At 30.7% G+C, this 72,089-nt stretch overlaps 3 protein-coding genes and 2 long non-coding RNA genes across 5 annotated transcripts in view; 2 read left to right on the top strand and 3 right to left on the bottom strand.

The window, feature by feature from the left end:
* Positions 1 to 36,379: 36,379 nt before the first annotated feature.
* On the bottom strand, positions 36,380 to 38,278 carry LOC131178539 (uncharacterized). The gene is made up of 3 exons (XR_009147454.1): positions 37,892 to 38,278; positions 37,098 to 37,154; positions 36,380 to 36,524 (listed from the first exon to the last, which is right to left on the bottom strand). It is a non-coding gene; the product is annotated as an uncharacterized LOC131178539 (long non-coding RNA).
* A 5,046-nt stretch (positions 38,279 to 43,324) lies between these two features.
* LOC110638672 (uncharacterized) lies at positions 43,325 to 43,960 on the bottom strand. Its single transcript, XM_021789287.1, has one exon. It carries the CDS (start codon positions 43,958 to 43,960, stop codon positions 43,325 to 43,327), a length of 636 nt encoding a protein of 211 aa, XP_021644979.1.
* A 2,607-nt stretch (positions 43,961 to 46,567) lies between these two features.
* Positions 46,568 to 49,178, top strand: LOC110638682 (jasmonate-induced oxygenase 2). Its single transcript, XM_021789300.2, has 3 exons — positions 46,568 to 47,334; positions 48,183 to 48,516; positions 48,626 to 49,178. The coding sequence occupies exons 1-3, from the start codon at positions 46,826 to 46,828 to the stop codon at positions 48,869 to 48,871; spliced, it is 1,089 nt and encodes a 362-aa protein (XP_021644992.1). The 5' UTR covers positions 46,568 to 46,825; the 3' UTR covers positions 48,872 to 49,178.
* A 9,524-nt stretch (positions 49,179 to 58,702) lies between these two features.
* LOC131178540 (uncharacterized) lies at positions 58,703 to 61,166 on the top strand. Its single transcript, XR_009147455.1, has 2 exons — positions 58,703 to 58,923; positions 60,889 to 61,166. It is a non-coding gene; the product is annotated as an uncharacterized LOC131178540 (long non-coding RNA).
* A 3,034-nt stretch (positions 61,167 to 64,200) lies between these two features.
* Positions 64,201 to 72,089, bottom strand: part of LOC110638673 (calcium-dependent protein kinase 13) — an 11,069-nt gene continuing 3,180 nt past the window's right edge. The window contains exons 4-7 of the mRNA XM_021789288.2: positions 67,317 to 67,432; positions 66,483 to 66,650; positions 64,851 to 65,081; positions 64,201 to 64,759 (exon numbers count right to left, since the gene is read on the bottom strand). Of these exons, the coding sequence (XP_021644980.1) occupies positions 64,610 to 64,759; positions 64,851 to 65,081; positions 66,483 to 66,650; positions 67,317 to 67,432 (665 nt within the window). The 3' untranslated portion in view covers positions 64,201 to 64,609. The remainder of the gene's footprint in view (positions 64,760 to 64,850; positions 65,082 to 66,482; positions 66,651 to 67,316; positions 67,433 to 72,089) is intronic.

Here is a 72,089-nt window from a genome sequence, read left to right on the forward strand (position 1 = left end):
TTGGTCGGTCCAGGATATATAGGAGTGGAGTGATTAAAAGAACTAGTGCAAGGACTGCGCGTGAACCACGATTGGCTTCCCACGTGATTTGGAAAACTCCTGAGGTTACAGAAAGAAAACAATAAAGGAGGTTACAAAAATAATAGAAGGACAATACGGATCATTAATCGGGTTTACAGGTCATATTGTATAATTTATTTAGATGACATGTTTGATAAATGAGTTATTAAATGGATTATATAAGTCATATTTTGTAATCTATTTTGGTGATCTATTTATTAAATGAGTTAGACGAGTCCTATCGTATGATCTATTTAATAAATGAATCATATTTAAGTTAAGAGTTTATGACACAATTAATAATTGTATCGTGTTTAGATCAAATATAATTGTGTCATGTCAAAATGAGACATGAGCCATTTAGATACGACACGACATAAATTACTACTTCTAATTAAACAATCAATTTAATTTTTTCTTACCAACTAAAATAAGAAAGTGAAAATTCCTGAGATTTTAATTGGTAAATCTGATTGTCTTTTTGTTAATTAGAGTCGAAATCTTAATTAAAATTCTAAATAAAAGACATATTTTTCTCTTGTATAACTTTCTTAATTTGACATGTCTGATCTGATCGAATACGGTATATCTAAACTGTTCAATAAGCACATGCCTATTAATTTCCCTTTGGGGTTAATCTTTTCAACGGCAAATTTTCAATCCATAGCTTTTGTTGACAATGGTGCACACAAGTAATCATATATGCATGAACTTGCATAACAGTTTCATTAATTAGCAAGAATTTTTTTCTCGAGTTAAGACTATTGAGATTAGGAAGTTTGAAAATGCACTCTCATATTGCAATAATGTCTTATTTGAGGGCTTCTTAATTAATTAGTCTGAGTTAGATTAATTATGATTTTATGACCCATAATTTTTGTAGGGGAAATTATGAGCCATATAGTTGAGGACCTGAGGATTTTTTGTTTGAATTTAGGTTGTGCTTGGTATTGTGTAATCAAAATTATAATATAATCGTGATTATATTGTATATTTAATTATGTTATTTAATAAAAAAATTAATATAATTAAATAATAATTATATAATAAATTATTATTATATATAAAAATAAATATAATTATAATTTTTTTAATTTATTATCAATATTATAACAATCACTATCACCTAACTACTATAATTATTATTACTATTAACCTTACTTTGCTCACCAACACCATAATTACCATCCTGTCATTATCATTCCTTTCACCACCATGGCACCACAACCACCAATACTATTGCTACCCTTTCCTTACCACCACTGTCAATATTTAGCTACTACTATTAGTCCACCATTAATTATTATAGTCATACCGCTTATTATTAATATTATAAATAAATTAAATATTAAAATAAAAATTATATTATAATATTTATATTTTTATTTTATAATTAAATATTTAAATATGATCACAATTATATTACATCATAAATTTAATTTTATTATATAACTAATTATATTGCATTACATTATATTCTACTAAATATAGCCTTAATAGTGAGTTTATTTATTTTATTTCAATTGTTTTAATCTAAGTTTATCTTATAAAAATTTTCAATATAATATACTCTAAATAATGTTGCAAATGTTGGTTACTGTTGTTCATTGGCTTAATGACAAAAAATTACATTTTTTAAAATTTATTTTATTATTTTAAATTTATCAACTTTCGTCTAAATTATTAATGTTGATAACAATTTTATTGTATTTAATAAATTTGAATTGATATACATATAAAACCTGCAAAATTAATTTAATAAGAAAATTTTATATAATTAATTTTTACTAATTATGATAATATTTTTTTAAATTATATTTTTCCTTTCTGTTAAATTAATATTTTTTATTTTCTAACTATTACGAAAAAATAAGAAAAATATTTTTTAGAAGGAAAAAAGGGATAAACGATGCCTTCTATTTATGGTGAATTTGTTTTTTCTTTTTTCAATGTATTATTTATACTTTATTGCTTTTATCACAGAAGAGTCATTATTATCTAACGATAATTATTTACAAAATAAAACTTACGTTGCTAAAAGTTGATTTACCTTAGAATTGATTTCCTAGCTAGCTACTACATTGCTGTTCAAAAGTTCGCCTCATCATTCATATAAGTATGTATATATATATAATTTTGTTAAAATTATATATATATTAATATATATTTTTAAAATTGAACTAAAATTATAAAATATCTCAGTCAAGAGTGTCCGATGCTCTATTCATCATTGTAGATACAAAAATTACACTCATTATTACTCAGATTTATCGACAGTTGTCTAAAGAAGATTTGATAAAGATCTTCCCGTGGGAATGGTTTACCAACTATGAAAAGAGAAATTTAGAAAGCTATAAGATAAGATAAGAAAGCTAATTATTGCTTAGTAATTCTTGCTCCAAATAACATGATGTAGAAACATAAAAGTTATATATAAAATAATAATATTTTTATTTAATCAGACACTATATTAGCGATCATAATTCTCAAATTTAACTATCTTTAAATTATAATAAATTTTTAAAATTATCAAAAAATAATTAAATAAAATCACAAAAAATATATATAAAGATTTGAATTTTAACAATTAGATCTTATAAAACTTCAATTTTATATTATAATATTGTATAAAATCTTCACAATTGTATAAAATAGAGTTTTAAATTAAAATATATGGATTATAAAAAATAAAATATAAAAAAGAAAGTAAAGGATGTGGTGGTGGTTTCGAGAGAGAATCAAAGAAAGGATAAGGTGAGGGTTTACAGCTGGTGGCTTAGGACTTTGGATAAGGGGAGAAAATAATCTGTAATCCAAACTATATCATTTTAATTTTTTTCTCCATTTTTTTAAAATTTTTCATGTAATTAAATTTTTTTGTTTTTTCAGAAAAAAATTTATATAAATATTTTTATTTGATACAAAAATATCTTTTATGTTCATTTTGAGATTTATAAAAGAATAATCTCTTAGATTCCTAGTTGTTTTTATTAATAATATATTTTTTAAAGATTGAATGTGAAATTTTCTTTAAAAATATAATAATTTTCATCACTAGTTATTGATATTTATATAAATATCTTTAATAACATGTGATATTTGATTGTGATGTCGGTATAATTTCTTACTAATTTTATCAAAATTTGATTAAATAGTAAAATAAAAAAATTTAATTAAATGTTTAAATTATTTTTTTTTTTAAATGGCTAAAGTTTAAAATATTTTTGTCACCATTGCCAAAAGTGTGAAAATAGAAGTGGGGGAGAGGTGATGTCAGGCGAGTTATGTCACGTGCAAATGCAGACGTTGAGATGATTGGAAATGTTTGGAACGTGATTTCGTAAAGAGAAGGGAAGTTGGCCGGTTGGGGTCGGGCGGGTGATTTTGCTTTCTCGGGTGACGTCGGCCGAGCTGTGTGCGTGTGTTAGGCTTTTCACCCACACAACTGACAATCAGTCTATCACTCAACTCTCACGCACACAATGGACTTTTTTTTATTATTATTATTTTTTTCATTTCTTTTAGTCCAGCTCATTGTCTACTACTGTCCACAGCAGATGTATATCTTCACTGCCAAGCTGATCTAAATTCATACTTACCAAATTCGCTCACGGATTGGGCAGAGTCTTAAGCCTTGTTTGGAATTGAGATTAAGAGAGTTTGATATTATTTTTTTAATAAAAATATTATTTTAAATATTATTAAAAAATTAATTTAAAAAAATTATTTTATTATTTTAATATTTTTATAATTAAAATTAATTAAATTTAATTTTTAATTATTTTTTAATATTATCTAATTAATATATTTAAAAAAATAATTTTTTCAATCGTAATTTTAATAACAATATCAAACAGGTCCTTAGTGATTTTGAACTAAATAAAAGGATTATATCGAATTAATGAGATTTATATTAAATTAAATTTATTTTAATATTTTAATTTAATTTTAATTTTTTATTGAGAAATTAAATCTGTAATAATTGAATTGAAAAATCAAAGTTATATATATTTTTTTATTTTTAATGTATTAATATACTTTCAAAGTAATTATATATACTTATATTTATATGTATAATCATAGATTAAATATAATATAATATTTTATTTTATTTTTCTATATTTTCTTAATAAATTTTAGTTATAAATATATTAAATTACTTTTAATTCTTAATTATAAGTGTATTATTATATATACTATATATATATATATTTAATTCATAATTATATTTGTGTCTTATATTTAAATATTACATAATTAATAAATAGTTATATATATATACTACTTGCATTATTATACTATATAATATGCTTAATTTTAAATTATATATATACTTTATATTTAAAGATTATATAATTTAAAAATAGTTAAAAAATATATTATATAATTTATTATGTATTAATTTTATACTTCAAAACTTAATTACAATTTATAGAAATAATTGTATAAAATTATTTTAAAAATTAAAATCAAATTAGAATAGTACCAAATTGAGAACCATATCAAACCATAACTGAAATAACGAAGAATTGAACCAGAATCATACTGAAATTTTGATTCAATTCTGATTTCTAAGTAGACTCCAAACCAAAACCATAATCACACACCCCTCCCTAATGAGCATGACTCAATTGAAGAATTAAATTGATCACTCATTCATTTAATTAGTGAGTTAATAAATTGATTAATAAATTATTAAAATTAATTAAACATTATATTTTATTAATATAAATAAACAAATTTAATAAATTACTTTTATTTTTAAAATTAAACTTTCAATGTTTAATACATTATATTTGCATATGTTTTAATAATATTTTCAAATCTTATGTAAAAATTAAAAATAAAGAAATTTTAAATATTATTATTAAATATTTTTATTTTCAATATTTACAAATAATACATTAAAAATAAAAAAATTTGAAAATAGTAACTATCTATGTAATGTTTATGAAAAATAATCATATTAAAAAAATAAGTATATTATTTAATATTTTACTATAAATAAAAAAAAATAACTATTAATGAGATTTAACTAAGTGATACTTAAATTGTCTTTTAAAGTTGTGATATATTGATTTTGAATCTCAATCTCAATTAGAGTCAACTGTGAGAAAAAGATAATAAGTAAATAACATATTATTTATCAACTAAATATAAATATAAATTTTTAAATATTAAAATGTCAACAATATTAATTTTTTAAAAAAATATAAATTGATCAGGTCAATGGGTCATTAGATGATGTAGGTCAATAACTCGATTGTCAAATCATCCGATTTTAATGGGTTATCTTCTTATCCAATTCAATTAAAAAATCGGTCTAATTTTGCATATGAATTACTGTTTTACCGAGTCAATTGCCAGGTTGATTTTATTTTTATAATAATACATAATTTTCTTATTTTTTAAATTGACTTATAAATTAAAAATTATATTATTTTAAATTAAAAATAAGCAGTTAAATTAAGTATTTATAATATTCTAATACTAAATAGGTATTTATAATTAAATAAAAAGTCATAAGTAGAATAATATTTTATTTATCTTATAAGTTAAAAAGATCATTTAAAATAAGTTAAAAATTATAAATAAAATATTTTTAAATATTTATTTATTCTAAAATTATTTTTTAACTAAGTAAAATAATAATAAATTTTAAAATAGCAATACTAACCTCGTTTTGGCAACTATTAACTATTTAAAAATATCACATTGTCCTTTTTGATATTTTAATAGATTAATTACTTTTATGCACCTGTTAATGAAATACTTAAATTATATTCAAAAATATTTTTAAATAATTTTACTAAATATTCAACTACTTATTTTTTAAATTAACTTATAAATTAAAAAGCATATTTTAAGTTAAAAGTTAGCGATTAAACTAAATACTAAATATTGATAAATATTAATCATACAACACTTTATTTACAAAAAAAAAAAAGATAAAAATGATACAGCTGAGAAAGAAAATGAGAGAGAATATAAGAAAAGAAATTCTCTTTTATCTTATCTTGAGGAGGTTTTTTTTTTTCTAATGTTTTGGCATTAATTAAAATATAATAATTTATGTTTTATTTATTTTTATTACTATAAATTTTTTTGCATGATAAAATGTTATCATAAATTATTTATATTTAATTATAAATGATAAAATTTTATTAAGATAAATAAAATATTAAAATAAGAAAAACAATTAAAAGGAATCAGTGTCTTAAAAGCACTTGTTAAAAAAACCTATTTAAAATGTGAAGAAAACTGGAAGGATAGAAAGGTAGGGAAAAAAAAAAAAAAAGGAAAATTAATATTTTAACCTTTATCATATCCCTTTGAACAAAAACAATAATAGAGGGCAAAGCAAACTATCAATTATTTAGAAAGGAAAGTGCAGTTACATCATTTTTCTTCTCCTCTTTTATTTTTTTCTCAAATTAGAGAAAAAAAAAGATTTTATAGGGCCAGGAAATCTATATATATTTGTGTGTGTGAAAGATAAAGAATAAAAAAAGTATTAATCAAAATCTAACACTTGTATCTATTAATAATTAACACTTATTAAATTAAAAAAATAATTTTTTAAAAAAATATTTAAAATATGAAATATTTAAATTTTCATTTTAATTTATCTTCTTTTAATTATTAATGTATATAAAGTATTTGAAATTTCATGTTTAAAGTGAAATTAGTTTTGTTAGATAAAATCTAATTGGGTTTGAAATTTTATTTTAATTTATTTTTTTAATTATAAATTTAATTTTTTATTAAAAAACAAAAGATAAAATTTTCATTAAATAGAGATATACTACAAATCTAAAGTCCTAAATTTCAAACTACTATGATTCACATAAGAAGATTTTATTAATTATTTTGATTTGAAGACCTAATCGTGTTGATAGAATATTTGAGTTGACTATTTGTCGAAAAGTATACTTTACTCAGTGATAATCTATCATTTTTTGACTCTATAGTTTTTCTATGAGCTCGATATGAAAACGCGGTGATAAAAGATATGAAGATTATTGAGAAAAACGCGGTGAAGAAATAATTACCGGTAAAAATACTCATCGATAGTCGCCTCAAATAACTCACAAAAGAAAGAAAGAGAGAAGTATTATAGACTTTCGCCTACACGTAATTAATGGTATATAATATAAATTAATTATTTATATTAGACAATGCAAAACTTGATAATTTTATCTTAAAAATTGTTGGCATAAGATTAAAGAAAAAAACATATCGACCCCAAAAATAAGATGATACGAGCAAAACCATCCAGGGCATTTGGGAATGCTCAATCCATTGCTTAGACCTCGAGCACTGCATTCATCGCCTTTATTTTGCTGTAAATCACTTTGAGAGGGCAATCCAATAGTTCATCTACTTTCTTTTACTTGGAATCACCCTTACCCATGAGAAATTTGTTGAAATTTCATGTAATGACATAGGGCCAATATTATTTTCTACTAAATCCCATAAATCAAAGGCTTGTAAATATGATTTTATTATAATAACTCATATTTAATAATTTTCTCTTGAAAAAATAGACCAAAGTTGAAATAATTAATGCTAACAAAAAAAAAAAAGAAATTGCTTATAGACTAAAACAATTTGCATCAAATCCACCACAGCAACCATAGAGGCTTGCTCCATTTCAAGCATAGTGAAAGAATTGTAATTTCTGATGAAGGAATACACAAGCAGATATTAAAGAGAAAAAAAAAAAAAAAAGGTGAGGTATCCGATGAATAGAGTGGCAAGAGGAAAGGAATGTAGAAGGCACAGGGGAAGGGGAAGGGGAAGGGGAAGGGGAAGGGAGAAAGATAAGGGATAAAAGGGTTAAAATGATGATTTCTCTCTCTTTTTTCTCTTTTACACGAAAACATTTTTTTCAGGGTAGGGCAACTTTTTTTAAAATAAAATTAAAATTGAATAATATTATTAAAATAAATTAAATTAAAGAATGAATATCAAAGAAATCTCAAAATTGACTATTTTTCTCTTAACTTCTTAAACAAAAAAATTTCATCTTCTGTAATGTATTTATTCTCACTTTTCCCCCATTGACCTAAACCCAAATCCCAAGTACTCTGTTATTAACTATCGTAGATTATAAAAAAGATAACATAACTTCATTATTTCTATTTATATTATTGGATTTTTTATTAATTAGTTGTACATGTGGCTTTTTTTTTTTTTAATGGTAAGGTGATATCATGAGTTAGTTTTTTGAAATAAATTCAAATAAGCCTTTAAATTTATCATGAAAATGTAATAATCTCAAAATATCCTTTTGGCCCCAATAAACTCACAACTTTCTAATTAAGGCAAAATTAATCATATTCATTTTTCTTTCATAACATATCATATAACAAAAATGTCCGGCCTATTATAAGAGCTTCTCAGGATTTTCTCTTAACATGTCATATGAAACAATGGGCCCGGAGATACAAAATTACCTTACCCAATTACCCTAAATGTGAGACACATAATTTTCTTACCTGGACATTCCTTAATTTCTTTCACATGTAAGCTCATAATGCATGCATACTCTTTCCTTTACTCTCCTTTATTCTTTCCATTAGGAACCATTAAGTGATCCATAGCTACCATCACAACACAAGTAGGCAATATGCAACATCTTCGTGGGTTAAAATACATATAATTATGAAATGCATTCCTAGCTATGTATAATATATCTAATTTAATAATCAATGATGCATGAGTGCGTAACAACGCATTTTATAATTTCTACTTACTTGGATAGTAGTCCATTTACTGTTAACACTTACTTCTAATTAGGTATATTTCTCTTAACTATAGTCTTTGAAACTCTATCCCCTAAGTTTATGAACAAAAGTATACAAAATACAATTTGTTCACTATTTACTAGAATTTAATTATACTTTATTTTTGAAAAGCAGGCAACCTTCGACAATCGAAGATTGATGTTCAACTACCGAACTTGCATTTTCCAAGACACCCATTTTAGGTTATTTCTCTATTTCACTCATTCAGTTAATTCCAAATACTCTTCAAAGTTATTTATCATTATTTCTTCATGTAAATAAATTTTTATATTACTATCACTTTTTTTTTCTATTAATTACTCATTATATTCTGTCATAATAAATTAATTCATCTAAACCTTACTATCAAATATTACCTTAGAATAATCCTACCTCCTCATGTTGTTGTTCAAATCCTTTTGTTGAAAGAATATAGACATAAGGCTACTTACTTGTTCATGCTTTTACGATTTCCTATTTTTGTGTTCTATCCCCTTTTTCTATTATTTCTTCTTTGTGGTTTTCTTTAACATTCTTAGGACTTATAATGTATTTAGGTTTCGTTGATCTACAAGAATTTAGAGAGGAAGAGAGATAGAATGTGCAGGAAGGGGAAGAAAGAATAGGAAGGTTCTGGAGCATTGAGAAAATAGGTTTTAGAAAATATCTAAGGTTTTCTCTTTTTATATTCTATCTCCCCATGTCTAGCAACCAAAGACACCTCACCATCAAATACTCTAAAATCCCTAACTTGATTACTACCATAGGTTAGTATCTCAATTACTCTTGTTACCTTGTTATTAGTTTTACTAGATTTCCTTATCACCCAATTCCAAGAGAACATTCCCTTCCCTTGGGCCATCTGCTGACATGCCACGGTAGGGGGTGTTACAAAATTAAATTCACCCAGAAACTCAAGAACAAATCCAACATATATCAAAAACTCATCGCATAGCATAAGAGCATAAATCCTTTTTCCAAAACAAGGACATAGAATTAAAAATTAAATCCAGAACAAAGCAAGAACACACAAGATTAAATCACCACATACTTTGCACTAAGAAAAAGCCCACTCAATAAACTTTATACCCAATGCCCCACCATTGTACTACAACCCACCTACACCCCTCCCATCAATGTACTGCAACCCATCTACACCCCTCCCACCATTTAATACTACAACCCACCTACACCCCTCCCACCATTGAACCTACTCTCGCTTGCATTGGGGTTTCTATCGATGTTGTGTTCTACTTAATAAACACAACACTATTGAATTGGTGTTGTCTAAGCTTGGAGGCCAAAATCGTAGACAAGTCAAAGTTATGGAAGCCAACATCGACTCAAATTCCAATGGGTATAGCGCCTATTCCAACCAACATTGACTGAAGCCACAAGATAAGCTGAGTAAGGTGAGTTGGGTATAGTGTTAAAAGGAGCAGGTGCCTGCAGTGTGGGGCTGTGGCTGCAATGTTATCGAGGGGGGTAGAACATCGACTCAAATTCAACGTCTCAGGGGGTAGAACATCGACTCAAATTCAACATCTCAATGTAATGGATACCATTTTTTATGTGTTGCTCTAAACAATGCCGATCGAATCTGCATTTGCAGTGTTCGACTCGTTAGAGGAAGCAGAGGATGTTAGACGTGAGTGAGCTGGGTGGTCTCGCTAGAAAAAATGGAGAAAGATAATGAGGAGGGACGAACAAGATTTTTGGGATGATTTTTCTGTAACACCCCTATATGCATAGGCTGGTATATTTCACTGTTCCAGTGACCGGTGTCGGTCCGGACAATTAAGAGGATTAGAACTATGTTAAGACACCTAGAAAAGCCCTGAATGAAAATAAATAGTGCCGACTAGAAGGTTAAGTATAAATAAGAAAAACAAAACATAAAAAGTTAAATAAGCCGAGGATCACAGTGATGGGTGACCTTACCAGGAAGTGACTGCGAGGTCAACTGTAATCCTAATTTTGAATGGGAAAAATTGACACTGTGGTCCTAAAGACTATTGCGAACCTAGTGAAAAAGAGAAAATCACAGAAAATGGTTGATAAGTAGGTCAAATAATTAGGTCAAGACTCCAGAAGAAATACTAGATTAATTGTAAACCGGATCAAACCGGCGAGGGGCAAATTCGTCAATTCACCCCTGGAGTTGACTCTTGACCTAGCTGTTCAATAAAATCAGAGAAACGAAAATTTTGGAATATAAAATTTATTTAAAGAAGAATGGAAAAATAAAGGAAAAAGAAAAAGAAAAGAAAAATGAAAATGGCATCACTCACATGACCTCACACATGATGTCATAATTAGATTTTACTTAAATAAAATTTGACCAAGTCAATTTAAGACATAAAAACCAAAAATTGATAAAAAACAAATTTGTTATCTTCTTCCCACAACCCTTGCCGTCTCCACTCTCCTCCCTCTCTTTTTTAAAACCTCCATTAAAATACTCCATTAAAGCTTGATCTCAAGCTTTTAATCCATACATTTAACCCTAATTTCCCCAAAAATTCTCCATAAACCTTGCTAATTCCACTAGAAAAGAAGATTGAAGAAACAAAGTAAGGAAGAAAAGAGAAGATTTGGAGAATTAGAAATCAAAGTTGAGGTTAGTAAGTAAACTTGAATTTTATTGTTTAATTTCTATGTTTTTAGTTAAGTTAACTTAGAATTTAACTTAAATTCAAACAGAAACCATTATGGGGGACTAAATGGAAAATTCGGCCAGCAATAGAGGGAAATGGAATTACAAGAATTTGATGGAATTAAATTGTTAATTTAGTTGAATTAAGCATATAAACAAGATCTATGCACTTTAATTTCATTAGATTACACAATTGAGGAATTAGGGTTCTTAAGCTTCTTGAAATTGGGAGAAAAATTGAAGGAAATGGTCAATTGATGCAAATGACCTTAATTGAGATTAGAAACGGTCACTTGGGACCAATTGTGATATGTTGGAATTGGTAGAATTAAAATGCAATTCGGATTGAGTAGGGTTCCTAATCAGGCAGCTTGACCTAGGTCCCTTTCAGGGACCAAACCTAAAAATTTACCAACCCAATTGGTGTGAGGTCAATTGAGAATGAAAATAGATACATAATGACACATTTTTTATGTAGAAACCATGCCCAGAAAATGACATTAACATAGTGAACAATTAGGTCAAATATGGGTAATGTGCACTGCCACTATACCAAAATGATCAAATAAATAGTATTTATTCATTTGGACATAACTTGGGCTAGACAGGTCCAAATGACCTGATTTTTATGGCATTAGAAAGGTATGACATAGAACTACAACTTTCATGAAGAACACTAACCCAAATTCTGCCCATAATCAAGTCATTTTGCCACCCAAATTTAGTTTTCCAAAACTGCCAAACCTAAACAAGCCCAGAATTCTGGGTTAAGAACTAATCCGGCCAGCCTTATTCAAATGACCATATCTTGGGCTAAAAAACTTCAAATGGAGTGATTCAAAAAGAGAATTAAAGATAAGACAATAAGAAACAACTTTGATGAAGGACACTTAGTCAAATTCTCACAGTAAACAGGCCAATGGAATAGTGCAAGACATGGCACAAAAACTGAAAATTTGAAATTGTCATTAGGAGACCTAAAAATTGAAGGGGCAACTAAAACCAACAAATTAGGCACCCAAAATGTGGTATGTGGGTATAATTGGAATTCACATACCTATTAAGCATGAGAAAGTCAACATTTTAATTTAAATAGTGCCATGAATAGTAACCCCGAAATGCAAATTTTTAAGAACATGATTTTAAGCATATTAAGATTTGAATTAAGTAGACATTAATTTATTTATTAGATTTCTTATAAGTTGTATTACTGAAACACTGCAAATTGTATATTTCAGTTGAGAAGAATACAGAGAAAGGAAATGAAATATCAAGTCAAGACCTAGAGGTGACTCGCACAAGGTTTGTGCACAATATAGAATTTTTCTGTAAATTTTCTTTGGCAAATTGTTTTGAATGAATAAATTGTGACTTATTTGTATTGAAAATTGTGATTTAATGGAACAATACGCTTTTGATCTAAATTGTTAAAAAATTTAGTGGTATGTGATGAATTGCAAATAAATGTTTTGAAAATTGTTAAGATAGTTTTGAAATCACAGTGTCATGACCATATATCTGAATGCCTCACTAGCATGACTAGTGGGAGAAAATAGTTTTGAATTCCCTCTCTAGCTGAAGTGTTGAGGTGTGTGCCAATAGAGTAAGAAATTTGAATGGGTACCCATAATTTGAGCTAGCTAGCCTTGGTATGGCTCATAAGTCTCTGGTTATTGAGATGAACAATATATTAATGGCATGATATGACTGTGTGTTTTTATAAATTTTTTTTTGTGATTTCTGAAGTGAAAAATTATTTAACTAAAAATTTAAATTGTGTTTTGTATCTGTGTACCATTTTCAGTACCATATTTGGATAAATGTGATTTAATTTATGCTTAAATTAGTATTTTTAGTATGTTGTACACCACTGAGTCATTATACTCAGTGATGACTTTTTATTGCTGTCGCAGGTAGAGAGACTAGTAAAGCAGCTAAGTAGCTGCCAAGGATCATAGTACTACCTTTGGATCTTTTGTCGGGTATTACATTACACCCTTATTGTACATATTTATTTTGATGTATGTGACTGTATGTACACTCTGTAAATTGGTCTTAAGCAGTTGTACATAATTTGTAGTAATATTATTTTGGATTTTCTGATGTAAATTTAGACTGATGAATGTAAATCAATTTTGCTTTAATGGAATGTAAATGATTCAACATTATTTTTGAAAATATTTGAGTTGAGAATTATGAATTGTAGAAATTTGCATTGAATTGTGGAGATGGAGTAAATTTGTGCTGAATTGAGTCGTATTAGTGGTTGATTTTGATGAAGTGAAATATTTGGAAGTGTTTTCTACATGTCAAAAATTTTTATTTTTCTTAATTACAGTCGGCACTCTGCCGAAATTTTTACAAAACTTGTTCAAAAATAAAAATGGTCAAAAATTTTATCTAACTCTTAAACTTCGATTAAACATTTTTAATACCTACTAGAAATACTCATTACCTTCAAAAAGTAAGAAAATTATTTTAAAATCTATTTTAGTGTATTTAATGGGTTATCGGTAGGTGAAATTCAGTAATTCATTAGGTATACTGCGGGATCATGCTATGCCTTACAGATTGGTAAGATGTGACATTTTCAATTTTTTATTTTAATTAAATTTTTAACATTTAAAATATAAAATGAATATTTCATTATTAAAATTAGAAATTTATTATTTTAATTTTTTGGTCAAATTTTGGGTTTATTTAGACTTAATTAGAAAGTTTTGGGTTTATTAGGGTTAAAAGGTCATTTTGGATTTATTGGTCTTAGTGAAAAATTTAGGAGTTTATTTGAATTTTATTTTTATTAATTTTTATATGTTAATGTCTGTATGACGTTGTAATTGAAGACCCAAAATTACTTTTTTTTAAAAAAGTAATATTGATATCAAAAAACAATTTACAAAAAGTTACTTTATTATTTTAAAATTTTTATCAGTAAAATTTATAAAATTTAATTTTAAATAATTCTAATACACTTCGATTAATATATTTAAAAGAATAATTTTGACAGATCCAATAATAATACTAAACAAACCCTCACTTTCTCGGTTTAATCAAAAGCAAACTATCCACGACAGATCTAAGAAGTTTGCAAAGGAAAAAGACATATGTCATTTGAGGTCATTGGTCGCCCAAAGATTCAAACTCTAGTTAACAAAGTGAAGAGCAAACCCACTCACTAATTGAGTTGACTCTTGAAATTAATATTAATTAACATATATATATATATATATATATATATATATATATATATATATATATATATATATATATATATTAAGATAGTATTTTTGTCAATGATACATTATTATCCTAAACTCTAAAACTAGGGTTTCTAGAGAGGTTTCTCATTCTCTCTTGAAAGTTTTCCTCTTTCCTTCGTTTTCTTCCTTCTCCATCCTTTGTCCACTTCCTCCCTCCTTTCTTTGACCCTTGAGTAGCCATTGATGAGATTTTCTCACCTAATTTTTTTTATTTCTTTTTTTTTCCTTCTTTATTTAGTTATATATTGTCCATAAATCTGTATTTATTGCCCATTTTTGAAGATTAATTCTCCCTTTTTATTGTTTTTTTTTTTTTTTGTGGTTTTATTACTTTATTGTTTGATTGGTAGTATAGAAAGATGAACAAGATTTTTTCTAGAGTGGAAGTTTTTAATTTAGTTAGAATTGTGAAAAATACTGAAATCAAACAATAGCTAAAAATTACAATTGAATGGAGTATGCTTCTTATGATTTGATAAGTTCTCACATTGAAAAATTACAATAAGCAAAAAGATAATATAAATAAGGAGAAGCCAAATCTAATTAGTTTAAGCTATTTTGGTGAAAATATCTCCGAACTTAACAATCAAATCATGTCAACAGTTAGGGGTGAGCAGATTTTGATCTGAACCGAAAAACCGAACCTAACAGAGTTAATTCAGTTCAATCTATTTAATTTTAAAATTCAATTAGTTCGGTTCGATTTATAAATTTTAATAATTTTGATTAATCAGTTTGGTTCAGTTACTTTCATAATAAATCCAAAAAAACTAAATGGAACTGAAATTACTAATATATATATATATATATCAAGGAAATCCTAAGATTTTTGAGTTCTGATTTCTAAGTTTTTTTTTTATGTTTTTATTATTGAGATTTAATATTGAAAATATAAAATCTTACAAAATTCAGTTTGATCGGTTTAAAATCAAATCAAACCAATATTTATCAGTTTGGTTTGGTTCGGTTGTCTCTTAGTGATCAATTTGGTTCAGTTTTTAAAATTATTGATTTTCGATTTTCGATTTTATCAATTCGGTTCGGTTCGGAATCGAACTGACCGTTTGCACACCCCTACCAACAGTTTTCAACATTTTTCATATCAGAATTTCACAAAATATTCAATCAACTCGATTTAAATGTATCTTATTTATTTAATTAATTTGGAACTTATGTTGAGTTTATCTAATATATAGAAACGTTATTATAAAAGGTCTTATGCTTTATGATTTGAACTATCTTTCCTTCCAATGAAAATTTTTCATTTTTCCTTCTTAAAAAATATGGACTCTAAAATTTAGGTTCAAGAAAAATGATTGAATGGTTTGGCTAGATAACAGTGTGTGTTTATAATTGATATGGTTTCTACCATTATAATAAATTGAAAAATAATATGTATATATGTGTTTTTTTTTATCACTTTGAATTTTTATATAAAATTAAAAATTAATAATAAAATAATATCATGAATTAATTTCTCGTATATTATACTAACTACGCTAGTCCGATTTAGAAAAAAAAAATCACATTAGATTAATTAATTTACAAAGGAGGATTCTATTTTATTAAGATTACATATCCCAAATCAAGAAAATAGAAAAATTAAAGAGTTAACGCAAATGGATGGATTGTTACATTAATTTAACTAGTCATTTTAATGTATAAAATAATTCAATCACTTATATAAATTTAAATTAAAATGAATTAATAAATACATATTTCTATCATTCATAAATTACACTTAAAAAAGAGTGTTAGTATTATATATACCACATCAAAAAAATAAAAAAATTAAGAGGTGAAATTATTCACTCTACACTCTCTCTAAATTTAACGAGCCAGTCTATTTGAATATAATTAACAAAGTAGACTTGCCAACTTAAGAATTATCTCTAATTATATATTAATATTGCTTATTTCAGTTCACGTTCCATTTTTAATCTTTAAGTCAATGCATGCCTTGCTTTGATTTAGAGAACAAATTCGCAAATGCGGATCTATAATTTACGCACGTGAATAAGGGAAACTTGATATGGGTGCAAATTCTCTTTGAAAATATTTTTTTAAAAGGAAAAAAAAAAGAAATTCGATTTGTCAAAACCTCGTTCAAAGAAATTACATATTATTCCTTTGATTTCATATAAAAATTATAAATTAATATCTAAATAATTGTAATTATTAAAATATTTAATAATTATAATTAATATTCTGAAATCCACCTATATTTATAATTATTAAAATTATAAATATTTGATAATTATAATTATTTATCAGACAGCATCGCCGAAAGAGTGGGCCCCAATGAGTGAGCGAATTAAGATTTAGTTGGTAATGTCGGCCGCGGTGTTTGCGGCTTCTTTTTGTCGTGAGATGCATAATTTCCCCGCTTCGCCAAATTATGGAATATATTACTTTGTATTTTCATGTCGGCCAGGTTTAACCCTTTTTTCATTTTTCTTTTTCTTTTTTTTTTATAATTTTTTTCTATCAGATTTTTTTTTTTTACGAAAAGATAGCACCACTTAAGTGTTTGTCAGTGCGTTTTGCATTAAACCATGAGCTGAGAAAACCTAATATATATATATATATATATATATATATATATATATATATACAAGCAGGCAGCCATCGTTGGTTATTTTCTAATTATATGAAGAAAATAATAGATCTTTATGTGGTATAAGAAGAAAATAATAAACGGCTGCGGCCATGTCAACGCTAATAAATATGATTGGTCATTTCCTCCTAGCACATGCTTTTGCCGTATATTTAGATTTTTTTTTTTCTAGAGATAAAAAAGTTCATTCATTTAGAAAAAGGTTTAGAAGCCAAAACATGGCGCACCACGTGTTGCAAAAAAAGGTCCAATCTTTACAACGCTACCGGACACAGAAAAATTAACCATCAGCCCACTATATTTAGAGCCTTAGAACCTAGAAACCACTCATCTACAACTCAAAAAACAGGAATAAAGCGTAGCCATGATTCATTAAAAAAGATTCGGATAAGACTTCATGTAAAAAAATGCTAGAAATCAAAATATTAAAATCTCATATTGCTTAAATAGAAATAGTCAAAACTCTAGGAAGCTCTTAAGAATTTTCATCAGTGGTGTTTCACACTATTATGATATTTTCTGTCATAAAAAAAGAGATAAAACTTCTATACATGCATTCATTATAAATAAAATATTTATTTATATTGATAAAATCAATGAATATTTCATTTAGGACGTGGGTCTCCAAGACCAAACCAAGACGAAGTAGCAGCCAAAGATGCAAATCAACGCTGGCAAAACAAAATAGAATAGACTTTCATCAAAGATGAAGAGAAAAACCACTGAACTATATCAAAGCCTCTTCTCTATAGAAAAACACATTTTAATGCAAGATAAGGCCAAAGGATAGAAGTTCATTGGGGTGGAAGGCAGAGCTTTGTAAGTCTCCTTTCGACCATTTGAGGGATTGGACACTTCACATCGGTGTCAGTAACGTCTCCCGGAGATACCATACAAAAAAAAATGTCCCAAAGAAGCAGAACTACGGAATTTTTACCCAAAAAGGTGTAATAAAAAAAATTTATAAAAAAAAAGTAAATTTGAGAGTAATTATAAAAAATAGATGAATTATATTGAGTTAGATGAAGTGAGTGTGAGACGCTAATTATAATAGCGCTTTTAAAATCCGAACGCTATTTATAATAGTGTGTGCGTTAAAAATTTTAAAGAAAAGCCGGACGCTTTCCTTTAAATAATAAATAATAATTAAAAAAAGTTTAAAAGCTTTATTTTATATTAAAAATAAAAAAATAAATAAAGTATGACTTTATTTATTAAAATAATATTTATATTTTATTTAAAATATAAAATAAAATAATTAAAATTTTAAAGAAAAGTTAGACACTACTATAAGTGTCGTCCAACTTTTAAACTTCTTTTTAATTATTATTTATTATTTAAAGAAAAACTGGGAATAACGTCCAGCTTTCCTTTAAAGTTTTTAATGCGTACGCTATTATAAATAGCGTTCGGATCTTAAAAACGCTATTATAGTTAGCGTTCCGTATTCACCTCATCAAACTCAATATAATTCACTCCTTTTTTATAATTATTCTCAAACTCACATTTTTTGATATAATTTTTTTTTATTACATCTTTTTGATAAAAATCCCCAAAACTACAAACCCATAGTTGAGATCTCCGCTCACTCCGTCTTCATCCTTCGCAACTATGAAACTATGGGCAGAAGTGAAACACAGGCAACATGCAACCCTCTTTCTAAAGAACTGCCTGCACAACAAACCACAACAAGTAAAACTAAGCTTCATTTATCCATAAACCTCCACCTGGAGGTGGGGGGGGGGGGGGGGGGGGTGTTCGAATGGAGGAGAGGAGACTCATCCCTCGCCTGTATAGGGTAAGGAATAGCCACGTATTCTTGTAAAAGAAGGAGACGAGCTTTCAGCACTAAAAGAAAAGAGATAAATTTTCTCTCTACTAACTAAAGAGAGACCACTGCTTCCCACCTCTTTCAAAAATGCTCCAAAAGTGCTTTAATTGCAGAATCTGTCTATTACATCCTTTTGTAAAAAAACAAAAAAATCCCATTCATCCCTCAATCTATAATTTTCCTACTTTCTCGTAAAAGGAGTATTTAGACCTATAAAATTTGATTCAATATTCAAATAAATCCTTTAAAGTTTTTGAGACCCAAGTAAGTCATTTAAATTTTAAAAAAGTTCAAAAAAAAAAAAAAGATTAGACAAGCCATTTTATCATCTTGAGACAAACAAACCTTTAACTTTTAAAAAATATCAAAAGAGATTGAACAATAACTTGCTTTGATTTCAAATCTAGTCAAGGTCGTGCATCAAGGTCTTTTAATGCATGATTCCTCATCAGTTATCTAGCATATCCGATCTACAACATTCTAGTCGATATCCATTGTATCCTTGAGTAGATTGATGAGTTGTTTTTGGCCGATTAATTCAAGAAGATTCTATATAGGTTCATCGTCTTTGTCATTGTTATCGTTATAAACTTGATTAAGATCTGTTGAGATTTTATTCAATTATTCTGTTGAGAGTATTCTTCTTCTTCATCTTTGTCATTGTTATCCTCTTCTTCTACATTTTGAATTTTGGAGAATACATCTTTGGTGAGCACGTGGGGGTGAACCTAGGTTTGAGGTTTTGGGTCCAAGTTTCAAATTGGGTCTTGAAGAGTGTTCAAAATCGTGTTTGAATTGGAGGAGTTAGAAGGTCACTATTTTTTGTTGCAGGGATTGGTTGTTATTTATGGAGGGTAAGGAAGATATAGAGCAAAAATTGATGGATTCATGATTTAGGGAGGAGAAGAGATAAGAGATGAAATGTAGAAAAGAAAAGTTTTTGACTTTTGAGTGTGGAGGTGCACAAGTTGTTGTCCCAAAATAGTCCAAGAGGGGGGTGAATTGGACTTTAATAATTTTTCGGCCCTTGCTTGTAGCCTAATGAAAAATTGTGGCTTTGTTTAACTAGGTGCTTCTTAATATATAATGACAGTGATATGTATTTCAATAAAGTATCCCTAAGTTGCAAGTCAAGCTTTAATCAATATTTATGGCTATCAAAACATGCATCACAAGACTTTCAACTAATTTCTCATCATACTCATAAATCCTCAAATATACAAACTCAATATATTCAATTAACATTCAATGTCATGTATAAAAATTAAATTGCACAAAAGTAAAGAGGTTAAGGTTAGAGAGATCAAACACAGTGATTTTTATAATGGTTCGGCTTAACTAGCCTACATCCACTCTCTCAAAGAACCCTCTTTGAGTCTTCTCTCCACTATTTGCTCTTTTAAAGGCAAGAGACCAAAAGCCCTTTACACCTTTTTCAACACCAAGCTTTTACCAAGGTAGCTTGAACCCTTCACAAGTGCTATCTCAAGCACTTACTCTCTCTCAAGCTTCAATAGGTGCTTGTACAATCTCTCTTAAATGCAACTTAATGTTTTAACACTCACTCTTACTCAATACAAATCAAACTATAAAGAAGAGATGAGTTGATTGCCAATGGTAGCTCAAAGTCTTTAAAGCTCTTGAACGAAAGCAATAAATGAAAATCAAGGTTGGAGTTTGAATGTAAGCTTTCATCAAAAATAAAATGAAGTAAAGAAGGTGTATTTATAGTCCCAAATCATTTTAGACCATTTGAAACCTTTTTGGAATGTTATACACACTGCTCAAGATAAAATGGCCATTATTTTGTCTTGTTGTGCGAAGTTGAACAGCTCTGATCATTTAGCAAACTAATGAAATTTTGGCAACAACAGTAAACTAGTTAGTAAACTAATGTTTTAGCAAACACATTAGCAAACTAATATTTTAGCAAAGCAGTTAGCAAACTAAGTCAACAGCTGCATGTCTCAACTTGTAATATTTAAAAACAAAGATTTAGACCTTAAAAGAAAAATAAGTTCCAATAGCAGTATCCAAGGTCATGATGAGAAAAAGTAATCAGAAAATAAAGTTTTATTTTTGAGCTCCATTCGACTAAATTCTCATCTATTCTTTTCACATAAGACCTAAGACTCAATCTCTAACTCTATGACTTTCATACCTTTACTTTGAGTCTTGACTTTCATAATCTTGTTCTTTTTTCATTTTGGATTTGTCTTGAGATGCCTTTAAGTATTCTTCCTCCTTAGATGCAACTTCAAAAATTCTTTATGAATAAGAAAAGGAATCTACACATCACTTTAAAGTTGAATTAGATAGATTCTGTTTGAGTTTTGTTATCATCAAAATCAACACTTATTTTGAGCTACACGGGGTCAACAATCTCCCCCTTTTTGATGATGATAAAACTCAATTGAATCATCAATCAAGAATCAATAAAAATGAGCGTAAGATTATGTATATCCAAGCAAGTTAGTATGCAGAACAATGCTCCCCCTAAATATATGCACATAATTTCTAAGACAATTTTCAGCTATACAAAAGCTCCCCCTGAGTTTATGCTATAAAGCGTGTTCATTAGATACTCATAATATTCTCAAAAAAAATATGCACATAAACGTGCTTCCATTTGTCAAAGTATAAACACATATCCATCCTATCAAAGTATAAACACAAGTATAAACACATATCCATCCTATTCTCCCCCTTTTTGTCATCATACAAAAAGGAAACAGGAGAAATTAACCCAAAAAGAATCAAGTTAGCCCAAAGTTAAATGCAGTAAGGTAAACAGTAGCAAACTAAAAAGACAGTAAACAATAGTAGTAAACAGACTAGTAAACTAAAAATGCAGATAGGAAACTAAAAAATCCAGAGGATGTGCTAATCATTAAGTCTTTTGCTCCTGCGAGTGGCTTTGGAAGGCACCATCTTCTTCCTGGTGGGTTTAGCAGTGGGTGGCTGAGAACTTTGGTCAGCCAACTGGTCATGCTTCTGGGGCTCATCTTCATCAGATGGTGGTTGAAGAGCAGCAGCTAGGGACTGGTATGGATTTGACATAGTCGACTTAGATCTTTTTCTACCTTTCTTGGCTGCAGGGGCAGCAGCTGCAGATAGTTGAGATGGAGCACTCTCTTGGTGATCCTTTAGAGAGGCTTCCTTCTGCTGCGTAGGGGCAGCTGCAGGTTCAACAGGTGGTGCACTTGGAGGTTCAATAGGTGGTGCACTTGGAGGTTCAACAATCTTTTCATTACCATGCTCAATAGGGACATCAGTTGCAGGACCAACTTCAGGTTCAATAACCTGTTCACTAGCATGTTCAACAGGAGCTTCAGCTGTAGGTTCAAGTTCAGATTCAACCACTTGTTCACTTTCATGTGCCACAGCAGCTGGAAACTCACCAACCTTATTGCTTTCACTCCTATCAGAACTATGAGCAGAGACTTGAGTAGCAGCCTCAACTTTAGTTAGGAAACCAGTTTCCTTGGCCTGCTAAAGATCCACAATTAGCTTCTTTAATTCCTCATTTTGAGTAAGCAAGTGACTCACCTTGTAGTCAACCACATCCACAAATTTTCTCAGAAGTTCAATAGACTGATGGGTTGAACTAAATTGATCATTAATAGCAGTTATTAGCCCTTGAAGCTCACTTTTCAAACCTTTTCTTTCTTCCATCAGTGTCAGAGTGAATTTCTCTAAGCACAATCAAATCAGTCCTAGAACTTTCCTTAGAGACATTTACATTCAACTCTTGAAACACAGCAGTCAAGAGATGTGCATAAGGCAATTTTCCAATCCCATAAGCTTTGCACATGTTCTTGAAAATCAAATAAGCCAAATTCATCCTTACTTTGTTAACAATGTGCCACATGATACACATGTCTTGGTAACTCAAATAACCATAGCTCCCAGACTTAGGACAGAAAATGTAGTTCACCATACTGTGAATGATTTTAATATGTTGAAAAGCTTTTATGCTAGTGGACTTTTCATTTGTGGCAGTGTTGGCAGGGAAGACTTCATTTTCAAACTCAGCCAAATTAAAGCCTAGAACCCTAGCAACATCTCTATGAGTGGAGATTTTATTTCCATCATTAGGCAAGTTCAAAGCTTTAACAATTATCTCAACAGAAACAACATATGCACTATCATTCAAAACAACTTCGAATTTGTCTTCATCATCAACTGTTCTTAAAGTTCTATAAAAGTCTTGAACAAGTCTAGGGTAATACGCATTGGTACACTCACAAACAGTCATCCATTCTTGAAACTCAAAAAGTTCTTTGAATTGAAAATTTACCTGACCAAAGTAATCCCATTTGATGAATTTACAATCAAGCAGCGCTTTATCCACTAAACTCGAAGATTGGGCAGCGCCCTTTTTGCGTTGGGTATCAATCACGCACATTTTTCTCCCCTTTTTCTTTTCTGGTGCCGATACAACGGGTTCAACAATCTTGGATGGGTCGGAGGATACACTAGTTGATTCAGGTTCAGGTGAGTTCTTCTTTTCTTTTAATTTCTTTCGTAATGCGGCAACAGGGATATCGTCAGATGCCGAGGAGGACGACGAACCAGCAGCAGCAGCAGGGGTTTTGCATTTAGTGCGAGCCATCGATGGGAAATGAAGAAAAAATGGTGAAATCTAAAAATGGCTTTCGGTAAGTGATGAATGAAGAAGGGAAGAGAGATGAGCGGTCTGATGAGAATGGGTTTGTTTTGCCAGAAAGAAAATTTTTAGAGGTGTAATGTCGTAAACCAATGCAAAAGAGAGAGAGGGTGTCGGTTTAGTGTGGCAGAGGATTTAAGTTCTCTTGAGTCCCGCGCTTTTCTATTCTAGTGTACTTTATCTGAACTTATTTCCTTTTTTTTTTTTTTTTAATTTCAAATATGTTTATCTATCTTTATATGCATATATATATATATTTCTACATGTCTGACATAGCACTGAGAATGTGATATCAAATGTAAATAGGTAAGTGCATTGTTTGAAGTGCAGAGAGTTTCAAGCACAATCACTTTTTGGTTTGAAATTTGAACAGTACACGATACAGCAAACTAATTTTAGTCATGCAACATTAGCATACAACTTAGTAAACTAATTTCTCGAGTACACGAATAAGTTAGCTAATGTTCTTTAAAGATTCCTCAGCAAACTTGTATCATACTCTAGGAGCTTGTTTTAAACCATATAAAGCTTTAGTAAGTTTATAAACATGATTTGGATGCTCATGATTTTCAAAGCCTGGAGGTTGTGCAACATACACCTCATCATCAATAAAACCATTTAAAAATGCACTCTTGACATCCATTTGATAAAGCATAAAGTCCTTGTAACATGCAAAGGCACACAACATTCTAATAGCTTCAATTCTAGCAACCGGAGCAAAGGTTTCATCAAAATCAATCCCTTCCTCTTGGTTGTAGCCTTGAGCCACTAGTCTGGCTTTGTTCCTAACAACATTGCCTTTTTCATCCATTTTGTTTCTAAAATCCCATCTAGTACCAATAATTGAATGATCTTTTGGTTTAGGCAATAAATTCCAAACTTTATTTCTCTCAAATTGATTTAGCTCTTCTTGCATGGCAAGAATCCAACTTTCATCATTTTGAGCATCGTCAAAACATTTAGGTTCAATTTGTGAAACAAAAGCAACATTACCAAAATATCTTCTCAATTGTGCTCTAGTCATCATCCTCTGAGATGGATCATCAATAATGTCTTCTTGGGGATGATTCTTATGGAATCTCCATTCTTTAGGTAAATCTTCATGTTGGGGCTCATTTACTTGTAATTCTTCCAAATTTGGCATTTCTTCATTGATTTGGTCTTCATTGGCATTATGGACATCTATTGTGGTTTCTCCTTGAGTTTTTTCATCTTTGTCATCAATTTGTTCCGTTTCTTGACTTGCTATTATATTTTTTTTTTCAAAAACCTGCTCATTATTGTCACGACCCAACCTATGGGCTGGACCGGCACTAGGACCTGGGCCAGCCTAAAGCCCCCGAGGCCCGTAGTAAGCCTAACTATTCCTCAACCCATGAGTAGGCCCATAATTTAGGCCCAATATGCATATGAAATAATTTAAATTAAGCTGTTATAACTTTATTTCGGGCCAAATTAGCCCAGTATTTATCAGAAACTAAAATTAGGGGAGCCCAGCTCAACCCTGTTACACCATTTACAAACTATTTAAAACTCATAAAAAATTTTCATTTCTTAATACAAAAACTTAAGTTCATGCAATCCCTGACAGGATTAATTCTACTACTAGTACATGCGAAGTTCTAAATTACAAATTTAGATAATAATAATACAGTTAAGTAATCTTTTCATAACCTATGAGAAAAGGGACAGGTTATTCTGAAAAATATCTCCTTCTGTGGCCTGGAAAAATATTAAACAGGAGTGAGCGTTCGACTCAGAGAGTAAAATATCAGTTTTAACCATAATCTCTATAACTATCTAAAGCTAATGCACCCTGAAGAGTGAAATGCAACATCGGCAACATTTTCACATCATAACAGCAAAAAGGTAATTTGGAGCACTCACGCACCCAGTAATATCAATCATAATATATATGGGGTGATCCCTATCTGACTCTCTTAATTCCAATTGTGCCAGCGAAGAACTCAGCTCAGACTTCCACTTAATAACCAAATCGGGGTCCCAGCGAAGAACTCAAGCCGTGTCTACCCCGAAGAACCGGGTCCCAGCGAAGATCTCAAGCCATGTCTACCCGTCCTATCCATAGTCTACACCACATCACACGCACGCCAATGCACACACACTGCTCCAAATTACCACAACAACACACATGGCACTTTCACAGTTATGAATGCAACATAAAACGTGCCTAGAGTTTAACTATATAGATACATAAATATAAGTGATGCATGGGCATGCCTGAACATATAATAATATCGAAATTACAATTAAAATTAATATTTAACTCACAGTACACTGATGACTATTGTGGCTGCTGGATGCAGAAAAATAGCTGACCTCGATCACCTAATAATTAAATTATAAATTTATTAGTACTAAGTTAAGATAAAACTCTAAAGAGTCAATAGACAACCTAATTCATGCCCGAAATCCGGCAGAGTTTCCCCTATACCTGGGACCTACCCAACCTGCAAAAAAGCTCAAATAACACTTTTAAATTCTCAATTTCCACAATCACATCTCATCAATATCACTATCACATGGCCCCTCCTGGGCCCTCCAAATCAGACAATACTCAAAATCTTAAAAATTACGTTTTAGTCCCTATAATTGACATTTTTCAAAAATCCACTCAAACAAACTCTAAAAATTCTAAAATTTTGCCCCGCGGTCCTTAATAATATTATAAGGCTATTGCAAAATGAATTGTAATTTTCTAATCACCCATGAATATTTTATTCAAGAATTTTACTCGATTTCATAAGTTTCCAACATCTAATATATTCTTAATTCAACCCAATTTAATATTCATATAATTAAACCTCCATCCTCAAGCTTCAACCAATCATATAAAATTTAAACATCTTAATTTCAAATAATCTTATATGCCCATATGCTAAAAATCTAACTAAAATCCATTCATATTTCTCAAAAATATTCTACAATCACTCAAAAATTCAACTAACATCATAGAATATCTCCAAATAATTTTACTTTCATCATATATTTTTCTTAGAATTTTTCTCCAATTTTTCCTGTTTAAGAAACACTGTATTTATGCTCCACAGACAGCGAAATAATGAAAATAGTCTTACCCGAAGTTTATCTGCGTCTCAAAAATTCTAAAAATTTATGAGGAAGCCTCTGGAAGTTGAATCATCTCCATAGCCCACCGGAGCCACCGCCGGAACCACCGCGCACGGTGGCCGGCCATCGGTCGCCGGTGAAATTTGTCGGATCTGATCATACCACCATGTTCCTCTCCTCTTCCTCAGTCCATAGGTGGTCTCGGATCGTCGATCCAACGGTCAGATCGTCGTAGATCTGACGAAAAAGCTTGAAAAACCCGAAATTTTTCTCCTCCATATCTCACTCATTCGACCTCCATTTGTTGCAAAATTGATATCAAAAGAAAGGTCTCGGAACAAGCTTTCCAACGCCACCTGAATCGCCTCGATCAGGCGTCGGATGAAGCCGGAATCGCGCTGGAAAGCCGCTACCCACTGTGGGCCCGTTTTCTCTCTCTCCTCCCTCTCTTGCCGCCGTTTCTGGTGGCTCTTGCCGTCACCGAAGGGTCGCCGGCCAGGTGGGGAGCTGCTCGGAAGGTCGCTGGCCGGTCACCGAAAAAAGAAAGAAGAAGAAGAGAGGGAAGGAGAGGGAGAGAAGAGAAATTGGGGTGGAGGGGGGGGTTCCTCCCGTTTTTCTTTTGAATTTTTTTTTTTTTTTTTTTTTAATAAAAAAAGCTGGCATGTGACAGTGGAAACCCACTGTCACACGCCAAAGTCCCATCCCCCCCCCCCCCTTTTTTTTTTTTCTTGGTTGTTATATTCTTCCCCCCTTAAGAAAAATTCGTCCTCGAATTTTCAAATAAACAAGAGATAAGGAAAAGAAGATTATTAGAACAAGCACAATCATTACTCCTCCAGCTATGCAGAAATTGATAAAACATTTATTCTTCAAACTCTTCGTATATTATATATGATATTCTATTACTCTCTGATTTTACTATGGTGTCCTATTTGTCATCATCTCTATCTAGAGATGCTCTTTTCTCTTGGCTATTCATTGACCATTCTTCTGTCATCTCAGGTATTCATTATAACTCCATTACTCTCGACTTGATATCTGATAACTTTAATTAACTTTGGCGCTTACCTCACTTTTATTATGCCCTAACGTGTCTCTTAATGATTTCAGTCCTCATCCCTTTATTTCAATAATCTCTGTTTTCCCCAATGACATAACTTATGTTCCTTGTTCCATGGTATCTTATGAGTAACTTTCCTGTAGCACCTAATCTAGGCATCCTGTTCGAGATCTTCACTCTTCTTATGACCTCAGTGGTCAATACCTATAAATCTTCTCACTCCCATGATACTTTAAATTTTTAATCTCTTTTGTGTCATTACTAAGGTACTTAGACCAACCTCTATCCATCTTATGTAACTAGTCAGGTAGAGTCTCCTCCAAGGGCCAAGTGTATCATTTATCAATATTGGAAAGTGAACTGGGTCTCTCCTTCTAGGTAACAAAAGTGTTTATATTCTCTGACAACTCAATCCATGCGACTTTATCGATTCTCACTCCTTCTCTGGAATGGAAATATCTAGACTTCTTCCTTTAGCTTCTTAGTATGTGGCTTACTTCTGACACATTGGCACTCAGATCGAGGCTCCACTACTCCTTTAATCTATCATCTCATAATAACTTATTTTAAACATCCCTTAGTGTGTTCCTTGCATACCTATTCCTCCTTATCCTCATCATTATAACTGGCTCTATCGAGCTTTCTTCCTGTCATTTGCATCTTATCCACTTCCCTTTCCTATTTTTGGTATTGTTGATATCTTTTCAACCTGCTGTACTTATTCCTTAATTTCAGTCCTATCTCATCCTTACACCTTTTCCTTCAAGAATTTCCATCCCATAATCAACTTTAACTTTCATTTTATTTCTTAGTCTTATCTTGATTATTAGTTCTATTACTTCAGGAATTCTAACCTTACGATTTTCTCCTACCAGCACATTCTTCACCTTTTGTAACACTTATAATTAACCATAGAAAATTTTTCTTGTATCCCCTTTTCCAACTTAACTATCAAAACATTATCATTCCCCACCAGCCTCAGTAGGAAATTGCTCATCGTGGATGGATAGGAGCCCTTGAAACTATGAGTTCCATCTGAACTAACACTGCTGTGGGAAATGTGTGCCATGCCTTAATTCTAAACAAAATACTTTATGTGTTCATTCTCCTTAATATAATCACATATACTGCCTATAGCTTTCCAAATTTCAACCTCAAATTACCCATTAGCAACAATTTCATCTATTGAAACTCATCCATAATTAGTATTTCCTTTAGCTTATAGTTTAAAACAGTTGCAAGCCTTAGTAGCTAACTCCATTTGACTCCTTATAACACCCCTATTTGTATAGCCTAGTATATTTCGCTGTTCCGGTGACCGGTATCGGTTCGGACAATTAAGGAGATTAGAATCACACTCAAGACAACTAGAGAAGCCATAAACACAAATAATTAGTAATGCTTAATTAGTTAACTATAAATAAGAAAAACAGAACATAAGAGGTTAAACGAGCTGAGAGTCACAGCGATGAGTGACCTCCTCGGGAACGACTGCGAAGTCATTTTAAACTCAAATTTTGAACCGTAAAAAGTGACGCTGCGGTCCTTAAGACCCTTATGAACACAGTGAAAAAGAGAAAATCACAAAAAGGAACTGTTAAGCCAGTCAAATAATTAGGTCAGGGAGCCGAAAGAAATATTGGATTATTTACAAACCGGGATGAACCGGCGAGGGGCAATTTGGTCAATTGACCCCGAGAGCTGACTCCTGACCTAACTGTCAAATAAAATCGGAGAAAAGAAAATTTCAGAATCGGGAATTAAATTAAAGAACTAATAGAAAAATAAAAAAAAAGAAGAGAAAATGAAAAAGTTGAAAAGTTGATGACATCATCATGATGATGTAACTATGACCTCATAATTAATTTTAATTTAATTAACTAATTGACTAAGTCAAATTAAAGACTAAAAACAAAATTGAAAAGCCAATTTTTTTACTTCTTCTTCTTCTTTTTTTCTCTCTTTCCCGTAGCTCTCTCCTCTCCCTCTCTTCTTATTTTGTTTCACCATTAAAACTTAGATTTAAGCTTCTTAAACTTTAGATTTCACCCCCTAATCCTTGAAAATAATTATAGAAACCATTAAATTGACCCTCAAGAAGAAGATTTGGAACAAGAAATTAAAAGAATTTGAAGATTTGAGGAAGATTGAAAAAAAAAGCTTCAATTAAGGTAAGTTTCCTCTTTTAATTTGAATTTGAAATGAATTTTTAGTATAAAATTGTGATTAAACAAGATTTTAATTACATAAAAACATGAAAAATTTTCATGTAAAGGGACTAAACTGATTTTAGGCCAGCTTGGTTATGAGGATGATTTGTATGAATTGAATGGTTTGAAAGGGGTATATAAACTTTAGTTAGTTGAATGATTATGGTTAAAGGCATGGAATCAAGTAAATGCAAAAAAATTAATAAGTTAGGGTTTGGAGGCTAGGGTTTGTGAACCAAATTTTGGAGAAATGCATAAATGATGACTTTGGTCTATTGTGAGATGGAAAATGGTCAATAATGACCAAAAGAGATGTGTGGGAATTGTTGGATTGAAAACCAAATTCGTAGGTCAAATGGTCATGCTGCCAGCAGCATGACCAAACCCACTTTGAAGGACCAAAACTCAAATTTTACAAATCCAATTGATATGCCACCAATTGGAGATGAAAATAGACATAAAATAGCACAATTTTCATTAAGGAACCATGGCCAAAAACTGACTAAAACTTGGTGAACCAATTGACCAAAGTGAAATGAGAGCGGTCACATCGATTAAATCGACCAAATGAACAGTAACTGTTCATTTGGTCATAACTCGAGCTAGGAAGGTCAAATTGACCTGAAATTTTACCAACAATTAGATAAGATAAGATATAGATCTAAAACTGTCATGAAGAACACCACCCCAAATTATGCCATTAACCCATTCAAATTATTGAGCAAAGTTGAGTTACCAAACCTGTAACTCTGCAGAATTTCCATTGATCAGTAATGTTTGAAGGGTTATAACTCTCTCTAAAAAACTCCGATTTAGGCGATTCTTGAACCGATGGAAACCTAAGACATAGTAGAACATTTCATATGAAGAAAGTTAGACCAAATTATGAACTTAACTTAATCAAATTACTGACCAAAGTTGGATCAAAATCTGCCAGAACCCAAAATCTCAGCATGAACAGTGTACGTGAACAGTAAATTTATTTTGGCTATAACTTGAGCTAAAAAACTCCGATTGAGGTGATCCAAAAATGAGAATACACTTAAGACAATAAGGAACATTTTCTATGAAGGAAGTTTTGTCAAATTCTAACAGTAGATCGACCAATGGAACAGTGTAACTTCGGAGCACCAAAACAGAAAATTGGCAATTTTGCCAAAATGACCTAAGCTTTGAGAAAATGACCAAAACCAACAAGTTTGGTGACCAAAATGTGGTATGTGGGTGAAGTTGGAGTTCCCATACCTATTAAGCCTTAGAAAATCAATAATTTGACTTGAATAGTGCAGTGAATAGTAACTCGAAAAACAAAATTTCGAGAACGTCGAATTTAGCACGTTAGAGCTAGGTAATTATGAAGTTAAATTTATTATTGGATTTATGTTAAGTTCTAGTACTGAAACATTATAAAATTGTGTGTTTCAGTTGAAAAGAATATCGGGAAGGAACCCGAGGAACCGAGTCGAGGCTAAGGGACGACTCGTTTGAGGTTTGTGCACAACTAACCCTTTTGTTATTTTTCAATTCCAAATTGATTTGAAATAAATTTACTGTATGATTTATGATTTTTGTTGTGTTCAGAATTTTAACTTATTGAATGAAATTGTATAATTTGAATATAAATTTTCTTATGCATTTAAGGATTTATGGCATTGTTTTGAGGATTGTAAATTTTAAGTTTGATGTGTTGCCAACTTTGAGCATGAATTTATGATGATTAAATATGTTGATTTGTAAATGCTTTGTAAATAGAAATTGTTTTGAATATGATTTGAAACCACAGTTAACATGACAAAATATGTTGTGAATTCTCATTAGCTTGTCTAGTGAGATAACTCCTCCACTTGATGGGGCGAGTTTCTTCCTCTCTGGCTTGCCAGTTGGGGAATGATGTGAATGAGTACTCATATATACTAGCTAGTCTTTGTTTCTCTCTTTTAGCTTCAGTTATTGGGAGAATGTGAAATGTCGTGGTGTACAACACGGCATCTATTCGAATTTTGGGTCATGGGTTCGACTGTGTGTATTGTTGGCAACGCCTTTTAAATTATGCATGATTTGATAAATTGTGATTGAAATAAATAATTTGTCAGTGATTCAAAAGATTTTGTACTGTTTCGGAATCTAAAAGAAATGTAAATTAATCGTTATTATTTGATCAAAATATTATTCAAATGAATAATTTGCATGAATGAAAATGTTGATTTCTGAAGGTCATGAATTTTGAAGAATTTAGAAATTTTAAAATTCTATTTGTTATGAATTGTCAAACATAAATTGTATTAAGTTTTAAATTATTAGTTTGTGCACCACTGAGTTCACCACTCAGCGATAGCTTTGTATGCTGTCGCAAATATAGAGACTAGAAGAGCAGCAGATTGAGCTGCTGAGGACAGGGGAGTTACCTGCTAGAAGTTATCGGGTATAATTTATACCCTGATCGTAAATATTTATTATGATGTATGTAATGCACGAAAATGTATGGACATGTGAAGATGGGTTTTGAGCAGTTTGTACAAAATCTGTATAAAATTTGTAATAAACTTTAGTTTGGATTTTCTTAATGTAAATTTTTGTATGATGTATACATAAATTGTTTATCTTTAAAGAAATATGAATCTATGAAATTGATTGACTGTACCTTGAGGACTATTGAATTTTGAACTTGAGAAATTTATTGAAATGATTGTGAAATTGATTGAGTTTGATTGTGAAACTGAAGTAGTGGTTGAGAAAAACTTTTAGAAGTGCTTTTTACAGGTATTTGAAGAACTATTTTCTCAAAATACAGAGAAAACTCTGTCAAAAATTTTATAAAATTTCCGGAAAAATAAAATGGGCCAAAATTTTCAACTAGCTTTCAACTTAATTACATGTTTTAAATATTTATTAGAAATGCTCACCACTTATCAAAAAGAAGAAAATTGTTTTAAAATCCCTTGTAGGGTACTTAATGAGTTATCGGTAGGTGAAGTTCGGTAATTCATTAGGTATTCTACGGGATCATGTTATGCCTTACAGAGGGGTAAGGTGTGACACTCCTGTCACTATTCTGATCGTCCTTTCATACTTAACACTAGGTACGTACTTACTGTCATTCTCATATCAAGAAATTATGTATGAATTGGTGCCTACCAAACTCTCAATTAACTAGGTCTCCTTGACTCAGTCTCCATTCCTTATATAACCTTCTAGAACCAAAAGCACAAGCTAAACTTGAAAAGAAAGAAAAATATCCTCTTATATTCAACTACGCTCGATTGTCCATATAATAATGTTTAACCTATGTTTCCTGGTCTTTCTCTCCAAATTTCATCATCTCCTAACACAATTGTGCTCTACCTATAAGGTATCATCTGCATGAACCCTTTATCGTACCATTGTCCTTCCTGACATAATATTTTATAATTTATTAACTTTACTTATACTCGACCTATGATTCATATCTATCATCGTTTATATTGTGCCCTTAACTTTTGTTGATTCGTGAAAGATTTCTCTCGCTAATAGATTCTTCCAACACTAATTCCACCCTTAGGTATGGTCATTAATTTGATCCTTGAACTTTCTAGTGATTTATAACCACCCATACTTGTCACTTCTCATTCTACCCCTACTGTTGTCTTGTCGTTATTACTTCACTGCAAAGTGATTCTGTTGGTCACACTAAAAATGTTTGCCTGTCATTTATAATGAACCTCTAACTACCTTTTCACTATCTCAAAAGTCTAACCTAAAGCTTATGTGTCATTATCTATAATTCTTTCCACTCATCATACCTATTTGATCCCTTAGACTGACTTTTATTCAACTTACTGCTTACTAACTCTTTTGTCTCTGCCTAATTAGATAGTCCGCAATACCATCGCACACCTTCTAGCATTTACTCATTATTATTGTATTCCATACCTCCATCACTGTTCTCACTAATATGGTCCCATTTTGGGTTTTCCATCCTTGTCATTCACCTTGCCAAGAATAACACTTAGCCTACCCTATATCTTAACTTTGTTCCTTTTGTTATGCGCTCTTCAGGTTTTCCTTCAATTTATTTCCTTTGTCTTACCCAAAATAGAACTTGACTATTCTATCCCTGGTTCCATTCTTCTTCCTAACATGACAGCTGCACCTGCTAACTATATCTTTCAGAGTCTCTACCACGTTATCACATATCTGTGCTACTCAGATTTGGTCCTTTAACCACTCTAGTTAGTGCTTCCACTGGCATTTAGATTATATTGCATCTGCAATCAATTGTCCAAACCTTCATCCTGCACTTTCTCTATCCATTAGCCTTCTATAATTTATCTTCGCTAATTTGTTTCTCTTAACACTATTATAATTAGATTATACTATTGTTTTGAACAATATGAAGTTAGAAAGGAACTCAGGAAATTGCAGTCATACTTTTATTATATGATCTCTATTCTTATCCTTTAGCTTACATAATACCCTTATTACCTCGAGAACTGATTCTGTAGCAATTTTATTTATTTGTTATTATTATTATTATTATTTTCCATGTTTACTCAATTAGCCAAAACTTAAGATTCCGAGCACCCAAACCCGTCATCCAATTCAAAGGATTTACATCCATCGTGATTTGATTATATATGATTCCTATAATGAAACTTGTATCCTCTGCAGGATACCCGAGCCAACTACTCTCTACCACACTCTACAGTCCCATCTGGGGCACTATTTTGTTGGTCACCATTATTAGTAATAACTTTCGATCCCTTCTGAAAAGATAGGACTATACCCTAACTTGCTGCAACAAAGATACTACATTTACCACCTTGCCCAAAACCATGTCAAATTAATGTCTCTCTTATCATATCATAGCTCTGTAAATCATCAATTCATAGTTCCGACCTTCTCTAGGTAGTAGGGTTATACTTTATTCCATACTGATACACACAAGGTATACTATTTTCACTAAGCTCTAAGCAAAATGTCTGTCGTACTACAAAAATGATCCAAAATTCCATACTGAAGACTAGATGATCTCACTCTATAAGTGTCACGTTTACTTTGCAACTAATCCGAAACCTCTGGTCTGATGGCAACTCTTAATGCAGCTCTAGCTCATGCTAGGGTAACTAAGTCACTAACTCTAGTTACCACCCAACTGTGACCTTTCAATATTCTAACTCTAGACTCCTAACCAGGAGTTCCCAACTCCTCTGCAGATATAAAACTCTGTTCTGGCATAACTGTACCAAAACAGAAGCCATCCACAAACACCCTCATTATGGAGCACCACGGGGATGCACGCAGCTCTACACAATAATCTCATGTCGATACTGTAATCTGCAGCTTACAGAGTAGACATCGAGAACATTGTATAGTTACTACGATACGTCCTAACAGACTAGGTCTCTTAATCTCTTATCTCTCTTGAATCTTCTATTATCATAAACTTATTCTGATTGGGTCATCCACTGATGACTGCCAGCAGTGGTATCCTCATCCTTATCTAGGGCAACTGTACTTTCAAGACTCACCTTTATGTACTTGTGCCTTGCACGAAATGGGCACACCATTTAAACCCATACAGACAGAAACACAGCATTTCTTGGAGTACGTATCCTCATGATGGACCTCACATGTCTACTAACTCTATTTCACATTTCTATGTACTCCACGAAAATTAAGACACTAATTGAGAAACTTTTATATTTTTCGAGGTATAACGCAGAATCTAGAAACAAAGAATTACAGAAAAAGACGAAAGAGAATCCTATACTCCGCATGTAACATCCTAACAAGACTCCTTTTACACTCCCTTTTATATTATTTCCCATGAATCTAGAGCCTAAGCTTTGATACCAACTTTGTCACGACCCAACCTATGGGTCGGACCGGCACTAGGACCTGGGCCAGCCTAAAGCCCTCGAGGCCCGTAGTAAGCCTAACTATTCCTCAACCCATGAGTAGGCCCATAATTTAGGCCCAATATGCATATGAAATAATTTAAATTAAGCTGTTATAACTTTATTTCGGGCCAACTTAACCCAGTAATTATTAGAAACTAAAATTAGGGGAGCCCAGCTCAACCCTGTTACATCATTTACAAACTATTTAAAACTCATAAAAATTTTTCATTTCTTAATACAAAAACTTAAGTTCATGCAATCCCTGACAGGATTAATGCTACTACTAGTACATGCGGAGTTCTAAATTACAAATTTAGATAATAATAATACAGTTAAGTAATCTTTTCATAACCTGTGAGAAAAGGGACAGGTTATTCTGAAAAATGTCTCCTCTTGTGGCCTGGAAAAATATTGAACAGGAGTGAGCGTTCGACTCAGAGAGTAAAGTATCAGTTTTAACCATAATCTCTATAACTATCTAAAGCTAATGCACCCTGAAGAGTGAAATGCAACATCGGCAACATTTTCACATCATAACAGCAAAAAGGTAATTTGGAGCACTCACGCACCCAGTAATATCAATCATAATATATATGGGAGCTGATCCCCTATACAACTCTCTTAATTCCAACTGTGCCAGCGAAGAACTCAGCTCGGACTTTCACTTAATAACCACATCGGGGTCCCAGCAAAGAACTCAAGCCGTGTCTACCCCGAAGGACCGGGTCCCAGCGAAGATCTCAAGCCGTGTCTACTCGTCCTATCCATAGTCCACACCACATCACACGCACGCCAACGCACGCACACTGCTCCAAATTACCATAACAACACACATGGCACTTTCACAGTTATGAATGCAACATAAAACGTGCCTAGAGTTTAACTACATAGATACATACATATAAGTGATGCATGGGCATGCCTAAACATATAATAATATCGAAATTACAATTAAAATTAATATTTTACTCACAGTACACCGATGACTATTGTGGCTGCTGGATGCAGAAAAATAGCTGACCTCGATCACCTAATAATTAAATTATAAATTTATTAGTACTAAGTTAAGATAAAACTCTAAAGAGGCAATAGACAGCCTAATTCATGCCGGAAATCCGACAGAATTTCCCCTATAACTGGGACCTACCCAACCTGCAAAAAAGCTCAAATAACACTTTTAAATTCTCAATTTCCACAATCACATCTCATCAATATCACTATCACATGGCCCCTCCTGAGCCCTCCAAATCAGACAATACTTAAAATCTTAAAAATTACGTTTTAGTCCCTATAATTGACATTTTTCAAAAATCCACTCAAACAAACTCTAAAAATTCTAAAATTTTGCCCCGCGGTCCTTAATAATATTATAAGGCTATTGCAAAATGAATTTTAATTTTCTAATCACCCATGAATATTTTATCCAAGAATTTTACTCGATTCCATAAGTTTCCAACATCTAATATATTCTTAATTCAATCCAATTTAATATTCACATATTTAGACCTCCATCCTCAAGCTTCAACCAATCATATAAAATTTAAACATCTTAATTTCAAATAATCTTATATGCCCATATGCTAAAAATCTAACTAAAATCCATCCATATTTCTCAAAAATATTCTACAATCACTCAAAAATTCAACTAACACCATAGAATATCTCCAAATAATTTTACTTTCATCATATATTTTTCTCCAATTTTTCCTGTTTAAGAAACACTGTATTTATGCTCCACAGATAGCAAAATAATGAAAATAGTCTTACCCGAAGTTTATCTGTGTCTCAAAAATTCAAAAAATTTACGAGGAAGCCTCTGGAAGTTGAATCATCTCCATAGCCCACCAGAGCCACTGCCGGAACCACCGCGCACGGTGGCCGGCCATCGGTCGCCGGTGACATTTGCCGGATCTGATCATACCACCATGTTCCTCTCCTCTTCCTCAGTCCATAGGTGGTCTCGGATTGTCGATCCAACGGTCGGATCTTCGTAGATCTGACGAAAAAGCTTAAAAAACCCGAAACTTCTCTCCTCCATATCTCACTCATCCGACCTCCATTTGTTGCAAAATTGGTATCAAAAGAAAGGTCTCGGAACAAGCTTTTCAACGCCACCTGAATCGCCTCGATCGGACGTCGGATGAAGCCGGAATCGCGCCGAAAAGCCCCTGCCCACTGTGATGCATTTTCTCTCTCTCCTCCCTCTCTTGCTGCCGTTTCTGGTGGCTCTTGCCGTCGTCGGAGGGTCGCGCGGCCAGGTAGGGAGTTGCTCGGAAGGTCGCCGGCCGGTCACCGGAAAAAGAAAGAAGAAGAAGAGAGGGAAGGAGAGGGAGAGAAGAGAAAATGGGGGGGGGGGGGTCCTCCCATTTTTCTTTTGAATTTTTTTTTCCTTGGTTGTTACAATTATTATCATCATAAACATTTTTCCTTCTGATAGAAGGGTTAGTCTCATCAAACAAAACATGAATAGTTTCCCTAATAACTAAAGTTCTTCTATTGAACACTCTATAGGCTTTACTCTTTGTTGAATACCCAAGAAAGATTCCTTCAACGGATTTAGTATCAAATTTCTTTAAGTTATCCTTCTTGTTATTTAAAATATAGCACTTACAACCAAATGCTTTGAAATATGAGATATTTGGTTTTCTTCCTTTCCACAGCTCATAGGAGGTCTTTTTCAAAATTGGTCTAATCACAACTCTATTCAACACATACCAAGATGTATTAACAGCTTCAGCCCAAAAGTACTTTGGCAAATTATTTTCACTCAACATAGTTCTAGTCATTTCTTGCAAAGTCCTATTTTTCCTTTCTGCTACCCCATTTTGTTGTGGTGTTGTAGGAGCTGAAAAATTATGGTTGATTCCATATTTATCACAATATTTCTCAAATAAATGATTTTCAAATTCAGTTCCATAGTCACTTCTTATAGATGTGATGCAAAATCCTTTTTCATTTTGAACCATTTTACTAAAAGAGGTGAATTTTTCAAAAGTCTCATCCTTGTGAGCAAGGAAAAATGTCCATGTATATCTTGAATAGTCATCAACAATAACTAAAGCATATGACTTCCCACCAAGACTAGTAGGAGTTACGAGTCCAAATAAATCAAGATGAAGCAATTCTAATGGCCTAGTGGTAGACACAATATTTTTAGATTTAAAAGATGCTATAGTATGCTTTCCTAGTGCACATGCTCTACATTGAAATTCATTTTCATAGTTAATATTAGGAAGACCATTAACAAGTTCTTTCTTAGACAATTTTGAGAGTGTATGCATGCTTGCATGACCCAGTCTTCTATGCTACAAAAAACTGGAGTTATCAAAAGATACTAGACATGTACCATGCTTAGTTTCAAAAATATTCATTTCAAGCAAGTAAACATTATTGGATCTATTGGCAATGAACAATGTGTCATTATCTAAGTTATTGATTGTACATAGAGAAGAAGTGAACTTTACCTCAAAACCTTTATCACAAAGTTGGCTTACACTTAGTAAGTTGTATTTCAATCCTTCAACAAGCGACACATCTTCAATACAAGGTTTGGTTCCAATTGTGCCATTTCCAATTATTTTTCCTTTTCCTTTATCTCCAAATTTTACATGTCCTCCATCTTCCATTGTAATTTTTGAAAACTTGTCCTTTTCACCGGTCATGTGCTTTGAACAACCACTATCTATATACCATTTTTCATTTTCCTTCATCCCTTTGAAACAAACCTGAAATTTAATCATTAAGCGTTAGGTACCCAAGCAACTTTGGGTCCTTGGGGGTTAGTGACCTTAGGTAAGGTTCCCTTTGGCACCCATACCTTCTGTACCTTAAGAAGACATTTCCTAAGTGCACAAGAATTAATCATGTGACCTCTTTTATTGCAATAATAACATGTAACATTAGGCAAGGAGGATGTAGATGCTTTAATGAAATGATTCTTATATTTACCATGGTTCATGAAACCATCAAAACCAATTCCATACTTTTCATTTGAAATTCTTTGGTTTCCAAGAAGTACATCTAGAGTTTCTTTTCCTTTTGTAAATTTTGCCAAATCATTTATCAAAGATTCTATTTTAGCTTCAAGAACTTTATTTTTCTCAATGAGCATTTCACACGTTTCTTTTGAGATTTTCAACTCTATATCTAGTTCTTTAAACAAAGCAATTTGTCCTTTGTAAAATTCATTTTCTTTATACACATTAGACATGGCAATGTTTTGTGATCTCAATGATTCAATTTCTAAATTCATTTTAGTGCATTTTCTCTTGTAATTTCTATACTCATCATATACTTTGGCAAATGCAAGTTCGAGTTCTTCTACATTAGGAGATTCATAAGAGTTTACCTCATTGTCACTTTCTTCTTCCTTTTGTGAACTCTCGACTTTCTCTTCAAGTGCCATCATACAAAGAAGAGCAGTCTCTTTGTCACTTGATTCATCATTTGAAGATTCTTCACTGTTGCTCCATACTACTTTCATAGCTTTCTTGCTCCTATCTTCTTTTCCTTTCTTCTTTTTGAGTAATGGACATTTGGGCTTGATATGTTCAGGTTTGTGACACTCATAACATACAATTTCTTCTTTTGAATCCCTAAAATGTTTATCCTTGGGAGTATACTTTTTCAAGAATTTCTTGTATTTGCTTCCTCCCTTCTTGAAAGCACTTTTGAATTTTCTTGCAAGCATAGCCATTTCATAATCATCATCACTTGAAGCACTTGAGTTGTCACTTGATTCAGCTTTGAATGCAACTCCTTTCTTCTTATCTTAATCATTGTTCAACTTGAGAGCAATGCTTTTCTTCTTCTTTTGCTCATTTTCAACTTCATCTTTCTTATATACCATCTCATGTGCAATGAGAGATCTAATGAGTTCATCATAAGTGAATGTTTTAAAATCCTTGGAATCTTGTATAACTGTTGTCTTGGCTTCCCAAGATTTTGGAAGTGATCTAAGAATTTTCTTCACAAGTTCGACTTCCTCAAATTTTTTACCAAGTGCTTTGAGAAGATTTACAAGATTAGTAAACGTTGTGCTCATATCCGTAATTGATTCTCCTGGCCTCATTTCGAACAGCTCATAATCTCGGATAAGAAGGTTTGCTTTGGACTCTTTGACGACATCCGTTCCTTCATAAGTGACTTCAAGCTTATCCCAAATTTCCTTAGCAGATTGACATCCTGAAACACGATTGTATTCATTAAGGTCAAGTGAGCAATGCAAAATATTAATAGCTTTAGCATTTATAGAAATTTTCTTCCAATCATTGTCATCATATTCATCTTCATGTTTTGGAACTTTTGTAGTTCCTGGACCATTTTTTTTAGGAACATGTGGACCATTTTTAATAATTCTCCATGCATCAATATCTACAAATTGTATGAAATTTCTCATTCTTACTTTCCAAAATGAATAATTAGTGCCATTGAAGAGTGGTGGTCTAGTGATTGAGTAGCCTTTAGCTAATGGTACGGGTATACCGGCAGTATTGCTAGATGAACCAACCATTATGGCTCACTCTAAGGTTGTAACACCCTAAGCAAGAGAGATAGGCTCTGATACCAATTTGTTGTCCCAAAATAGTCCAAGAGAGGGGTGAATTGGACTTTAACAATTTTTCGGCCCTTGCTTGTAGCCTAATGAAAAATTATGGCTTTGTTCAACTAGGTGCTTCTTAATATATAATGACAGTGATATGTATTTCAATAAAGTGTTCCTAAGTTGTAAGTCAAGCTTTAATCAATATTTATGGCTACCAAAACATGCATCACAAGACTTTCAACTAATTTCTTATCATACTCATAAATCCTCAAATATACCAACTCAATATATTCAATCAACATTCAAGGTCATGTATAAAAATCAAATTGCACAAAAGTAAAGAGGTTAAGGTTAGAGAGATCAAACACAATGATTTTTATAGTGGTTCGGCTTAACTAGCCTACATCCACTCTCTCAAAGAACCCTCTTTGAGTCTTCTCTTCACTATTTACTCTTTTAAAGGCAAGAGACCAAAAGCCCTTTACACCTTTTTCAACACCAAGCTTTTACCAAGGTAGCTTGAACCCTTCACAAGTGCTATCTCAAGCACTTACTCTCTCTCAAGCTTCAATAGGTGCTTGTATAACCTCTCTTAAATGCAACTTAATGTTTTAACACTCACTCTTACTCAATACAAATCAAACTATAAAGAAGAGATGAGTTGATTTGCCAGTGGTAGCTCAAAGTCTTTAAAGCTTGTAAATGAAAGCAATAAATGAAAATCAAGGTTGGAGTTCAAATGTAAGCTTTCATCAAAAATAAAATGAAGTAAAGAAGGTGTATTTATAGTCCCAAATCATTTTAGACTGTTTAAAACCTTTTTGGAACGTTATACACACTGTTCAAGACAAAATGGCCGTTATTTTGTCTTATTGTGCGAAGTTGAGCAGCTCTGATCATTTAGCAAACTAATGAAATTTTGGCAACAGCAGTAAACTAGTTAGTAAACTAATGTTTTAGCAAACACATTAGCAAACTAATATTTTAGCAAAGCAGTTAGCAAACTAAGTCAACAGCTGCATGTCTCAACTCGTAATATTTAAAAACAAAGATTTAGACCTTAAAAGAAAAATAAGTTCTAATAGCAGTATCCAATGTCATAATGAGAAAAAGTAATCAAAAAATAAAGTTTTATTTTTGAGCTCCATTCGACTAAATTCTCATCTATTCTTTTCACATAAGACCTAAGACTCAATATCTAACTCTATGACTTTCATACCTTTACTTTGAGTCTTGACTTTCATAATCTTGTTCTTTTCTCATTTTGGATTTGTCTTGAGATGCCTTTGAGTATTCTTCCTCATTAGATGCAACTTCAAAAATTCTTTATGAATAAGAAAAGGAATTTACACATCACTTTAAAGTTGAATTAGATAGATTCTGTTTGAGTTTTGTTATCATCAAAATCAATGCTCATTTTGAGCTACACGGGGTCAACACAGGTGATATAAGTTGACAGAGAAAGTTAATCGCAAAGAGAAGTAGAACATATAAACCAGCAGCAACCATAAAACCAGCAGCGTCCCTAACGATCCACCCAAGACGCACCTTAGAAACACAAGGAAACAATGCTACATCCGCATTACATTTCAAGTGACCCGTAGTAGGAGGGGACCAACGAACGGGGACCTGATTACTCTACTAGACATTAGTAACTAACTTAGAAAGACGAGCTTCCTTCTATTGGAACAGGAAACGAGAGGAGAAAGATACCACTGGTGTAGATGAAAGTGAGTCTGATTCCAAACTAGTTTATTCCTGCTATCCCATATTCCCCACATGAGCACTAAAGCTCCATCACTGACTTCGAAATCAAGGGAAGAAAAAAGATTGCTTAAACCTTCCATAACTGAGTTTACATTCCCAGCCAAAAAACCAATATTGGACAATCTCCAGCAATCTTGAGCAAAATGGCATCGAAACAACGTATGCTTAGTGGATTCCGAATTCAAATAGCAAACAGAGTAAAACTCTTCCATGTTAACTCTCTTCTTCAACAACTGAACCATTGTAGGAAGCACATTACACGCAGCTGTCCAAATGAAAATTTTAACCTTAGGAGGGGTATTGGAGTTCCACAATCTCTTCCAAACCTCTCTATAATTTATTGCCTCATCAGGTGTGATAGAATACAAAAACTTGTAACCACTCTTCACTGTGAAGGCGCCTTTCTTGTCCTTATCCCATGAAATAACATCAATCCTAGCCCATAACCTTGGCGGAATCTGTAAAATAAGGTTGACATCCCTTTCAGTGAAAATGTCTCTGATCAACTCCTCATCCCAAGCCATCATACCAAACCTCATAAGACTTTCTACATTAATCTCAGCAAGAATAGGGACCTTCTCCGTTCTAATATAACGATCATTATTGTCTATCAAGGATCATTAAAAAAATTAAAATTTTAATATAATGAACTGGAAACATAAAAAGAAAAAATGAATCAAACGAATTATTGAGCAAGTACTAATTTAATTTGTCAAATCTCAATTGCTTCAATTCCACTTTCAAAACACTTCAAATTTTTTCAGATTACAAATGAATTTTTCCATTTGTAAAATTATTTATATTACAAATGAAATAAGTCAGTTTTTACGATCCCGTTGGTAATTCTCTTACAAAATTTATTTGTGTTTACAAATGGAATTTCAGTTTGCATTACCAATAGATTCTCAATCCATCCATAAGTCGGAAGATAAATTAAAAAATAATAAATTTTTAATCCATTTGTAATTTATAAATAGATTACAAATTTATTAAAAAGAAATAAAAAAATTAGTAACGAATTTTAAATTCACTGATAAATTCATTGCTATTTTAGAAATATAAAAAAAATTCTGATAAAATATTGATTTATTAATTAAAAAATATTTACTACTAAAAAAATGCTACACAAATATTATTAAAAATAATTTTCCAATAGAATTTGTAAATAATAATAATTTATCATAAATATATTATAATAAAATTACTAAAAAATAATTTTATAAAAAATTAAAGATTTTTTTTTAAGAAACAAATTATATTAGCTGGAAATTATTAAAATACAACTATCTTGTAACTAAAATAAATTAATGATGAGAAAAAGAAATTAAAAAAGAAACAAGAGAATGAGAAAAATGAGAAAAGAATGAGAAAAAATAAATAAGAGAATAAAAAAATGAGAAACAGATAAAAAAATAAAGTTGAGAAAATGATAAAAAGAAAATGAAAAAAATGAGAAAAAGAAAATGAAGATAAGAAAAAGAAATTGAAGGAGAGAGAAAAGAAATGAGAGAATAAAAAAATATATGATGTAAAAAATTAAGATGGGAATTATAAGATGATGAAGAAAATTAAAAAAAAAAACAAAATAAACAATAAAATTAAAGGAAAGGGCAATAGAAAAATATATTATAAATCTCACAGTTTTATTTTTCAAAGTCAAAAAATTTATAAAGGGAATTTTATATCCTTTTACAAATTATGAAAAAAGAATTTTGAAATTTGCTTAATATAATTAATATTTATAAAAACTTCAGCTTGAGATTTCAAAGCGTTATTAAAAATAACATTACATAATAGTTATTAGTTAGGACAATTTTTATTTAAATCTGATGTATCATAAATATAAAATATAAATATGTGATATTTATATATTTAATGGGTGAATCCTATCATATATTTTGTATCTCATATTTATGATAAACTGAATCTAAACAAGAAAATTTTATTTATTTATAGTGACATTATAATTATTTTTTTTAAATAATTTTCTTTCTTTAAAAAGAAAAAGTTGCTTTCATTAATCACCCTCAAGGTCACAATTTGCAAAACTGAAAATAGAAAGAGTAACACTCTTTAAAAAACATAAACATCAGAAATAAAAAGTAGAAAGATCAACAGTAGCCAAATGGGATAATTTTTATTTTTGATAAAATCATCTCTAAAATATATAATTATAAATAGAGATGGCAATTTTAATAAATTAAACTTATCCAAAATGATAAAAAGAATTTAAGATAAAACTTAATAATTATACACGAGAAAAATGAATTAATGAAAAAAAAATAAAAACAATTTTTGTGAATTTCATTCATTATCATAATTAACACATCAAATTAAAAAAAAAAAAGCAAACTTTTTAACAGATAATATTTTAAAATTAGCAAATAATAATAATAAAAACATGGATTATGATATAATAAAATAAAAGAAAAACATAAAAATAAACGAGGATATATTTTCCATTAAACAGATGTGGTAGAGGAGAAAGGTTGCTAGCTAGCTGAAAGCTGGATTTGATTTGAGGTTGGGTAAAAAAGTATTTTAAAGAAAATTATTATTTTTTTAAAAAATATTATTTTAAATAAGATTAAAAAAATAATTTTTAAAATTTTTGTAGTTAAAAATATGAAATTTAATTTTTAATCATAGCCAAACACAACCTGAGTGGGGTAATCAAAGCATAAAAAGAAAGTAGGCAGTGGTTAGAAGCCACATACATGCAAGTCTTGTAAGAGGAAAATTCAGTGGCCAGCCACTAATGCAATAACCCTTACAAGACACGTGGATTAAATCACTCTGGCTTTCTATTAACTGCCTCTCTGGAGTCAAAGTGAACTTTTATCTCCTCCAAACACAAAGCCCACTACTTGTTTTTTTTTTTTTTTTTTAATAAATAAATAAATTCTCTCATTCTATATTCATCATTTCCAGCTAATAAATGATATGGATAAATAAATAAATAATAAAATAAATAAGTTAAGAAAAATTATTTTTAAATGCGTGAAACCCGTGTATGTCTGATCTATCTGTACAATCATTTACAAAGAAAAATAAACAAGTGAAATCTATGGTGAAACTATTACCCCAAACTCTCCTCTTTAATTATCCTTTTGCAGCAGAGAATGGGAGAGAGATAGAGAGAAAACAAAGTTAATGATTTGGTGATTAAATTTTTAGTAATATAAAGAGCAAATCAAGTTCCTCACGGCGCCGAAATTAGCACTATATATAGACGTCTTAACTCTCATTCATCATACCCACATCTCACAACTTCTCTCTCCCTCTGTGTATCAATAACTCCATAATTTTCACGTTCTTGATACCTGTAGCTTTCGCTTTAACCTCCTACCCACCAATACCGCACAGTATCTCATTACTTTTCTCCTATCATGGATTGCTTGCAGAGTTGGCCTGAACCTGTTGTTCGTGTCCAGTCTTTGTCTGAAAGTGGCATACGCCAAATCCCACAGCGTTATGTGAAGCCAGCTTCTCATAGGCCCTCGCTGAATAATAACTATGTACCTTCTTCTCAAATGGAGGTTAACATTCCTGTTATTGATTTCCAGAACGTTTTCTCTGACAATCAAACTCTTCGTTTGGAGACCCTGAAGAGTATCTCCATCGCTTGTCGCAAGTGGGGTTTCTTTCAAATAGTGAACCACGGTGTGAGACCTCAGCTTCTGAAGAGAGTGCGAGAGGTCTGGCGAGAGTTCTTTAACCAGCCGCTGGAAATAAAGCAGGAGTATGCAAATTCTCCAGCTACTTACGAGGGCTACGGTAGCCGGTTGGGTGTGGAGAAAGGGGCCACCCTTGATTGGAGCGACTATTTCTTTCTTCATTATATGCCAGTTTCGCTGAGAAACCAGAGCAAGTGGCCTGCAGTGCCGGCTTCCTGCAGGTGCGTACGTGTGCGTTAGATCTTTAAACATTCGAGTTTGTTAATGTTCGTTAAGAGTATCTTTGACTACTTCTGCTCTTATCTGCTTTCTTTCTTTTTATATTCTTATTATTGACTTAGTATAACACTTCTTCCTAATCATCTATACAATATATATAATATATATGATTCTTTTTTTAAAGTGATTGGCCCAATGGAAATAATTCCTTGATGGCAATTTCATAATTTTATCCCAATTTACTTTAATGGGATTGAAAGATTTTTCTGAAATGAAACTATTCATAATCTTAATTTTGTCCAACAAGACAAAAGTTATTGATCATATCATTTGAAGATTCTTTTTAGCATTAATTTGATGGCCTTATACCAAAAAGCTATTTTGTTTGGGCAATGTTTGTTTTTGCTTTATCATTAAGTACTTTATAAGTACAGTCAATATACTTCACATGGGAAAATAAAGGCATCTGATCCAACAAAATGATCTAAAAAGATCAGAACAGATAGCACCTTTTGCCTAAAAAGCACTAATAGTTTCTTTGGATATTCTACATATGGAGGAGAAATTATTTTCTAATGTCTCTATTGAAACTCCTTAGAGGTTAATCACTGATCTCACTTTACAATTGACTTATAGTTAGTGTTTTGTATATATTATCATTGCTGGTACGTGAAGAGCTTTAAATATCAACCCCATCCCCCTCTTGTATGTCTCGTCGGTTCTTGTACGATGCCAACCATGTGATTTCATAAATTATTGGAGCCAGAACTCCACATTTTGAGTAATCTGTGGCATTGCATCTTCTGAAAGTAATACTTGCTCTTACAATTTGGTGATACTGATATTGCAGGGAATTGATAGCTGAATATGGAAGCGAAGTGGTTAGGCTTGGTGGAAAACTGATGAGGATATTCTCTAAGAACCTTGGCCTTGAAGAGGACCATCTTATAAACGCTTTTGGTGGGGATGAGAACGTTGGTGCGTGCTTGAGGGCGAATTTCTACCCCAAGTGTCCCCAACCAGACCTTACACTAGGTCTCTCATCACACTCCGACCCAGGTGGCATGACCATTCTTCTGCCTGATGAAAATGTCGCCGGACTCCAAGTCCGTCGAGACGACAGTTGGGTTACTGTTAAGCCAGTCCCAAATGCCTTCATTATCAACATAGGAGATCAAATTCAGGTCACTGGCTAACTACCCGCAAGACAAATATTAATTAGTTGACTAGTCTGTACTCATGAATTATGATGGGCCCTTGTATCAGTTATCTGACTAGTGTTATAATACGCAGGTACTGAGCAATGCCATATACAAGAGCATAGAGCATCGTGTGATTGTGAACTCTGATAAAGATCGAGTCTCGCTTGCCTTCTTCTACAACCCTAAGAGTGACCTGCTGATTGAACCTGCCAAGGAGCTGGTGACAGAGGACCAACCACCTCTCTATCAAGCAATGACATATGATGAGTATAGACTTTACATCAGGACGAAGGGTCCATGTGGGAAGCAACAAGTGGAATCTCTAAGGTGCTCTTGATCATTGAATGTGGGATCGGTATAAAGACTAAATTTGTTGGTCCTCAAAGTTGCATCTAAATTTAAAAAAAAAAAAAAAAAGCCCTTTTAGTTTTTTTCTATAAGTATATATACTACAGTTCGTGTCAATGGATCGAATATCATGGTGATGATTTTATAATCAAATTAAATGCAGAAAATGATGATGATGATCATGCTTTTCAAAGTCAGTAGCAACGAGATTAAAGCTTTTGTTTTTTTGTTCAAATTGTTATGACAAGTTGATATGTACCGATCCCAATTATCAGAAAAGAAAATCCTTTCAATGATTTGAGTTTTGCATCAAATATTGGTTAATTTTTAGTTAGGGATTGTCTTTCAAAATGTTTGAAAGATCAACCAACCAACGAAGGTGGCCCAGGCCATAGCTAGTTCTGCTATCACTATCACGCACTCGAGTGTATAAATTAATTTATACACTTAATTAATAAAAAATTTGTAATCTATATAATAATTCATACTATATTTTTAAATAAAGCTTATTATAATTTTAAATTATTTATTAATTTCTAATTAGATGGATAATACATACCAAGTGCTTATAAGAACTTCCAAAGCAACTAAGGTCACTTTCCAAAGACTTGTGAACGCAGCAGAAACATCAACTTGCCTCACTTTTGTATTTATTTGTATCACATGGAAGCGTTGCCCCCTTTTTATTTCTTAAAAAAACCTTTTCCTTTTAGTTCCAGTTGGACTATATTGACCAGTTAATGGAGTAGAATAATTGCATCATAATTGTGGAAAGTTGGTCCAGGTTTGCTAGGTGTATCATGAATGCTTGCGATAAATTTTACTCTCATTCTATTTAATTTATGGGAAATTTTTGCCTACTTGGTGGGTCAGATGTGCATCAGAATATTATAGCTATAAATATTATAAGACTCATATATTTAATAAATAAATCGTATTATTTACTTTTATTTTGAATTTAAATTAGATTTAAATAATAAAATATATTAAAAAAGTGTGAAATTCTAATTTTATCTTATCTGCTTGATTTAAATTGATTCATAATTTATTTTAATTTATATAAAATTTAAAATTACTTATATATAAATAATTTAAAAAATTAAGAATTCAATTAAGAGTTAACTTATATCTGCCTGACCTAACTTCAAGTGAAGTGTGTATATTTATATATATATAATTCTATTTAATTTTATATGTGTAAAAATGACAAATAATTAGAATTGTGCAATCGGTCAATTCGATTACTAAATGAATCAACCAAATTGAAATAATAAAAAACCAAACTTTATAAAAAATTTGAATCGAACTGAACCAATAATATAGATATAACAAAATTGAACCAAACTAATAAATATTGGTTCAGTTTTAACCGATCGATTCTTCTATAATTTTAGATTTCCTTGATTCACATATTCTAAATGAAAAATCTATCCCAAATTCAACATTCAAACTAAAAATTTCAATAAACAATAATCATCTGTAATTCAGCAAGTAAAAATAGGCCAAAGAATAGCTACAACAATATACAATAACAAGATTAATTGAAATCACAAAAAGATAACCCACATGCAGTCAACAAAATCTCAACTTAATTTTCAGAACCCATATCTCATAGCAAAATTCATATCTCAAATCTAAGATTTGTCCCAAAAGAAGAAGATTTTGATTTCTAAGGCCAGTGGAGCATGGGTTGTGGCGAGAAGCAATGAGCGAGGATCGACTGAGTGAGGAGATTCGAGATTCCATCCAGGTGAGATGAGAATGCATAAAAAACAAAAGCGTTGTCTCCTGTGACTAGGATGAGAGAAAAGTCGCCATCGGCTTCTTCTCCAGTGACGAGAGCTTTTCCTGTGTCCATTGGCTTCATTTAGGGAGGATAGGTCGGCATGTAGCTTTGAATATATAATGGTTCGTTTCAGTTCGATTATTTCGATTTTTAAACCTTAATAAATGAACTAAACCGAAACTTTCTAAACTAGATACTTGAACTGAATCGTTCGGACTAAAAAATCAAATCAATTAAATTGAATTGGTTTAATTTAATTTATTTTTGTAGTTTAATACTGCACATTCCTAGATATAGGAATAGACTTTGAAGTTTAATTTCACCCTTAATAAAATTTTCTTTCCAGATAAATCTAATATCTTTCTCTTAAATAATCATACACTATGTTTGAGAATTTTGTTAGAGAAGAAAGAAAATAAATGAGGAAAAATAAGGAAGGAAAATAAAATAAATGTAAAAATTATTTTCCTTATCTTGTTTGGATATTAGAGAGGAAAATAAGAAGGGAAAATAGCTTTTTAAATAATAAAATATTAATTTTGTCTTTTTTTTATTTGAAATTAAAATAAATAATTATAGGAATTAAAAAGTAATTTTATGATTTTTTCACTCATTTTCTCTCCAAAATATAGAGAAAATGAATAGTAAATGCATGTGTTATTTTTTTACCTTTATTTTCTACTCTTTTCAATTATTTCTCATTCCCAAATAAGAAAAGAGAGAAAATATGTTTATTTTCCTTTATAATTTTCCTTCCTCACTTATTGTCTTTCAATCCAAACATAGCATTAGTCCTTACTTAATTGATAGTTTCTTGCCTAAATGCATGGTGGGACCACATATATTAAGAGAGTGTTTGGTTTACCTGTTGAGTACAACTAATAACTGATAGACAGCTAAACAGGTGAACTTGTGTATTTAGTAAGCTTAAAAAAATCAAGTTGATAGCTGATGAGTAACTGATATAATACCATCAGCTGCAGTTTATATCAACTCTATTTTTAAAGTTCAGTACCCATCAGTGTTGTTTGTATCAGCTCTATTTTTACAGTTGTTTCTTATCAGCTGATTTGATTTTATTTTTTATTTTGATCATATTATCTTTTTTTTATTTAACTCAAAAATTAATGATATTAATACTTTTGTCTTTTTCATTTATAATTTTAACATTTTAATTAACATATTTTAATTTTATTAAAATATTTTTTTATTAATAACATAAAATATAAAATATTTATTTATATCTAAAACTTAAAATTAATTATAAGTTTTTTCTTTATCAACAATAATAATTACTTTATTATTTTATATATATTTTTAATGTTTTCTGGTTATTTTTTAAGAATTTAATTTTTTTATTTTAATAATAAAATAAATAATATAATATAATATACAGATTAACAATTATATATTTATTTTAATAATATAATAAATGATATAATATATTAATTTTATAATTAAATTATAATAAATTTATAATTTTATATTTATTTCAATAATAAAATAAATTATACGATATATACCCTTATTAGTCATTTCACGTATCAACAATAACAACTAAACACAATTTTATTAAACACTTGATATAAATCAATTATCATCAGTTACCAACTATCAGCTATCAGCTATCAGCAACAGCTATCAACTAATAGTTATCAGCTGTATTCAACAGTTAAATCAAACAGACTCTAAATATATGAGTCCCATATGTTTATATCTTAAATATATAACGAATCGTATCTAGTAAAAAAATTTTCTTGATAAGATTTTTTTTTTATGAATTGAGAAAAGTAAAATTTTTTCTTAAACTTGGTTTATCATGTATCGAAGATATAATATGTAAGGTAAAACTCGCATATAAAAATAAATGAAATTCACATATTTATGTCTTAAATTTATATTTTTTTTTTTTTAGAATTGAATAGTCTATCTCTAATGAGACAAAAACAGAGAATTAAAATTTAATCCAATAAGCAAGAAATCAGAAGAGTTAAGGAGATGAGACGATTAGTTGAGTGACTTAATAGAATAGCATTAAATTAGAAAGTTGAAGAAGCTAGGGAAAATGTAGCTTTGGTGATGGAACAAAAAACACTAACAACATGTAGTGGAGTACACCGAAGAAGACTAGAAGAGGCACCACACCAGCCGGCAGGTTGTCTCATTCTAAACGCAACAGGGTTAATGCACCCACGTTTATCTTAAGCTCTATAAGACAATCGTACTGTTCAAAGTTGAAACCTTTTGACAATAATTTTTCTTTTCTATATCCCACTTGTCGTATGCAATCCAAACTATCCAATAATTATTATTTAGACGCTTTGCTAATAAATAATATTTAATTATTAAAATAATTTTATATATTAGTGATTAATTAACATGTGGATTTGCTCTCAGCTTTTTAATTAATTATAATTTAAATTATCAATGTCAAATTTTTTACCTAACTCATTAATTTAATTTTAAGTAATTGGTAACTTTGTTTCAATTTGTACAAAATTTTAAATTATATGAACTTGAAGTATTTGTAAAATTTAAGTGTTCAATTAAGAGTTAATTTAAGATTTGTATGGTCTAATTTGAAGATATCCTCTTTGGATTAATTCAATGACATGAATTTTAGTTTGAAATTAAATTAATAAATTTTAATTTTTTTTAAAGAAATTAATATTTTAAATCGATGGTGGTCCATTTCTGTTACTAATCCGTGTGTGCATATGTTATATTTATTGACAAAAAACTAGTTGAGGTCAATCCTATTTTTGTTTAACTTTTTGGAACATACATACATACATACAAATTTGAATAATTAATATTATATCAGTATATTGACTCGAATTATTGAATTACATTTTAATATTATTGTATATATTAATATTTTATATTATTAAATTATTTTTTTTATTTATTGTGTTCTATAATTTAATATATTAATATTTAGTTTTCTTTGATATAAATAAATTTATATTAAAAAATTCAATTTTAAGTATTTATTTGTTATAAATAATTAAATATTTATTAGTTAAATATTTAATTAAAATCTAACTTTTTATTTCTTATCTATTTTCTTCTTTATCATCTATTGCTTTCTCATTTTTCTTCTTCATCTTCTTTTTTCTTTTCATCTAATTTCTTTAATTTATTTTTTATTATAATTTATTTTTTTTCATTTTTTTGTTAGCAAATTATTTGTACTACTAATTAATTTTTTTCTTAATTTTTTTTGTTATAATATATATATATCAATTTTTTTACTAATTTATTTTAAAAATATATTTTTATATTTAATTTTTTTTATTATTTTGATTAATAATTATTATTAGTAATTTGTTTTTATAATATTTTTCTATTAATTTTGCAATACTAATTTTTCATTAATAAATTATTATTTTAGTAATTTTTAAAATCATTTATTTATGAGAATTTTTATTTGTTATTTAGAAATTTAATTTCTTTAATTTTTTTTTCTAAATTAACAATCGACAATCAATTATTAAATCGATTGTAAATAGCAATCAATTTACAAAGCAATTGCAACATTACTAAAGTAAAAGTATAAGTATCGATTATTTTACAATCGATTATATATCAGTTACTATTAATGACCAAAATTTTTAATCAAATTTTTTTAAAAATTTAATTATTTTAGCAATCGATTCAGTTTTCGGTTGCTATTTACAACTGATTTTCGATTGCTAAATAGCAACCGATTTATCAATTAGTTGCTAATCGATTAGCAATCAATCTCATTGTAATCAATTAAATCAATTGCTAAATCAATTAACAAATAATTTTAATGAATTAGCAACTGATTTGATCGATTGTAAACTTTTTTTTAGTGAAAATGCTAAATTTCAAACTAACATACAATATGAAATGAGTCAAGATAACTCCATTTGAAAAAGATATGCCTAAGATGACCTTTAAATCGAAAGATTTGAATCCAAGCCCCCTAAATCCAATATGACTGCTATAATTCAAAAAATTAATCTAATCGGTAAGTGAGTTTATTTTTTTATTTTATTAATTATATATATATATGAAAAATAATTTTTGTTATTGTAAAACATTTTATTTCGATGTTGATAATTTGTATTAATCATATCAAGAAAGTGGTAATAGTAATAGATTATTTAGTGCTCCCACTTCTTTCATAATAATGTAAAATATACTCTCTACGTTATAAACAGAATTAACAATTTATAAAAAAAATAAATAAATAAATAAATAATATTTATATATGATCGTAAATTATTATATAATTTGTGTTAATTAATTAAAATAATTAACTTTCTGAATCACTAATTAAGGAATGGGCAGAACAGTCAAAAAGCTCACCTCAGCTCTATTACCAATGCTTTTCGCGTTTTGGGATTAGGGATTTGAATAGCAAAACTTTTGGGTAATTTTTTCAACTTTTGTGTTTGGTCAATTCTATGTAATTGAAAAGCCTAGCTGTGGCCGTACCCCAAACCATGCCTTCATACTCATCCAAAACAACACAGGTTGCACTTCTTTTTTCCTTATTTCTTTTCCAACTTTTGCTTTTCTCAATCGTTATCAATATTAATACAATTTGCATAATAATTTTCTTCCCACTAGAACTTGACTTCAAGATTATATAATTCTAAAATCGACTTCAATTTATATATTAATTAATACAAAGCATATGAATATAAAATATAATCTCCCTTATCAAACTTTTATTTTTTGCATATGGGAAATTTTTGCGTACATCTAGTTTATGGTAGACGCAAGACACAGTATTTATAATAAGGTAAATATATATATCTTTATCATTGAACTTTATTAAAAAAGATTTTGTGGTACACTAAACTTTTAAAATGTTTCATGACATACTTCATTTTCTGTAAACGTCTTATAATATACCTCAAATTCTATAAAAGTGAAATTAAAATACCCTTTAAATACTAGTTAGCAAATTGTCATATTAGCAGACTGAAGGGTATTTTAATTTCACTTTTATAGAAATTGAGATATATCATGTGACATTTATAGAAATTGAATTGTGTAATGAGATATTTTAAAAGTTCAATATACTACGAGATCTTTTTAATAAAATTGAAGGGTGAAAATATATATTCAACCTTTATCACATTCACGTTTCCAAGTGAAATATCTTTAATGTCTTCCATGTTTGTTCCAACATATATATCCGTGCCTTCCCTCATCTCACCGTCTGCTAAAGTTGGTTGTTGGTACTGGCCTACTACCTACTGGGCTCCTTCTCAGCACAATTGTCCATTGCTGTACTGAAACTTCATCTTCAGCACTTCATGCCTCCACCACCAACACTTGATATTTTTTTTTTCCCACTTTCCCTTTTCATTTACACCACCATAAGGTTGTCACTTCCATTTGCCACATGAACAATGAGATGTTTACTTCCCTCACATATTTAAAGAATCATTTTCATAAAGGAAAATTCTAATCAAAAGTAAAGAAATATTTATTTGCTTTTTAGATCACCTGCCAAATCTTACCAGAACATGAGAATAAAGGAGGATGAATTTGCTTTGTAAAGCTCATTCCATTCCATGTAGAAATCATGAAAAAGCCTCAATCAATGGTGATTAATACTTTAATGTGTGATCAAATTCAAAGATAATGATGGAAAAACATACTTAATTAAGGGTTAAATTTTATCATATTGAATATGGGTAAACACTATTCGATTTAAGACAATTCTTCAAATTGAATCGCCTAATTTTAATATTTACTTCAATTTATTATGAAAATCTGATTTAAAAAATTCAATTTATTAGATATAAATGTTTATTTTTTTGGTTTCATTTTTAAAACAAAAAATCTTAATAAAAAATTAAAAAAAAATGCTGCATTTTGTATTGGGGATTAAGGACTTATCTGTCGAATTAAACCAACCCAACAACACTTTCGTTCACCTGTTAATTTCTTGTCCCCTCCTTTCTCATTGTCACAGTAGCTCTGGATTTCTTTCCTTTCCCTCTCCTCTCAATCTATCTTGACAATAATTAGGGCACTTGACAACCATCTTTCACGCATTCTATCATTAAGACTAAAACAATAATTACACTAGCTATCATTCTATCCATGAAACCACCATTGTGTCTCCTGATGAAATAGGAAAATGGGCATCAGGTGTTCTTCAATTATTTGCAAGATGACAGCACCTTAGTCATCCCAAATCAATTATCACTACTATCAGTGGCTTGATCAGTAGCAATTCAGAAGGACTGAATATTGACTTGTTTCACCAATTTCTCTTTAAAAAAATGTTAAAATCTAATTTAAACATGATTTAGTCTTCATAATATCTTATAAGATTTTAGAGTTGCATTCTTCAAGATTCTTGCATCTCAATTTTTAAAGTGATAATCATAATGTTGACTAGTTGTTAAGATTAATATGAGATATTGTTTTATTTATTTAAGCTTTAAACTTTAGTGTTATATAAATAGCACATTCAATTAGTATTTTGGGTCAATTGAGTTGTATAGAAACTTTTAACCATTCAATAAAATTTTCCATCTTTATATATATATATATATATATATATATATATATATATATATATATATATATATATATATATATATATATATATTTCCATTGATACGTGGTGCCTTTACAATAAGGCCCCTTGCCCCTCTCAATTTTTTATTATTATAATAATAATAATAATAATAATAATAATATATAAAATTGAGATATTATTATGCTAAAAAATATTTTAAAAGTGAAGAAAATAGTAATAATTAAATATTATAAAATATAAATATCTATTTAAAATACTCTAAAAATAAAAAATATTAAAAATAAAAATATAATTACAAAAAGCAATGGAAAATTGACAAGAGAAAAGTAAAGCTAAAGATTATATACTCTTTGGTCTCTTGGGGTTTGTAATTAAATATAAAAAAAAAATTAATCATTTTAGCTAAGTTTCAAATAATTAATTTATAGTTTTAATTATTGATTCTTTCATAAATGGTGCAGTTGTTATTCTTCTAGTATTAAATTAACCTTTTTTAATTTCTTTTTTTTTCTTTAACTTGTTTGATGAAAAAATTAAAAAAAAAAAACTAAATGAATTTATACTTTTATACGCTTCAATTAAGTGATTAGTTAGCAGTATTTTACTTTTTATAATATTTAGTAAGTTCTTGTTCAATAAAAATTCTTGATCAATAAAGTATAATCAGTCTAGTATTAAAATAATCACATTACAAAATCTTCTTAAGTGAGTTTATGTGATAGTTCATTTATATAAATATTATAGAATTTATATTGCTTAAATATTTTCTTAAATTAGTTGTCTAGATGTTTGTTAAAACTCTTATTATTTATTTTAATAAATGAATGCAACACCCCTATTTGCATAGCCTGGTAAATTACACTATTCCGGAGATCGGTGTTGGTCCGGACAATTAAGAGGATTAGAACTATGTTTAAGACACCTAGAGAAGCCCTGAAAACAAATAATTAGTAATTGTCAAATGGTTAAGTATAAAAAAGAAAAATAGAACATAAGAAGTTAAATGAGCCGAGAGTCACAGCGATGGGTGACCTTCTCGGGAAGGACTGCGAAGTCAATTTAAACTCGAATTTCGAACTGTAAAATGTGACGTTGCGGTCCTTAGGACTATTACGAACACAATGGAAAAGAGAAAATCACGAAAAAGAATTGTTAAGCCGGTCAAATAATTAGGTCAGGGATCCGGAAGAAATATTGAATTATTTACAAACCAGATAGAACCGGCGAGGGACAATTTGGTCAATTCACCCCTAGAGCTGACTCCTGACCTAACTATCCAATAAAATTTGAGAAATGAAAATTTTGAAATGTAGATTTAAATTGAAGAGGTAAATGAAAAAGAAATGAAAAAGAAGTGAAAAATAAAAAAGTCAAAAAGTTTATGACATCATCCATGACATAATAAATATTAATTTTTAAAATTTGAAAATTAGGAGATAATGAAACATAAAAAGGAGCCAATAAGAATTAAAAGAAAAGAAAATTCATTTTTTTTCCCTTTCTTCTTCTTCTTGCCGTGAACCTATTCTCTCCTCTCTCTCATTTTTCTTTTCCTTTCTTCCATTAAAGCTCTCTTTGAGCTTTTGAAACCACAAAATTAACCATAAATTTCATAAATTCCTTCATTAAACCTTATTTTTGAAGCTTGATAAAACTATTGATAACAAAAAGAAGAGGAAAGAAAGGAGATTTGAAAAAGAAAAATTCAACAAAAGAGGTTAGTGGTTAGTTTTCAATTTTATGTTTAAATTCATAATTAAGTAGTTAAATTACAGTAGAAATTGTGAAAAAATGAAACAAAAATAACATGTATAGAATTCCATGAAATTTCAGCCAATTTGAGATGTGGTAGGAATTGATTGAGTTTGATTGAATTAAAAGTGTACATGAACTTGAATAAGTTGATTGGTAATGTTTATATGTTTTGATTTAGTAAAATGTAACAAAACTAGTGAGTTAGGGTTTTGACACCTAGGGTTTGAGAGATAAAATTTGGAGAAATAGTCAAATGGTGTGTTTGACCTTGTTTGAGCTGAAAAATTGTCATATGTGACCAATTGTGGTGTGTAGGAAGTGTTGGAATTGAGTTTAAATTTGGATTGGTTATAGGCATTCTGCAGACAGCAGGACCAAGGTCCCTTTCAGAGACCAAAATTAAAAATTTACCAACCCAATTGGTGTGAGGCCAATTGGGAATGAAATTAGACACAAAATGACACATTTTTCATTTAGGAATCATGCTCAAAAAGTGACCATAACTTAGTGAACAAATTGACCAAATTCGGAATTGGGTGTTCTGACCTGTAGAAAAATGACCAGATGATTGTTTGTTCATTTGGCCATAACTTGGGCTAGGCAGGTTTAAATGACCTAAAATTTTACTAGTAGAAAGCTGAGATATAGAACTATAACTTTCATGAAGAACATAAACCCAAATTATGCTCTTAACCAAGTCATTTAGCTATCCAAAATTAGTGACCTAAAACTGCCAGAACCAGTTTTGGTGCCTAAAAATCTGGGTTAGGCCAATCCGGTCAGCCATGTTCAAATAGCTATAACTTGAGCTACAAAACTCTAAATGGAGTGATTCAAAAAGGGAAATAAAGTTAAGACAATAAAGAACAATTTCTATGAAGAAAATTTTATCAAATTCTAACAGCAACATGACCAATGAAACAGTGCAAAATAGGTCACCAAAACTGAAAATTTGAAAGTTTGCCTAAAAGACTTAAGTTTTGATAAAATGACCAAAACCAACAAGTTAGGTAACCAAAATGTGGTATGTGGATATAATTGGATTTCTCATACCTTTTAAGCATAAGAAAGTCAATATTTTGACTTAAATAGTACCATAAATAGTAACCCCAACATGAAAATTTTTAAGAATGTAAGTTTAAGCATATTGGGATTAATTATTGGAATTATTGTGAAGCAAAAATACTGAGACACTATAAAATTCGTGTTTCAGCTGAAAAAGACCTAGAAGGTCTAAGAGACTGAGTCAAGACCTAAAGGCGACTCACGTCAGGTTTATGCACAATAAACCTTAATTTATCATTTTCTCATAGAAAATTTGTTTAATTATGCATTGTGAAATTATTGTATTAATTATGGGTTTTGAGAACTACTGTGTTGCCACTTTGGGAATGGAAATTTGACTTTGGAAATTGATTGTGTTTTGCATAAAATATTTGGATAACTTGATTTAAATTGTTTTTAATTCATACTTGGCATGGAAATATTAATATGTTCCTCCTTCACTTGTGGGGTGAGTTTGATATTTGACTATATTCCTCCCTCTCTGGCTTCCCAGTCTGAGGGGTGAGTTTGGATGAGTACTCATTAGCTAGTTAGCCACCTCCCTCATTGATTTCGATTAGTGGGGTGAGTTTGCCTTGTCGTGGTGTACAACACGGCATGTTTGAAAATTTTGTGTCATGGCCTAAGTTGTGTTATTGATTGGCAACACTGTGTTTATTAAATTTTTGGATTAAATTCGTGTTATATTAAGCGTTGAAAATTATGATTTGTTATAAATGTATTTAAAAAAAATTGTGAAATGCGATTATGAGATTTTTAAATTATAATTTATTCATAAATGTTTTATATTATGCATTTTATACTTTATTATACACTACTGAGTATTTTTATACTCAGCGATAGCTTTAACTTGCTGTCGCAGATAGAGAAAAAGACATAGTAGCAGAGTGAGCTGCTACAGTCAGAGAGGAGCACAATTAAAGAATTTTTATACGGATCTTTGTCTATGCCCTGATAGTTTAGTTTGATATAAATATGATAGTATGTATATGTATCTCTGTAGTTTGAGTAGTTGTACAGATAAAATTGTAATAATATTATTTTAGATTTTCTTTCTGTATATTAAGATTGTGTATGTAAAATTAATTTTAATGCCACATTTATGAATGAAATTATTTTAACAATATTTTGAAAAGTGAATTTTGATTTAAATTGTGGTTGACTGTATTGTTTTGAGATATTATTGGAGATTGGGACTGTGAAATGAAATTATATAGAAGTATTTTTCACAGGTTTTGAAGAACTATTTTTTCCAAATATAGACGGCATTCTGTCGAAATTTTTGTAAAAATTGCAGAGATTTTAAATATCTAAAAAACATTTTACCCACCATTTTAAAAATAAACAAAAATTGTTTTAAAATCTCTTGTAGTATATTTAATGGGTTACCGGTAGGTGAAGTACGGTAATTCATTAAATGTACTACGAGATCATGTTACATCTTACGGAGGGATAGGGTGTGACAATGAATGTTGATTATTGTTTAATAAAAAGGTGATTTATAAATTTTTATTAATTATAATAATTATATGATTATTTAAATTTTGACCCATCCACATTTAATCTTGCGTCCACCCCTCGGTAGCAAAGTCTCAATGATGGCATAAAAGAAATCTTTAAACACAAAATTATCATGAAGTTGTTTAAGAAAAGTACTCTAATAAAAATTTTTTATGAAAAATACTAAAATAAGGTCATTGATAAGAAGTGTATTAATAATGAATGTTGGAGAGAAGTGCTCTAAGATAATCAACAATCAAAAGATGGGTGAAAAGTGCATTAAAAATTTGACAACTAACAAGTGTAACAAAATTGTCAGCCGGAAAGAAATATTCCACCAAATTGTTGTCTAGAGAGAAATGCTCCAATCATAATTAAAAAAATAATAAATAATTGTTTTGAAATCAGTATTAAGGGAGAAAATATTAAAATATAATTTAAATATAAATTTATTTAGTCTTCGTAATATTTGATGTTGCCTCGGATTCTTTAAATATATCTTATAAGATTCTAAAGTCACATTTTTCAAGATTCTTGCATCTCAACTTTTAAAGTAGCAATCATAATCTTGTATGAGATTTTGTTTTATTTATTTAAATTTTAGTGCAATATAAATAGCATATTTAATTAATATTTGGGTCAATTAAATTTTCTAGAAAGTTTTAACCATTCATTAAAAGTTTTCCTTGTTCATCAATATTTTTTTCCAACATGTGATATTAAAGCCTCAGTGATCCTATGGGCATATGAGAGAAATACTTAAACAAAAAATTATCATGGATATGTTTAAGAGAAGTGCTCCAAGAAAATTTTTAATGAAAAATACTAAGAAAATGTCATTAATGATAAGCACATCAACAATGAAGATTGGAGAGAAATACTCTAAAGTAATCAACAATTAAAGATTAGTAACAAGTGTATCAATAATTGATCACAATTGGACCAAAATTATAAGCTGGAGAGTAATGTTTGAATTAAGGAAGGAAATGTTGGAATCTAATTCAAACACGGGTTGATATAATCTTCATAATGTCTTTAAAATTTTAAAATTATATTTTTCAAGATTCATGCATCTTAATTTTTAAAGTAGTAATCATAATCTTGATTAGTTGTTGAGATTGATAATATTTTGAGTCCATTGAGTTCTACAGAAAATTTTCACCATTCAATAAAAGTTTTCCTTGCTCATCAATATTTTTTTTTTCAACAAAAAATTGTGAGAAAATATGGCGTAAACAGAAAAGATTAAGAGCAAAGCTGGAAATCTGAGAAGGAGAGAGAATGAGAATACAAATGCATCTTGTTAGAGGTGATAAGAGATGTCCCTTACGAAATGCTTTAGCTCCAAATTCCCAATCACCAATTGAAAATGAAGACGAGGGTTTGTTAAAATAAATTAAAAATTAGGAATTTAATGATCAATTCAGCAAGGCTGTGTGAAGTAAAATTTAGTTGAGTGTTGTGGTGTAACTGTTATCCAACGTAAAATAACAGTAGAAAACAAAAAAAAAAAATGTGTACGCAATGAGCTTAGCCACATACAATTAAGGATAGTAATGAATAAGGTAGTTATGAAACCTGTGAAAATCTCTATACTCAAATCTAATTAAAATTTATATTCAATTATTTAAATTCATCTCGAATTAGATTGTCATTATCTAAAAAAAAATCTAAATTCATTTAATTTTATATATTTTAATTAATAATTTATTTTTTAAAATTTTAATAATTTCATAAAATATTTTATTTAAATAAAGTATAAAAATTTATATAGTTATTATAAAAAATATATATTTTAAATTTAATTAAGTATTTATGTAAACAAGTTTGATTAATAAATATCTATGTAAAATCTGAATCCACAATAAGTAATATTATTCAAATTCTAACCTGTTTCGAATTCAATTATATACTACTCAAACTTATCGTATTAGAGTTTGATCGAATTAGATATCCACAAAAATCTAACCCATTGTCATTCTTACAATCCAACAATATAATTAAAATTCCCATTTTAATAACTTATTTATTACCCTTCAAACTTTTTCGTATCACCTATTTATATGCTTATTCATAATGGATTAGGATGGATCAGGGTAGAAGTTGCCACCCTAAAGTTTCTGTTAAAAAAAAAAAAGGTCAAAAAATGCCACCCTAGAGATGCGTTAGGGAAGGCATGGGGGGGGGGGGGGGGGGGGGGGGGGCGGGGTTGGCAGGTTTTCTTTTTCTTTAATATATTTCTTATTTTTAAAATACTTTTCCTGCAACCTGTCAATGCATGTTAAATGTTATTTATTTTGTTGAAAAAATTGACTAAACCTAAAGTTGAATGAAGCTTTGAAAGTTGAGATTTTTCTTTAATTATACAAGGTTTAAAAAATAAAATAAAATAAAAAAGAACTCCCATCTCTTTCTGGTTCCAATTTTTAAAATCTTTCTCCTCAGAACTTTGAATATGCAGTGAGATACTATGTGAGAAGGCACCCAAAATTCCCCCAAAAAAAACTCAAAAATCAATAATACGCCACAACCCTGAAAGTATAAGAGAGCAGTGAGCCCAAAAACATGTGGGCCCAACCCAAGTAGAAGCCGAAGAGAAGTGACAGTGGAAATGAACATCCACAGGTGTCAAAGCGACTTGCTTTTTCTTCTTTTGAGATGTAAGTTGTTCAAATTTGCAGCACAAAATGCAGATCGTATCATCGCATTAACTCTCTCTTTAACAAGAATATACTACAGCCCTAAGGATTTCAAAACTCATATTGTCATGTCTATGTCAACAGGAAACAATTATCAAGAGGTTGAAGTGATAAATGGACAGAATCATATATCCTGGACCAAGACTACAGAAGCACTATTTTTACATAATCAACATTTGCTGAAAGCGAGAAAGAGAGAGAGAGGGAGAGAGAGAGAGGATGCAATCAGCCTCCATAACGTCCTAAGCTCCCAAGCAAAAGAGCCCCACTTGATCAAGATGGCTCCAGAAAATAATCACAGAAGAAGGCACGCCTAGGATGGACAGTAATGACCCTAAACTTTCTTTCTTGGATTAATTAAAAGTGATACCTTGTGTCTATACCTCACTCACTCCCCAAGTTTAGTGAGCCATCCTTCATCAACTTGATGCTTAGACTGTTAAATCTCCCCCTGGAATAATGACGGGAAGCCTTCCTCCAATCTGTCCCAGTTTTCATCATTGCAACAAATTCATCATAGCTGATCTTCCCATCCTGCATTCATTGGAGAGTATCATGTCAATTTTCAATCCAATGAATCAAAAGGGTCAGTATAATGATTAATGACAAAACATTCGCTCTTCACCTTGTCTGTATCAACCTCTTGGAAAATGTCATTTGCTACACTTGTACAATCATCTGCACCGTCTTCCATCAAGGCATCTCGGAGCTCATCTGGTTCAATATAACCATTGCCATCCTTGTCAAAGTAGGAAAATGCCTTGCGAAGATGCTCATCATTAGCCATTCTTTGCAGATGAAGGGAAACAGCAACAAATTCCTCATAATCTAATGTACCCTTCCCATTAGTATTTACCTGTTGTCAAACAATTTTAACATAAAAAAAATACATATTATATATAAATCTTTCCTTCAATGCCTTTCCAAAATTGCCCACGTCACAAGACCATTTGTTATTATATTTTCAAGGCAAAGACAGACTTCTGCATATATGTACACTAGAGACATTTTTTCATTGTAACAATGTTTGGTTTATTTACACAAATAACCCCAAATTTCTCAGTAGATTTTAGTTTCAACCTGTATGTTTAAAATGTTATACTTAGACCCTCAAGGCTTCAAATGATTTCCATTGTTTACCATCATTAGCTCACTCTTCCCATAATTTTTTCTCCCCCAACAAAACAAACCAACTTCTAATTTCCTCCTCCACCCCCAGAAAAAGAAAAAGATGAATAAACCACTCCCCTTCAGCCTCCTTACTTTCTCTCAAGAACTTATTTGCCCATGCCCAACCTTAAACTCACAAGCACATTGGCGAGTCATTATATTGCCAATCTAATTTGCTAGAAAAGTCTGAAATAAGGGAAAAATATAGCTCAATCCTCTAATTTAACTATCTTCTCCTATTGATCCAACTCGAGTTTGCAACAATAGTACCCTCAAGCCCATTCACCACACTCACATACTTGCCGTAAAGAGAAGTGAGACATAACACCATCTGCATTCAACTCCAATATATCGATGGATATGTGGCAGGAATGAAGTGGATGTGGTGAGTAAGAGCAGTGAAGAACGATGATGATGAAAGAGAATAAAGCAAGTCTATATGGGAGGAAGGAGTATAGAACAGATTAATGTGGGGAAGAGGACAAATATGTAGGCTGAAATCGGAGGTGGCAATGATGTCGAGGAAATATGGGCGCGGGATAAAAGGAAGGAAACGGCAGCATGAAATTTTTAACAAGAAAAAGCAATAAGGAGGTTGGGAGGGGCAACAGCTAGCAGTGTATTTATATGTATATATATATACACAAAAATGAACAGTTATTGCACGTAGATTCCTGTTAACTAAATATGCTGGAGAATTAACTAAGAGAATAAGCACCTTTGGAGCTATGAGGTTTCACCTGCAACACTCTTGAGATAGTTCCCCAAGCCATAAGGCTATTTCTTTGGATTTAGAGTCAAAACCAGCATTTAGATGGACAGCCTAAAGGAAAGGCGTGCATAATTTGTTTCTAGGAGTACTGACCAACCAAGGACTCATCTAGTCAGATAGTTCAGGCTTCAAGCAGTCACATCATGTGTAAATTATCAATGTCCAATGTTTAAGATGCAACTCTCATAACTCTCATTTAGACATTTACCATAGACAAACATCATTACTGGGGAAAGCAGGGCTAAAGAATTATTTGTTGCAATCATGCTAGCAGTATTCTTGATAATAAAGAATCCATGAGGCAATTCTACTCACAGATTCAATAAGCATTTGAACTTCAGACTCTGCAAGCTGGGAGTTAAAATTTTGGAGTCCAGCTTTCAATTCTTCAATTGAAACAATACCATCATTATCAGTATCCATCTTCCTGAACATCTCTTTCATGTCTTCAACTTCCTCAATGGACAAGAAATCAGCAATAACCTGAATGGAAGCACCAAGTATTTTCATTTCTGGATGTAAAAATAAAATAGAATGATATAAGACTCCATTTGGATAGATATGGATTTCAACTAAGGTAAATTACTTTTTCATCCTATGTTATGCCAAAATTAACAGTTGGGTCCCGATATTTTGAAAAATATATGTGAACACCCCTAAATTTTGATTTCTATACACTTGCATCCTTCCATCCATTTTTCTCAACTTTTGCCATTAATGAAGACTGAAAATACCTTAATACTCCTCAAACAATTATTATTTCATCCCTAAATGTTACCATTATAAACACGTTCGTCCCTGAGTTTTTATTATTAATAGCCTTTTAGTCCCTCATTGACCAAGTTTTGGTCCCTTGACTAATGACTAAATTGATAAAATGGGCAAAGAGACGAAAGTATATGATGGAACGAAAACTTAAGACATTTTCATCCATTTTCCAAAATATATGGACCCAAGTATTAAATATGGCATAACACACGGATGAAAAAGTAATTTATTCTTTCAAATAACAAGGAAATTAAATGTCATTATGTTGAAATTTTATAATTTTTTACTTGAAACACGAATCCAAATTCATAATTAGTACAAATTCATGCTTTCCAAAGGAAACCCTAAATAAAAAGATGAAAATTTTGGTGGAAAACCAACCCTAAGGGCTTTTCTTTTGAATCTGTTCATCATTGAAAATTGCTTTAGTCTTGACTTGACAACATCACCAAGAGGAACATTTGGTGCCTTTTTAGCATTTTGGAGCCATGGATGCTCTGTAAAAGGAGTCCCAAAAAAAAAAAATGTGAAACATAGTTAGCAATTATCATGCGAGTTCTATAGCAACAATTACAAAACCATGATACGTAGAGAACTTTGTTAGACCAAGCCTAGTACTATTGTTTATATTTTCAGCTTCACAAATTGAATAGTTCAAAGTCCATAGCACAAAATATTGCATGGAATTTGACTTGATATAAAAACTATTCAAAAGGCATGCCAGGATTTTTTAACCCCAGTCCATGCGCAGCAAGAGTATTCAAGCATATCATTTTTACCAAATATAACCAAATACAATAAATTAGGCCAATCCCGCATCACCTGTTAGTTTTAGATTATTTTCTTCCAACATATATATTTAAACCTACAATTGGAATAAGAAGGGGTGGAAGATTTCAGATCATAATTCTTTTTCTTTCTTAAGGTTGCTAGCTCTCTCATTGAGCTTACAAGGTTGCTAGCTCAGTAAATGAGCTTTCAAGGTTAGAGCTCTCTCATGGAGCTCACATTTAGGCACAATAGGTCAAAGAAAGAACAAGTCCAAGTCCCCATCTGTTTACGATCACCCTTTGATGCGATCAATAACTCAGGACCATATCAATATTGCATTATATTTTTCCATAAAAAAGGCAATTATTCCATAAATTTCAGAAGTTGATTGGACAACTTTTACTTCTAAGAGACGTAAGGGCAGATAGGTTTATAATTTTAAAATGGAAAATTGAAAATAACAATACATACTTTGGTCCATTTTTCAAAATAAAACACTTTGCTCATTCGAGTTTTATAAACTTTGATGCACAACAGAACAAAATAACATTTTTTTTACTGAAACAATATCATTTCAGAGCAATAATCAGCCATAAGGGACCTAGGCATTGATTATTATAAAACTCAAGAATAAATGTGTTTGATTTTGAAAAAGGGAAGACCAAAACACGTATTAGACAAATTTCTATGTAATTCTCAGCTTGCATTATAGGATCAACTAGTATCTTGTAAATGTGATAACTACAACAGTAATATTTTTTGAAGAATGAAAACATGTAATCATTTAAACAAAGCACCCCAATCAATTAAAGAAAAGGGATAGAAAACCAAAACCAGCGTATTTCCTTTCTTGACTCCAATCAATCTAAAAATATTGAAGACATTTCATTTAATTGCATCAATAGCAAAAACGCTATGAAAACCAATGACAGAGGAACTAGAACAATGACTTCAAGATGAGACCACAAAGAAAGCTACGAGAACTTATTGCTTTGTCTTGCTTTCTTATTTCAATTTCTCTACAACTAATAGTTAGAATTACCTTCCCCTATGAAGTCTCTCCCACCCTCAAAGTGGGATCTCTATTGCTGGAGATCCATATCACACGCCATCATCACTTGAATCACTTATCATGAACAAGGACGCACATCTTGAATCATAGTATCATGGAGAATTAGGCAACAATGATCTCAAATATCTACCAATACCAAAATATGTTGTCAATTATGAGCAATTCCTTTTTCCAAATTTTCAACTTGTCTAGAAACTAGTATAGGGAAGAAAATACTTGGCATAATAGCAAGATAGCTCCTTCATGATTGGAAGGTCATGAGTTAAGAGTCATGGAAACAGTCTCTCTGCATAAAACCAATCAAAAGGCTGCAAACTATAAACGGTTCATCCTTACCTCACAACAAGAGGAGCATTAAACACCAGGTAGCATTCCTAAATCTAGCAACACAAGAAAGGGTTGAATGTCTATAATACCCATGTAATCATCTTATGATAGTGTTCCAAGAGATGTTTTATGGAGAGTGTTAGAACAAAAGAGGGTATCTATTAGGTACATATAAGTGTTAAAAGATATGTATGAAGTAGCAACTATTATTGTGCGCACAATGGGAGGGGACACAAGAGATTTTCCTATCCAAGTTGGATTACACCAAAGTTCAGCTGTAAACCCTTACCTTCTTACATTAGCTTTAGATGAATTGACAAAACATATACAAGAGAGTATCCCTTAGTGCATGATGTTTGCGGATGATATAGTTCTGATAGATGAGACGCGAGAAGAAGTCAATAGAAAGCTAGAGCCTTAAAGAAGTACTCTAGAGTCAAAGGGCTTTAAGTTAAGTAGAACGAAAACAGAATACATGCATTGCAAATTCAGTGAAGGCCGAACTGGTGATAGGGAAGGAGTTAGTTTGGATGGAGTGGTACTGTCCCAAAGCAATCACTTTAAATATCTCTGCTCAGTCCTTCAAGCAGATGGGGAATGTGAGCAGGATGTTAGTCATAGGATTAAAGCCGGATAGTTGAAATGGAGAAGTGCCACGAGAGTTTTGTGTGATTGCAAGATTCTCAATAAGTTGAAAGGAAAATTTTACCATACAACCATACGACTGGCCATATTATATAGTAGTGAGCGTTGGACACTAAAGGAGTCATTTGTGTCTAAGATAAAAGTTGCAGAGATGAAAATGTTAAGATAGATGAGTGGTCATACTAGACTGAATAAAGTCCGTAATGAGAGTATTAGAGAAAAGGTAGGAGTGGTGCCAATTGAGGATAAGTTGAGAGAAGAGAAATTGAGGTGGTTTGGTCATGTGAAGCGTAGACATATAGAGGCTCTAATTAGACAAATAGAGCATATTAGGTTAGAGGATAGAAAGAAAAGAAGGAGTAGACCTAAACTGACTTGGAGGAGAATAGTACAACATGACCTAAAAGCATTACACATTTTCGAGGATTTAACCCAAAATCGTTTAGCGTGGAGAAAGAAAATACGTATACCCACCCCAAATTTTTGGGAAAAAGGCTTAGTTGAATTGAGTTGAGTATTGCACCACTCTCCACTTATTTCACACATCTTCAATTAATTAGCAACAACCCTCTAAAATTCAACTAGCTTCCAAGCAATGCAGTACACAAAGATTAGCTATCAAGATAAGAACACGAAAGCAAATAAACACAAGATTGAGAGAGAGAGAACATCTGTTCTACTTCAAAACAATAGATGAAAGATCACTTCTGTTATAACTCCATATTTCAAGATTTCTATTAAAAGATTTCTTTATCTTCAAAAAATAAAGAATAGATCAACACTAAATTTCATAGCAACATGGTTGGACAAACTAAACAAGAACTTCAACTATTGCACGAGGCCCACTTGAAACATTGTTACCCCCTTCGATCACCTTTCCTATCTCTCAATTAGCAAAATTACAGCATTTTAAGGTTAGCTTCTATCAGCCGCTAGTCAAGTAGTTTAAATCATACATGATATACATGCTCCTTCACCATGTCAGTATGCTATTAAGTGCAAACTGATCATATAAATACAACTCATAAGACGAGTCATACTACCATTGGCATTCATACCAATTATGAAGCATGAAACAAAATTAAAATTCATGCAAAGTTCAAAATCTATCAAATTGTCATCACTAGTTAAATTAGTAGACAATGCATCATGATTGAATACATATAGAGTTTTTCCACACCATATTCTTCTGTAGCTTTGTATGATCCACATCATCATATACAAAATATGCATTACATGTCTTTCATGACAATTTAAGTAAAAAATTGTCACATGAGAATCAAAAAGGTATTTATTCTTGAGCAAATTTAGACATGGTCTAATGACATGATGAACATTGACAAAAATTGAACTGAAATTTTAAAAACAGAAAGAAATTCTGAATCTAACCATTGTGTAAGGCTATAATCTCAAACTCTAACAATTCAATAAAGCAGCCATTAAAAAAATCAACTATCTCCACTTCAAACAACAAAATTATGAAAGCAATATTTCATCAAGCGTTAAAAAACGCAAGATAGAAGTAGTTCAATATATACACACATTACACATCCTAAAGTAGATTCTTTGAAAGAAGATGCTCCACTAAATGGGCCTTGCAACAGTAGTTCAATATAATAAATATATCATAACGGCATGGGAAACATCCAAAAAAAAAAAGATGAAGATCATTTCAATATTCGTGGAGCATTACTGTCTACAGTTTGGCTAAGACGCCCTCACACATGTTTTATACCATCAAATCATTTTAGCCAGTTTACCATGTAATTGCAGCTAAAGATGCCTGACTTTCTTCATGTAAAACTTTTTTCTCCTTTTTTGCTTGTTTATTTAATTATTTATTTTCATAGCATTCATAAATTGGTGATGCATAGATTTGTAGAACATTCACTTTTAATTGCTAACCACTTACATAACAGATATATCAAAGTCTAATGCAACTAGAAGAAGCAGAAGCTTTAGTCTGTTTACCGTGCAATTGCAGCTAAAGATGCCTTACTTTCTCCATGAGAAAATTTTTCTCCTTTTTTGCTTGTTTATTTATTTATTTTGATAGCATTCATAAACTGGTGATGCATAGATTTTAAGAATATTCATGTTTAACTGCTAATTACTAACATAAGAAATATTAAAATTTATCACGAAGAAGAAGCATAGAAAATGATACTTGAAAGACTGAAATCAAGACCCAGAATCTTTAGATATGTAATGCATCTTTATCGCAAAGTACTAGCATCTCACTCCGACCAAAAAATTTACCTCAAGGGCAAGTCATGGAACCCACAGACAAATCATTTCCAACCCAAAACACCTACCCCACAAATATGCAACTTTGAAAG

This window comes from Hevea brasiliensis, chromosome 3 (assembly GCF_030052815.1).
Source record: "Hevea brasiliensis isolate MT/VB/25A 57/8 chromosome 3, ASM3005281v1, whole genome shotgun sequence".
NCBI lineage: Eukaryota > Viridiplantae > Streptophyta > Magnoliopsida > Malpighiales > Euphorbiaceae > Hevea > Hevea brasiliensis.

Coding starts and splice junctions, on each gene's coding strand:
- LOC110638672 (XM_021789287.1), bottom strand. CDS start 43,960: ATGGCTTGGGATGAGGAGTTGATCAGAGACATTTTCACTGAAAGGGAT.
- LOC110638682 (XM_021789300.2), top strand. CDS start 46,826: ATGGATTGCTTGCAGAGTTGGCCTGAACCTGTTGTTCGTGTCCAGTCT. Junction 47,335..48,182: donor GCAGTGCCGGCTTCCTGCAG/GTGCGTACGTGT, acceptor CTGATATTGCAG/GGAATTGATAGCTGAATATG. Junction 48,517..48,625: donor ACATAGGAGATCAAATTCAG/GTCACTGGCTAA, acceptor TATAATACGCAG/GTACTGAGCAATGCCATATA.